The sequence below is a fragment of the Acanthochromis polyacanthus genome, chromosome 11, assembly GCF_021347895.1.
Source record: "Acanthochromis polyacanthus isolate Apoly-LR-REF ecotype Palm Island chromosome 11, KAUST_Apoly_ChrSc, whole genome shotgun sequence".
Lineage (NCBI taxonomy): Eukaryota > Metazoa > Chordata > Actinopteri > Pomacentridae > Acanthochromis > Acanthochromis polyacanthus.
In genome coordinates, this window is record NC_067123.1 from 41,548,302 (window position 1) to 41,620,390 (window position 72,089).

General features: G+C 38.4%; 2 protein-coding genes across 3 annotated transcripts; both read right to left on the reverse strand.

Moving 5' to 3' along the window:
• Window positions 1–33,485: 33,485 nt before the first annotated feature.
• On the reverse strand, window positions 33,486–46,262 carry LOC110968026 (annexin A2-like). Its single transcript, XM_022217824.2, has 13 exons — window positions 45,979–46,262; window positions 45,577–45,616; window positions 43,763–43,859; window positions 43,600–43,688; window positions 38,971–39,084; window positions 38,804–38,894; window positions 38,636–38,715; window positions 38,458–38,496; window positions 37,154–37,244; window positions 36,981–37,076; window positions 36,846–36,901; window positions 33,676–33,783; window positions 33,486–33,599 (listed from the first exon to the last, which is right to left on the reverse strand). Exons 2-13 carry the CDS (start codon window positions 45,601–45,603, stop codon window positions 33,540–33,542), a joined length of 948 nt encoding a protein of 315 aa, XP_022073516.1. The 5' UTR covers window positions 45,604–45,616; window positions 45,979–46,262; the 3' UTR covers window positions 33,486–33,539.
• Window positions 39,486–42,117, reverse strand: LOC127536179 (zinc finger BED domain-containing protein 4-like). Of its 2 annotated transcripts, XR_007945172.1 has the most exons (3): window positions 41,308–42,117; window positions 39,941–41,009; window positions 39,486–39,815 (listed from the first exon to the last, which is right to left on the reverse strand). XR_007945172.1 is itself a non-coding variant. In XM_051955847.1 (2 exons), the coding sequence occupies exons 1-2, from the start codon at window positions 41,509–41,511 to the stop codon at window positions 40,113–40,115; spliced, it is 1,101 nt and encodes a 366-aa protein (XP_051811807.1). In that variant the 5' UTR covers window positions 41,512–42,117; the 3' UTR covers window positions 39,486–40,112. The 2 variants fall into 2 exon arrangements, 1 of the variants encoding a protein (XP_051811807.1); XM_051955847.1 differs by having other exon boundaries at window positions 39,486–41,009.
• Window positions 46,263–72,089: the final 25,827 nt, after the last annotated feature.

The following is a 72,089-nucleotide window of genomic DNA, read 5'->3' on the forward strand; positions in this document are numbered from 1 at the left end:
TTAAATGTTACGCATCAGTTTAATAAAGTTAAAGATCAGTAACTCTTCTGTGTTTAAAACAATCCTGTAAAGACGTTAGACGTCAGCATTATGTTCCATTTTAGCTGAACCTTTAATGACCGTTTGTTTCCATGATGCTGGTATTGTTTTTATGAAAAGTATTCACATACAATAAGTACACAGTGCATCTTTGAAACTGATTTTGATTGATTCTGATGCTTTATTAATTTTAATTCAGAACAAAACAGAAACAAACAACAAAAACTTCACACTTAAAGACACACAGTCATGAAAAAATTATCAGACCACCCCTGCTTTCTTCAGTTTCTTGTTCATTTCAATACTCAGTACAACTAAAGGTACATTTGATTGGACAAAAATAATAACAACAAAAATAACTCATGAGAGTTTAATTTCAGAGCTGATATCAAACATTTTCCACTGTTTTCTTGATAATAACCAAACTTCCTTCAGTTCTTCCATCAGCATTGTTCTGCCAAAAAAAGCTTTCAGGATTCCATGTTTTCTTTTCTGTCTGCTTTAGTCCCATGATCCACACAGGAGTTAGTACTGATTCAGAACCATTGCTCCTGATGTCTCTTCATGCTCTCCACCAGCTTCTGATCACAGCAGCCCATTCCTGTTGCACTAATTCTAATTAATCTGCTTTGTTTTTGGGCTTGTGGTTCTCCATTTAGCGTGTGATGATTTTCCACAGGTTTTCAGTTGGATTTAGATCTGGTGATTGAGCAGCCAAGACGTGGTTCCAGTGTTCTGATTCTCCATCCAGGCTTTAGCTGACCTTTTCTTGTTGGAAAATCCAGTCATTGGAGGCAGGAAAGAGTTTCTCAGCTGATGGAAGAAAACTGTTTTCTCGAGTAGCCCCAAACATGACCTGGTTCATTTGCCCTGTTCCACCCAGATTGAAACTACCCCAGATGGTCACTGATCCACCCCCATATTTTACTGTAGGGGCAGACAGTCTGGTTTGGAGCTTCTCCAGGCTTCCTCCTAACCAGTAAGTTGGCTGAAGTGGGCATCAACTGAAAACTGGATTCATCCCTGAAGAGAACTTTCGTCTAATCATCAACGGTCCAATCCTTGTGATCCCAGCAAAGAGTAACCGGCTTTCCTCTACCTTTCCTTGATGAAGGGCTTCTTCCTGCCCTGTGTGGCTTCAGACCAGCTTCAACAAGTCGCTTTCCAACTGTCCTTGCCCAACAAGTCCCATTTCTTCACAGTGTTCACTCATTTTTAAGATCCCTGGAAGTCTGACAGGAACAGATGAGTGACGGTCATCTAGTGGTAGAAAGACGTTTCCTGACCAGCTAGCAGTTTGGTGGAACCATGCTGGGCTTGTTTTTTCTTGGTAAAATGAACGGCTGTCTTGGAGATCTTCTTCAGTTTTTTCACTACCTGTCTCTCACTCATGATGGCTGTCTTTGTGGCTTCACATAATTCTTTAGTTTTAGGCGTTATGTGAGAGCTGACAACTTGTGAGTTGTGCTACGGTTTGAATGTCAGCAGGAAACCACTCTAGACCTTTGGATGACATGAAATGTCCTCTTAGATACCCTGGGAATACAATGAAGTCTCAGCATGTCAAATAGGACATAAAGTATGATGGAATCAGCTGCATTTATTGTCATGTTCATTGTATTCTTTAGCTAATATACCTTTAGTGGTACCAGACATTAAAATGAACAAGAAATTAAATAAAACAAGGGTGGTCTAATCATTTTTTTGATCTATCTATCCATCTATCTATCTATCATCCATCCATCTATCATCCATCCATCATCTATCCATAAATCTATCATCCATCCATCTATCTATCTATCATCCATCCATCTATCATCAATCCATCTATCATCCATCCATAAATCTATCATCCATCCATCTATCATCCATCATAAATCTATCATCCATCCATCTATCATCCATCATAAATCTATCATCCATCCATCTATCTATCATTATCTATCATCCATCCATCATCCATCCATCCATCCATCTATCATCCATCCATCCATCCATCTATCATCCATCCATATATCCATCTATCATCCATCCATCCATCATCCATCCATAAATCCATCATCCATCCATCTATCTATCCATCTATCATCCATCCATCCATCCATCCATCCATCTATCATCCATCCATCCATCTATCATCAATCCATCTATCATCCATCCATAAATCTATCATCCATCCATCTATCATTCATCCATCCATCTATCATCCATCATAAATCTATCATCCATCCATCTATCTATCATCTATCCATCATCCATCCATCTATCATCCATCCATCCATCTATCATCCATCCATATATCCATCTATCATCCATCCATAAATCCATCATCCATCCATCTATCTATCTATCTATCTATCTATCTATCATCCATCCATCCATCCATCCATCCATCATCCATCCATCTATCATCCATCCATCCATCCATCCATCTATCATCCATCCATCTATCATCCATCTGTCTGTCTGTAAAAATACGGTAACTTGATGTAATAACAACAATAATAATAATAATAATAATGATAATAATTGTATTTGTATAGCACTTTTCAGAAGAACATTCACAAAGTGCTTTGACAGGTAGAATATAGTGATAAATAAATAAAAGAGAACTGATGTTGATATTGATTACAGTTTTGTCTTGTTTGGTACGTTTAACATGTTTTAGATTTCTGTGATTTTACTGGATAAAATATCAATTTATCCTTCATTAATTAATTTCCTTATATGCGTAATTTTCCTTTTAAGTAAGGTGAAGTTTATTTAATATTGTAAAAAGAACACATTGCTATCTAGAAAAACACATCTTTGAAGTAGATATTACAGTTTTGGTCTCTTCTTTTTTTTACATTCAACGTGATTTATTGTATATCATTTTGCAAAACGGGGACAATCTGTGGGAACTGTGAGACATATTCTTGTCATTTCTTGGAAGTGTAGCTGAAGAAACAAAAGAGCTGAGTCCAGGTGTGTCTGACGCTCATACCTGGATGGATTTCAAATGCTCCAGGGTGAGATTTTGCATTTGTGGTCCAAGTCCAGGGTGGAGACTGAGGCGATGCTTCCTGGATGGAAACGGGTATCAGGTGCTCCATGTGAAGACTTTATAAAGGACGGCCTCCTGAGACTCCTTTGACTGAACCAGGACTGCCAGGTACAGGAGGCGACGGGCTGAGATTCAGACAGGAAAGACAGGAATAAAAACTGTGATACGACGACTTCAGAGCAAACCGTCTTTCATCCAACATGAAGTACCTCGTTTTGGAGCTGCTTACCCTCGCCCTGCTGGGATTTATCTGGGCAAAGGTAAAACACTTTACTCACTAGCTATACACAGTTAATCACTTTTTCTGTTTATTTTTAATATTATTTAACAGTAAATTATGTCCACAAGTAATTTCTGTTTCATGTTTTTTCCCCAACTTCATAGAAATGCAATGCAAAGAACAAAAATGTAGTAAAAACAACAATAGTGATATAAAAAAACTAGCTTGGAAAATCCAAACTGAATCTCCATGTTAGGAGATACAGGAGAATGCATAAATAAAGTCAGTCTGGATTTTCCAGGCAAATAAAAAACAACTATTTCCTCATTCCTTTATCTCTACAAACATCATGGTAGTGTGGTCTAACACGTCACAAGAAAATATAAAAAAGTTGCAAATTGTACAAAATAGAGCAGCAAGAATCGCTTTGCATTGCGGTTACAGAACAAACATTATAGCCATGCACAAGTTTGGGCTGGCTATTGGTTAAGGAAAGATTATTGTATTCATTGCTGGTTTTCTTTAGAAACATTTTAATTACAAAAAAAAACATCAAGCTTGTATAAAAATGTATATTTTAGTTCAGCTAGGCATAGCTATGCAACCAGACATGCTACCAGAGGAAATTTTACAGTACCCAAATCAAACACAAATACAATTAAACAAATGGTTCTGTACAGAGCTATGCAAGAACGGAATAAACTACCAGAAAACATTACACAAGAAAATAGCAACATAATTTTCAAGAAGTTAAGCAAAAAACATCTGTGCACAATAGAGACTTAATATAGGTCAATTGGAAGTACACGTATTACTTAAAATTGCACCTTCGCTACTGAAATAGTTCTAGCGAGATGAATAGTAAAAGAATGGGTGACTGTCAAATCTGATTTAAATTTAATTGTTAAATCGGGTTAATTTGGGGTTTGTGCTTCAGTGGAGTTGGGTGTAATATCAAAGGGCAAAAGAAATTTGAGTTTTGTGTGACCAATATACATAATATATGTAGATCTGTGTAGATATGATGATATGTAAATACTATACATCACTGCTGACCTGGGGGGCTGCACACTGACGTAGTGGTTAGCACTTTCGCCTTGCAACAAGAAGATCCCTGGTTCGATTCCCGGGGTGGGCCTGGGATCTTTCTGCATGGAGTTTGCATGTTCTCCCTGTGCATGCGTGGGTTTTCTCCGGGTACTCCGGCTTCCTCCCACAGTCCAAAAACATGCTGAGGTTAATTGATCACTCTAAATTACCCGTAGGTGTGAATGTGAATGTATTTGTTTGTCTGTATATGTAGCCCTGTGACAGACTGGTGACCTGTCCAGGGTGTCCCCTGCCTTCACCCGAGTCGGCTGAGATAGACTCCAGCACCCCCCATGACCCTAGAGAGGATAAAGCGGTGTATAGAGAATGGATGGATGGATGGATGCTGACCTGGGAGCGGTCTTGTATTGTCGTGTTGTGTATTTTTTGTGTTTTATGTTGCATTTGTATAGGGATTGTATTGTAAGTGATGCAACTGCACTGACACATTGTAAAGATTTTGTATGGACCCCAGGAAGAATAGCTTTGGCATTGCCATAGCTCATAGGGATCCAAATAAATCAAATCAAATGGTATAATTGAAGAATTCAATAAAACAGTGACTGAGGAACTGAAAAATCATAAATAAATGCCATGAAGAAACACCAGACCACAACTAGTTATAATTTAGACAAAGAAAATAAGACAATTATAATAATAGGTAAATAGATAAGAGGAATGAATGAAGAAAAACTGTTTTAAAAATGGTAATAATTGAATAAAATCAATGAAAAGCTAGACTAAAGGTAGGCTTTGAGTTTACATCTTTAAATATCAACACTTTTTAAAAAACTAATTCCAATATATGTATTTTGCTGACAAATATTTTTCTATTATCCTTTAAGTTTTAACACTAAATTTTACAGTTTTTGTGTTTTTAATAATTACATCACAATATATGAATATAAGAATATAAGAAACAAAGAACAAAAATGGAGTAAAAAAACAATTAGAATAATAAAATTAACCAATATTCACAACCCTGTATCTCGACAAACAACATGAAAGACTCAACAAAACAGGAAGTAAGGAATTTAAAAAATCATAAATAAAAGCAATGAAGAAACACCAGACCAGGATTAGTAACAACAAGACAATAATAATATAAAAAATATGACTAAAGATAGATGACAATACAATAAATAGAGAAATAAACGAATAAAATATGTTTTAAAAATGTCAATAATTCAATAAAATCAGCCAAAAGCCAGACTAAAGGTAGGTTTTTAGTTTGCTTCTTTAAATATCAACACTTTTTTAAAAAAACAAATTCCAATGTATGCATTTTATTTACAAGCATTCTTAAAATATGTATTCTGTGTTCTAATGCTGCTGTTCTGAACCGTCTCAGTGACAGTGATAGAGGTTTGAGTGCTTTTGTGTAGATTTTGCTTCTTTTCATAAAGGTTTTGTCTGTTTTTTGTGAAGAGTTTGTTGTTTATGTTAACATTTTGTTTTTGTTGAAGATTTGTGTGTTTTTGAGGAGATTTTGTGTCTTTTTGTGAAAATTTTGTGTATTTTAGCGCAAGTTTTGTGTCTTCTATGTTGAGGTTTGTGTGTTTGTTGACGATTTGTGTGTTTTTGTGGAGATTTTAGGTCTTGTGTAAGGGTTTTGGATCTTTTTGGAAAATGTTTGTCTCTTTTATGTGAACATTTTGTGTCTTTTGTGGTGGTTTTGTCTCTTTTTCTTGAGGTGTTTTGTTTTTCTGTGAAAGTTTTGTCATTTTTGTGGTGGTTTCATGTATTTTTGTGGTTATATTGTGTAGTTAGATTTTTCAAATATTTTTTTTTTAAAGCAGACAATGGGAAACAAACAAATACACACCTTGAATTTGTAGTTTTAGCTTCTTAGGGTTTAAAAAAGCCACAAAAATGATTACATTTCTTTCATAAATTATAAAAAGTCTTGAATAAATTGAGATAAATGAGCCACCAAATTATTTGTCACAGTAAAATATCAGCATTTTTACAGTGTTGGTTTTAAATTTGCCATTTATTTGACAGTAAACACACAACATTAACCTCTGTGGAATCAGACATGACAGAGTTTTATGTCATAAATCAATGTCTCTGTCTTCTTTTTAGGAAAACACAGTGAAACCAGATGAAGCAATGACTACCAATAACTCCACCAATACGACCTCGACAGGCGAAGGCAACGGAGACGGCGACGACACTGGAGGCAACAACAGCAATGGTGGCAACAACAGCAATGGTGGCAGCAACAGCAATGGTGGAAACAACAGCAATGGTGGTAACAACAACGACAACGGCAACAACAACAGTACCAACTCCAATGGAACCCAGACCACAAAGGCCCCCCAGGACATGACCATGAAGAACGGACAGAACCACGCCTTCACCTCCATCCGTCTGCTGCTGGGATGCTTTGTTCTCGGAGCTCTTTGGCTGTGAGCGCGACAACGCCATTTACCATGCTGCAAATCCAAACCAAGTTTTGAGAGTAGAAAATTCTAATATAAATATGTAACAATGCTTTATTTCCATAGCACCTTTCAGAAACAAGCGCTGTAGAGTTAAAAATGAGCCATATGATGATTGAAGTGAGTCATAAGATGGGATTCGAGTGCGGAAATTAATGAGATCTCCAATCGGAAAGTAGCAGAAAAATCCTAACATCAACTCTAAAACTCAGGCAATCAGTGAAGTGTAATAGGAATCAAGGTGTGTGTTGAAAACCTGTCAGCAGAATTTTAAATTAAGTGCACTGTCAAAAAAACAACAACTGAAAAGCAAACAAAAGAAACCTCTGTGAAAAAACTGTGAGAAAATAGCAGCCAGAGTTCCAGGAAGAAAAATCTACTAAAAAAAACAGGAGAAAAAACTGTGAAATTGCAGCATACATATTTACTCTACCGCTCAAAAGTTTGGGGTCACTTAGAAATGACTTTATTGTTGAAAGAAAAGCAATTTTCATCTTTATCTTACATATCTTCTTATATGTCTTAGAAATTTTGGACAAGCTGAGTGATTTTGGGTCAATTTGGACTAAATCTGGGTTATTTTGGACAGATGACAAGTCGAAATTGTCTAATAAATGGAACCTTGTCTGGTCAAACTTTCCTCACATCAGATTCTACTGATGTTAGAGCCTCAAAAGTTGGTGAAATGTCAACCAAAGACTGTATTTTAGTAGAAACATGGATCCATCCATATAAACTACTGTTCAAAGGTTTGGGGTTGCTTAGAGGTGTCCTAATTTTTGAAAGAAAATATGTGTTTTTCAATGAAGATAACATTAAATGAATAATACATCCAGTCTAGACATTGTTAATGTGGTAAATGACTATTCTAGCTATACTAATTATTATCTGTAATTTAGGGACAGTCTAGCTAAGTTGTTGAAAAAAGTCCAATACCATTTTTTGCAGTGTGCAGTCTTTGGATGATAAAATAAAATGCAATAAAATAATCAACTCTAGAGGAAATGAAAGCATGAGAAATGAAAGGAGAGATTGTTAATGACGCAAAATTCTTGAACATTCAGGTTTTAATTCCAGCAGGGTGTAATAAAAGACGCTGGTTGTCCCAAACATTAGCAGAACATACAAGTAAGTGGGTGTCATCTGCATAGCGTAGAACACAGAAGGGGACCCAATACAGATCTCTGGGGGACACCGTAGCTAAAATGCATTATTAGCTGCTTATAATGCCTATATGCCTTATAAATTAAACTAACACACTACGAGTTGGCTAATGTGAATCATATCCAGTCCGTTTATTTATTTAGAGTATATTTGTTTGAATTTTAAGATGCTACAGTTGGATTTTAAAACATATATTAGATTTATGTATTTTTCTTGCATGTAATTATTTATTTAGTTACAATTATATTTTGCAAATATATATACATAGCATAAGTAAGTGGATTATAATTTCATCTGTAGACATGTTTATGCATTAGTGAGGAAAATGTCCTTCCTGTGTGTAGTAGTATAATTATTTGTCTACAGTTGTACAAGCAGTGGTGTATTTCAAAAATGTAATAAACGGAGTGATAAATATTTATAACAGCAGTCTTTATACCATCCTGTAATATTCACATTTATGATATGTATCCGTTAAAATAAAAAGAACATTATTTAATCAAATATCAAGGTGTTTTTTTTTTTTCGTTTTTGTGTGGTGCACAATCTGGAAATCAAAGAGTGATCTGCTTTGTTGGCACCAGGAAAGTAATCCGACCGGGTATCATATGTGATAACACAAATGAAATGGAGAGAACAAGGAAGAGAGACTGAATTTATTTCAAAAGGAGACCTAATATGAGCTTTTGTTGTGTTACAGTATGAGCAAGATTTGACACTAATACTGAATCAACACAAAAATAATGAACCGCAACTGATCTTTAACAGGAATATCCTCATGTATTTGATATTTTTCAGCTTGTAAGAGCTTAAATACTGTTTCACCAACTATAATATCAGCTCACACTAACTTTAAAATACAATAAACTGGCATTATTATGGTTAGGGTTAAGGTTAGGGGTTATGGTTCAGGTTAGATATAAAGTAGAATGTCTTATTAACAGAACAGGATAAAACAACATTTTAGTAACTCCTTTTGAGGGTGAAAACATAAAAATTCTCACTCAAAGTAGTTCCCTTAATCGTTTATTGGGCCATTTCAGAACTGGAGAACATTTTACATCAAATTTCCAATAATCCATGTACAAAATCCTAAAACATGCAGTAGTTGTGTAAATGTTCTTTTCTTGAGACCAAATGTAAAAAAAGAAAAGAAAAGAAAAAGAATCTAGGAGAAAAGAATGTTTGAAAATATTTCAAAAATATCAAATAAGTCTGGAGTTCAAACTAAAATGCCATTTTTCTCTTGTCTCATCCTGCTGATGACCAAATTAAACCTCTAATAAAACAGTTCAAATCAAATTTAAATCTCCTTTTTTTGGGTTTTATTTTTTTCATTGGTGTATCTTGTAATTGTGGGAAGATTTTTAAAATCAACATAATATTTTAAATAATAATTCTTACACATCTGTTAGAGTTGAATACATGTATCATAATCGAGCCTTAGACCATTAACTGTGTGTGCATAGTATTTTACATGACTATTTTTATAGAATACCACTCACTCACTTCTACCTGCACATATCTCTCTCTCTCTCTCTCTCCCTAGTCTCCACATCCCAGTATATTTCCACTCTTTCAGCTTAGCACACCCCCTTGTGTAACTCGAGCTATTTCTTATCTTATGCTATGTTTTCATTTCTGCTTGTGTATAAAATAAACTTCGTATGGGAGCAGTCTTTGTAGCTCGCACTAATGTGTCTTGTTACACTGTGCTGTGTTACCCTTGCAAGTAAAAGTTACAGTCTCCGTGTCTTTCTGGTTCGGTGAATATCTTCTTATGTTATGTGGGAGCTCTCAGCGGAGCTTCTCTCTGAGATATAACTTGGTCCTTCGAGCCGGATCCGAGGATTCCTTCCCGACGTTGAGGAGAGCCGACACCGAAGTCTGTCGACAGCGATCGTCGCCAAGCAGCGAGATCTGAAAATCCTGGGACGTGAATTTGTGGCCAGGTCGGTGAAAAGAAAAGCGGTCCCTCGGTGCTGGGTGTGAATCCAAGGATCCGATCCAGGAAGTGACACCGATCAGAACCACGGGTGAGAAAGAGATTCCGCTAGCATGATAAAAGAGATTCCGCCGGCAAGGTGTACACAGGTGTGAGTGTGAAGAGATTCCGCCGTAATGGCATGATAAAATAGATTCTGCCGACATGACGAAAGAGATTCCGTCATCAAGGTGTACACGGTGTGAATGTGAAGAGTGATTGAGAAATTCAAGCACATTATAAGGTCTAGAGTACCTTGCTGAATTTCTGATTTATTATTTTCCTTGTTGTTGACGACGTACTGGTGACAAGGGGATTAAGGGCGAGCTAGACTCATAAAAACTAACACCGCTGCAGCTTATCTGCAGTAGAAGGATGTGTTGGTGTCCTCCCGTTGTCTCGTGCCAGAGAACTCAACAACAAGCAGCTATAGGACAAAAACAAAGCGTATTAGAAGGCGATGAGAAATTTATGGAAGGATATGTGGAAGAATCAGGAAAAAATAAGTCAAAAAAGATGGAGAAAGAAACATAATTTCTCAGGCAAATTAGATGAGAGAGACATCTTAGAACTCCAAACTAAAATAAAAACTGAAATCCTTCAGATAAAGAGTGAAAAAAAAAAAGAAGCGCAGAAAGGATGCCAATACACCTGGGAACCTAAGGAGCTGTTCGAGGGAGACCGAAGTCTGTGCACAGCCCCCTGGAACTAGGTTTGGGGACAAAAGTCCTCCGTGGTTGAATTCCATGTCGGCCGGTTAAAACCCTGTCCAGGTTCCGCGGGGTTCCAGGTTGATGACATCTGAACAAAGCGCTTTAGGAAAGTGAAGTCCTGAGCTAAGAGAAGCCAAAACTTACAGTAGGAAAGTGAAGTCCTGAGCTAAGAGAAGCCAAAACTTACAAAATGTGTGCATGTGTAAAACTGTGAGTGTGAAAGGACTGGTCAGTGATTGAAGCAGCGGACAGCCTGAAACCTATCGGTGTGAACGTACGGCTGTTGTCAGTTGAAGTAAATCACTGCGTGTAAACAGTCATTAAGATTTAGGAGGATTTTGTGAAAACTCTAAAACGACCTTTTGTCCTGATATTGGACCCCTAGTGGAAAACCAGACTAGCTAATAGAGCTGGCTGAGAAGCTTGTTTTCCAAGGGCTGAACTTTGGCTTATGACGCATTGTTTTTCACAAATTCTCAATAAAATAATTTTGAAAAACACCACAAATTCTAAATAAAAATAATAGTTACAAAAAAACAAAACAAAAATGAGAAATAATCAAGAAAAATTTCACTATAAGGCGATGCAAAATAAGCAGAACAGAACAGAAGCATCCAGATTTGATACAATTCTTGTCAGATTGGGAAAAGAAATATGAATTTAATAGCAAATTAATAGTAGGAGGCTGCACAGAGCTATTTACAGAATTAACTGCAAAACAACGAACTGATAAAAGAAATCAAAAGAAACTGAAAAACAGCTTCACTATGCAGAAATATGGCTGGAAGAAGCACAAAGAAAAAAAGAAATACAGCAACAAATAAAAAAAGCTGAGGCCTGTGCAGCCAGAGCAGAAGGTGATAAGATAGTGTACAAAAACACAAAGACAACAACGATGGCCTGGTGCATCAGAGGCCGAAGGCGCCGCGGCAGCTGAGGCACCAGATAAATGACCTCTCCCCCTTGATAATAACTTGACAGAATTTTGTCGTATGCAAGCATGATCACAGAAATTACTTTGTGGTCCGATTTGCTTTGTAACATTGACTACAGAAACCTGCGATGGAGTCTGTTGTGTGATTGGTCCTTTGTCCCCGATTGACCCAGTTTTGGATTGTGGGCGTGGCTATGTGGCTACACACCGGTGCGCAATTCAATAAATGGCCTATGCCTATTCACAAAAGTGTGACAAGCAGGTCAAAGATATGTCTGTCGACTGTGTCTCCATTTTTCTCCGTTTTGCCGGTTTATTCCAACTCTTACACGCAGAATGACTGTCCCAACAGGTTATGGGCCCAGTAAAGAGTTTGGAAGCCGATGGAATCGTTTATTGTTTGACGGAGATGAAAAGAATTATGAGCTCTGGGAAACGAAGTTCCTGGCACATTTGCGTCTGCTGGACCTGAAGACCACCATCCTGGGTGGAGCCCCCGCTGCAGGCTCAGATGGTGTTGCAGCAGATGCAAATAAAAATGAGGAGGCATATGCAGTCTTGATCCAGTTGTTGGACGATAAAAGTTTGTCTCTTGTAATGAGAGATGCTGCTGATGACGGGGGAAAAGCGCTCCAGATCCTGCGTGACCATTACGCAGGGAAGGGAAAGCCGCGCGTAATAAGTCTGTACACGGAGCTGACATCTCTTCAAAAGGGTATGAATGAGAGCGTCACAGACTATATTATTCGTGCGGAGACTGCCATCACAGCGCTGCGTAATGCAGGAGAGACACTTAGTGACGGTCTACTGACCGCAATGATTTTAAAAGGTCTGCCTGATGTGTTCAAACCATTCTCTGTTCACATTACACAGAGTGATTCAACGTTGTCATTTGCTGATTTTAAGACTAAACTGAGGAGCTATGAAAGCACGGAGAAGTGTGGTGCGTCTGGCTCAGGAGAGGACAGTGTGATGAAGGTGAAAGGAAGAGACAGGAGAGATAATTGGAGTGCAAAACTCACCTGTTTCACCTGCGGTCTGAAGGGCCACAAAGCCGCGGAGTGCACTTCCATTGGAGAGCGTAGAGACCAGAGACAGTGGTGTAGCCTTTGTAAAAGCGCCACGCACAAGGACGCAAATTGTCGGCGGAGGAAACGGGACAAGGTGAAGCAAGCGGTGGATGAGGAAGACCACACGTTCGCCTTTAAGGTCCAGCTGGATGCCGCCGCCCCGGTCAACGCTGAGAGGATGAGGGGCCTCATGGTCGACTCGGGAGCGACAAGGCATATCATCACTGATATGGAGAAGTTTGAGGAGTTTGATCCAAACTTCCAAGCGCAAAGTCACATTCTGGAGTTGGCTGATGGAGAGCGCGCTAGCGGGATTGCGCTAAAGAAAGGTATTGCCAAAGTGCGCATGAGAGACAATAAAGGCCGTGATGTGGATCTGATGTTGAAGGAGGCGCTCTACGTCCCATCCTTTTCTCAGGACATCTTCTCGGTTAAAGCAGCAACGGCCCAAGGAGCAACTGTCATCTTCAAAGAGGGACAGAATCGTCTTATCCACAAAAACGGTACAATTTTTGATATTAACACACATGACAGACTATTTTATTTAGATACTCTTGAAAATGAAACTGATCAATGTAGTGTGTGTTATGACATTCAGACATGGCATGAAATATTGGGGCATTGTAATTATGACGATGTGTTAAAGCTGGAAAGTGTAACAAACGGTATGAAGATAAAAGGGAAAACTGAGAGGTCTAATCTGAAATGTGAAGTATGCATAAAAGGTAAATTTGCTCAGAGTAGAAATACAGATCCAGATGAAAAAGCTAAAAATGTACTGGAGCTTGTTCATACTGATTTGGCTGGGCCAATAGAGCCAGCAAGTAAAGAAGGCTTTAGATTTGCTCTTGCATTTACAGATGATTATTCTGGAGTCATTTTCACTTACTTTTTAAAATCTAAGAGTGATACTGTCAAAGCTACAGAGAGGTTCATTGCTGATGTTGCACCATATGGAAAAATTAAATGTTTAAGATCAGACAATGGAACTGAATATACCTCAGCTGTGTTTCAGTCACTGCTAAGGCAAAATGCCATCAGACATGAAACCTCAGCCCCGTGGTCGCCCCATCAGAATGGGACAGCAGAAAGGGCCTGGAGAACTCTATTTGAAATGGCTCGATGTATGTTGATAGAAAGTAAATTACCAAAACAGTTGTGGCCATATGCAGTACAAACTGCTGCTATAATCAGAAATAGATGTTTCAACAGGCGACTAGGACAAACCCCATACTTTGTGTTAACAGGGAAGATCCCTGATATGACCAAAATGAGAGCGTTTGGTTCAGAGTGTTTTGCTTACAAATATGATCAGAAAAAGTTGGACACACGCTGTGAAAAAGGAATATTTGTAGGTTATGACAAAAACAGTCCTGCATTTCTAGTGTTTTATCCAAGCACTGGTAAAGTGATGAAAAATAGGCTGGTAAAATTTGTGACAAAAACAACTAATGAATGTGACACTCAGACAGATGAAGACATATATGACTATTCTAAATATAGACAAAGTGTACGGGAGCCACCAAAACCGGATGTGACTAATATGATTCCTGAAGAACTAAAAACAGAGGAGAGTGAATTGAATATCAACTCACAAAGTGAGAATGAGAGTAGTCAAAGTGCTCGTTATCCAAAAAGAGAGAGGAGACCCCCAAAATTCTACAGAGATTATGATTATGAAGTGAAATTTGATGAAGATAGATCATTGATGGATATTGACTATTGTTATCGTGTGACATGTGATGTTCCCCTGACATTGCAAGAAGCTGTTAACTCTCCCAAATCACAGAAGTGGGTTAAAGCAATGCAGGAAGAAATGGACTCTCTAATTGAGAATGATACCTACACACTAACATCCTTACCTGAGGGCAAACATGCAGTGGGGGGCAGATGGGTTTTTGCTGTTAAAGAAAATCCAGTTGAGACCCTATACAAAGCCAGATATGTTGCGAAAGGTTATAGTCAATTGGCTGGGATTGATTATAATGAAACTTTCTCACCTACAGCAGATATGACTTCTGTACGTGCCCTAATGCAGCTTGCAGCTCAATATGATTTAGAACTCCATCAGATGGACATTAAAACAGCTTATCTGCATGCTCCTATAGATTGTGAAATTTATATGGAACAACCTGAAGGATTCGAGATAAAATCAAAAACAGGAGAGAAACTGGTGTGTAAACTTAACAAATCGCTTTATGGTCTAAAGCAGTCAGGACGAAATTGGAATAAAATGCTTCATGATGTACTTATTGAAAATAATTTTGTTCAGAATACAGCAGATAATTGTGTTTACACTAAACAATCTGAAAGTGAAAGAATTGTTTTAATAATTTGGGTTGATGACATTATTCTTGCAGCGAGTCATTGCCAAATCCTTGAAAACGTGAAGGAAATGTTGGGTGCAAAATTCAAAATTAAAGATCTTGGGAAATTGAGGCATTTCCTTGGCATCGATTTTGCCCAGAAAAGGGGGGAAATAAAAATGAATCAAAAGAGATGCATTACCAAAATTCTGGACCGATTTGACATGACTCATTGCAAACCCAGATTGACACCATGTGAAGTGAAAATGAAATTTGGCAGTGAAGGTGAGCCTGCTGATCCAAAGAAATATCGTGAGATGGTTGGCAGTTTAATCTATGTGATGACCTCAACCCGACCAGATTTAAGTTATGTTGTGAGTAAATTGTCACAATATCTTGCTCAACCAAAACAAGAACATTGGGTTGCAGCTAAACATGTGTTGAGATATTTAAAAGGCACTGTGGATCAGGAGTTGTGTTACAGGAAACATGATAATCTATCACTTTTTGCTTACTGTGATGCTGATTGGGGAGCAGATCAGAATGATAGACGTAGTGTGACTGGTTACTGCTTTAGTTTGGCAGAAAATGGACCTGTCATTTCCTGGAAGTCAAAGAAACAGCCCACTGTGGCTTTGTCCACTTGTGAAGCTGAATATATGGCTTTATCAGCTACTGCACAGGAGAGTCTTTATTTAACTAATTTGTTGACTGGAATGGACAATGGAGTGGACTATACACCTGTTACTATTTTTGAAGACAATCAAGGTGCTATTTCCTTATCAAAAAACCCTGTGTGTCGCCAACGATGCAAGCACATTGATATCCGATATCATTTTGTCCGCTCTGTGATTTGTGATGGGAAAATTACAATTAAATATTGTCCGACAGATAGAATGGTGGCAGATATTTTTACAAAAGCTGTTACAAAAATAAGAATCGACAGATTTGTGATTTTTTTATTTGGTATTTGATGTAAATTATGTATGGTAATGTGATGCACTGTGTTATTGTTTATACTTGGTCAGTTGGGAACAAGTGGGGGTGTTGTGTGATTGGTCCTTTGTCCCCGATTGACCCAGTTTTGGATTGTGGGCGTGGCTATGTGGCTACACACCGGTGCGCAATTCAATAAATGGCCTATGCCTATTCACAAAAGTGTGACAAGCAGGTCAAAGATATGTCTGTCGACTGTGTCTCCATTTTTCTCCGTTTTGCCGGTTTATTCCAACTCTTACACGCAGAATGACTGTCCCAACAGAGTCAGTGAAATAGGAATCTAATTTTCAGTTGTTCATATGTTTCGAGATTTGGGATTTTTCACTAACGAGCTGTTATGAGGTGTGTGAGATAATTGTTCCTGTAAGACCAAGACTGTATTCTTGCTGTTAATTCGTACCACAATGAGAACTCAGTGCTTAAAATGGTTTCTTTTCAGCTGCTTTTGCTTCAAGGTTCTTTTTATCTCTGGAATGCAGCTCAGCCTGGTACATTTCATACACTTCACTCTGTATGCAGTATTAAGACCACAGGAACAATTATCACACGGTTCAACAGATCAAGCTAAAATGAAATTTCATGTTGATGGAGCATAGATGTGATAAAGTATGAATGTATTACTATATAAAGATATTAATATATAGATGTGGTTGCATATTTCTTAACGGTCGGAAAAAACAAACTCTATCCCATGAGAGTGCAGACTTGAAAACCAGAGTGATAGGGCTAAACACCCGAATTACAACGACTTTTGCGGTTCATGAAACAGCCTCTTGGGTGGTGTGTAAACACCACACCCTCCACATATTTGGATGACAAAGAAACCTGATCATTAATTTGTTTGTCTATAGAGGATTACCCAGAATTAAAAAAAAAAAACCTGCCCGGTGATCTCTGGTCCAACAGCCCTACAGATGTGGAACTGATAAAACATTTTCCACCTGTTGAAGTACAAGCAGCCACTCCATATCGACCACAGATTCCTCAATATCCACTGAAGCAATCAGCGATAGAAGGTATAAGACCTGTTATTGCAGATATGGAAAAATCAGGGATTATTGTGAATACCAAAAGCGCGTTTGTAATACCCCCATTTTCCCTGTTTAAAAAGCACATACGGGAACATGGGGGATGGTACAAGACATGAGAGCAGTGAATGATGCTATACAGGACACTACGCCTGATGTTCCAAACCCACATAGATTATTAAATGAAGTGACCCCAGATAAAAAGTGGTTTTCAGTTATATATTTAAGTAATACTTTCTTCTCTGCACTACTACACCCTACCTCACAACACTGGTTCGGATTTGCCTTTAAAGGTACACAGTGCACCTATATACGATTACCATAAGGCTTTACAGAAAGCCCCATGTATACACTCAGGATCTCAGGTGCTCAATGGCAAAATTTCAAATTCCAGAACACAGCCAAATTTTGTTGTATGTTGATGACATTCTTGTGACTGCAGACATGCAGGAGCACTGTAAACAGACAACGATGGCAGTGTTACGACACTTACGTGGAACAGGTCATAAGGTTTCGCTAAACTAACTTCAGTTATGGGCTCCACAAGTAGTGTATCAAGGCCATATGTTTTCAAAACATGGGAAAGCGCTACTTCCTGACAGAAAAACTGCAATCCAATATGCTCTAAAGCCGCGAACATAACAAATGATGTCCTTTTCCGACCTTTATAATTTCTGCAGATCTTGGATTCCAGATTATACAGTGTTATCTCAGCCACTGCAAAATTTGATATATGGCAAGGACATGTCATTAACAGATGAAATTACTTGGACTGAACATGCTGAGAAGGCTTTTAAAAATCTAAAATTAGCCCTGAAAACTGATGTTTTGGCTCTACCTGACGATGACACACCGTCTGACCTGTTTGAGTGACAAGAGCGGATGAAGAAACTAAACCATGACCTGATATTTTTGTTCTACCACAACCTGGTTTTATTGATATTTTTTGTGGCCGGTTCCGCTTCGGGACAATCGTTGTGCTTCTGCACCAGAGAGGCTCTGATCTGTTCAAGCAATCAACAGTGAAACATACAGTTGGCACATAACTGCACAAATTTACAAAAACAAAGGGACGGTTAGCGAAACATCTAGAACTAGTAGCAGAAATTTCCTTTTCTTGCTTTTGATACTTTACCTTTTGATGCACTACATGGGTCAAGAGTGTCCCAATCCAGTGGAAAATGGGTATCCTGACCCCCACTGTGCACCCAAGGGTTAAAGGAGTAACGTACAGATGTCCTGTCCTGTGATGCCAGAATATTTAACTGATGCTTAAAGTTGAATCTGCTGAATATTAACACATTTTAAAGCAGTACATGCTTAGCTAATGGATAACCTGCCTCACATTTATCTACAAGTGGTTGAAAGCTGTAGAGACAAAAACCTTTAAGAGATGGTTGTCGAAGGCTACATTAGATCTGTTATTAGGAGGGTTTCACCATACTGCATTTTTCTTTTCTTTCTGAATTACAGTGTTGAGGATGGTATTATAATCCATAGGAGCATTTTTGCACTGTGTGAGTACAAAGCTCATCAAAGGGATGACTCCACTATAACACTGAGTGACCTTGCCAACTCTGGTGCAAAACAAGCCTCATTCAGCACAGAATGTTTTGAAAACAGTAGAATTAGAAATCTTAGCAGACGCATATCTGAACAAACTTCTTGGCTCAAGCGCGGAGCAGTTCTCACAAACAACCTCTATCACATTGAAAGCAAACCCATCCTCTAGTGAGTCATGGTCTCACCCATGTCTCAACAGGAGGGATGGTACAAGGAATACTGTACACAATCCATATGGACTTTATTGAACTAACAGCATCAAAAGGACTAATATATTGTTTAGTGATTATAGATGCGTTTTCAAAATGGGTTGAAATATACCCAACCGAAGATAGCACAGCCATAAATGTAGCAAAGGCTCTCTGCAACCATTACTTTCCAACTTATGGTATTCCCGCCATAATTAGATCAGATAATGGTACACATTTGTAAATGCAATTATGACACATTGCTCACACTAAGGAACCACTGTGCATATCATCCACAAAGTGCTGGCCTTGTACGAACGGAACGAACGGCACAATAAAAAACAGACTAGCCAAAACTATGGAAGAAACTAAAAGGCCTTGGCCAGATTGTTTATCCTTGGTTAAACTGTGGATGAGAATTACGCCTACGGGAGACAAAGCAATAACACCTTTTGAGATAGTGCATGGGAGACCTTTCCCACTTCCATAAAACAACAATCCACTGAATCTGAGTGAGCAGATTGGATGGCACATACACTGAAAATGAGAGAAGTTCAGAGTTCAAATAATCTGCCAGAGTGTTCTTCTCCTTTGTCTAGACAGAAGCTTCAGCCTGGAGACTGGGTCCTGATCAGAGTCCTGAGGGGGAAGAATTGGAGGTCGCCTCGGTGGGAAGGGCCGTATCAAATACTGCTGACGACACCCACGGCAGTAAAAATTGCTGAACGGCCTTCGTGGATCCACCAATCGCACTGTAAGCTGATACAACTGGAAGCAGAGCCAGATCAACCGACGGGGGTAGCGGTGGAAGTCCGATACAAAGGGGTCAGTAGCACAATAGGGTGCTGACGTCTCAATCCGGTGAAGAACCCAACTGATCCGCGCCCAACTTTAAAATGGCTCTCTGGCGACTTCTGCAAGTCGCAGGGGTGACTTTGTCACTTCTGCGGCAAACTTGTGTCCCACAGCATCTTAGCATAACCTGTAGATGATGTTTATGACATTTTTTGTCATTGTGTGTCTTGTTGTTGTCATTTACATCATCAAACAGTTAAAGTTAAATTCCTAATGAATGTGTAGAGCAAAGTTATGTCCTCTCTTCTATTTTCCATCTTTTCATCCCATTTTCAGCCTTGACTGAATGTCTCTCTCTACCTCATATTATCAGGATCAGACTCATTCTTTGGACTGTTTTCCATCAGTCAGTTTGTCCTCTTGGTCAGCAGTAACAGCTAGCTAAATATCTAGCTTCTGCTGCTGAGAAAAAGATCACATTAGCATGGATTAGAGTAGGGTTAGCAACAACACAGAAAACATGGAATAAAAATGGCACCGTTGATGTGGAAGCTGAGCCAATCAATACCTATTATTGATCAATATGAAGCAGAAAATGGGAAAAGAGAAGGTTGATTTTCAAGTATTTTAAAGCCCAAATGTCCTCCAGTTGTGGATGACCCTATTCCTAGCTTTGAAATGGCCTCGTGTCATTGATTAGCTATCTTCTGGCTGCTTTTGTTCTAAAAGAGTTTAGAGTTCATCATTAAGATCTATATGTTACCATTAACTAACCAGACAACCATCCAACCAATCAACCAACCAACCAGACAACCATCCAACCAACCAACCAACCAACCAACCAACCAGACAACCATCCATCCAACCAACCAATCAACCAACCAATCAACCAACCAGACAACCATCCAACCAATCAACCAACCAGACAACCATCCAACCAATCAACCAACCAGACAACCAACCAACCAATCAACCAACCAGACAACCAACCAACCAACCAGACAACCATCCAACCAACCAACCAACCAGACAACCATCCATCCAACCAACCAATCAACCAACCAATCAACCAACCAGACAACCATCCAACCAATCAACCAACCAGACAACCATCCAACCAATCAACCAACCAGACAACCAACCAACCAATCAACCAACCAGACAACCGAACAACCAACCATACAATCATCTAACCAACCAGACAACCATCCAACCAACCAACCACTTGTTCATTATAAAAATACAGAGTCATCCTCCAGTTTGACCGACTATCTCCTCTGTTGTTGCTCAAGTGTCTTGGAGGTAACATGAAACTCTTGAAATTCTCTAAGTTCAGCCAATTTTTTTACATAACTTAGTTTCCTGAGCCAAATAACAAACACAGACTGACCCACATGTGTGAGGTCTCATAAATATAAAATTAAACTAATAAAGACAGGACGGTTGTTATAAAAAACTGCAAGGAGGCCGGTGAGCCTAATTGTCATTGTTTTTTTTTAATTCATATAATAAATAACAATATATAGTGTAAGGATAAACAGGCTTTATCTGATCTATCAATCTATCTAAAACACCATAAAACTCTGATTAGATTTGATCACTTGCAAAGTTTATATGCTGTCACTAGTTTGATCATATGGCAAAATAACACAGCGACCTATTTTCAGGCTGTCAATTGTCCACCATAGTGAATGATTTTCCGTTTATGATTTTTTTATAACTACTTCAATTCATCGGACCCAGTCCTGCACAGGCTGATGAGTTTACATGAGGTTAGCTTGGTACAAGAAGGTTCAAAATCAAACCAATCATCAGCTTTACAGAATCAATGAAACAATGAAATATTTGTGCAAAAGGGAAGCAGTATTTCAGAATTTGAGCCCTCACTGAGTGTTGCTTTAATTATAATGTAATATAAAGTTTGAAGCTAGTTAGGAAATCCCTTCAACTTTAGGCCTGTATATTCTGATACAAAAAGAGTCAAACTGAGTCTAAAGAGACTGGTTTCCTCAATGAGTAGGGTGATAAATAAGCGCTCGATAGCCTCAAAGGTTCCCTGAGGCAGCATACCATTCAAACATATAGGAATGTGTGAACAACCAACCCGGTCTCACGGGGATTCGTGAAACTGTCACGTAAGTTTTAGTTTCGGTTTCGTGCGCACCAACACGATTTCGTCATGTTTTTCGTGCCGCTCACCACGAAATGTTTTTCGCTGTGGTAATCCAACACGGTCTCACGGGGATTCGTGAAACTGTTACGTAAATTTTTTGTTTCTTTTTCGTGCGCACCAACACGATTTCGTCATGTTTTTCGTGCCGCTCACCACGAAATGTTTTTCGTGTTGCTCACAACGAAACCCGCTGTGGTAATCACAGCTGAAAGTGGTTTATACCAGCGGATTCATGACGATCTAAGCTGTCCATCGGCGTATACTGCTTGTGTGATCGCGTTTGCGGCCGCCGGCCGCCGGACATTCTTGAAATTCCTATGCAAATTGGTAAGTGTACCACCGGCTTATGGTTAGGTTATGGTTAGGTTATGGTTAGGATTATGGTTAGGGTTATGTTTAGGGACGATGTCATGCAAAATATAGCGTTGGATTCGCCATGGTTTTACATTAAAAATATAATACACACATTCGTTTGAAATACGTTCTGGGTGGCACGAAAAGTCCGCCGTTTAAAATACATTGGTGCGCATTTCGTGGTGAGCGGCACGAAAAACATGACGAAATCGTGTTGGTGCGCACGAAACCGAAACAAAAATTTACGTAACAGTTTCACGAATCCTCGTGAGATCGGGCTGGGTAATCACATCTGAAAGTGGTTTATACCGGAACAACATGCGAGGGGGTTGTTGTAATACCAGCTCCGGTCTATAGAGGCGCTGTTGAACAGGAATATTGTGACTCTCACATGTGATGGACCATTTTTGGCAAAAATTAAAAATATTCCCCATAATGTTTCGTACATACTTTTGGCATGATTGAAAGCATGACCAAGAGGTGAAGAGAAAAATGTCCCCTGTTGGCATGGCGGACTGGTGTTGGCGAGTGTTTAACGGATGGTGAGGACCCCGATTAGATAGGGAAGCAAAACCACACACGCCAAAAAAAAAAATCTGCCCTAAAGCTGTTATATATTAAAATCATTTTTCACTTTTACTGATTAATTTATTTTAACCAACATCAGTCCTGATCACAATTACCAAATATTTATTAATTATTCTGAATTTCCTTCTTTTAATTCTTTAAATTGGTCATTGAAGTGTAAAATTGTAATGCGACAACAGCAGATATATGTAAAAATCATGACACACTAATCTGATTTCAATACTGTTGTAATTTCACAGTCACACATTGTAAGGGAACAAGTTACTATTTAACTACAGTGTGTTTTTCTGTATTTTTTACCAGTTATATATAATTTAACAAAATGGAAATAATCTGTAAATTAACAGGGTTTTTTTTTTTTGGGGGGGGGGGGGTATTTATTGATTGATTGATTGATTTACTTATTTATTTTCACCATTTATCAGTCCTTAACCCTCCTGTTAGTTTAGATTTTCAGGAACACCGATGCTATCAGTTTGACCCGGAATCCATTTTTGTTGTTTTTTGTCTTTTTTTTGTCATTTGTCTCATGTTTTTGTCATTTTGTGTCTCATTTTTATAAGATTTTGTCTTGTTTTCATTGTTTTTTGGTCTTTTTTGTTATGTGTCCAGTGCTTTTGTGGTTTTATGTCTCATTTTTGTAAGATTTTGTCTTGTTTTTGTTGTTTTTTGTCTAATTTTTTTTGTTTTTGGTCTTGTTTGTTGTTTGTTTAATGTTTTTGTCGTTTTGTGTCTCATTTTTGTCATTTTTTTCTTGTTTTTTGTCTGACTTTTTCATTTTGAGCTTAAAGTAAAATCCTCTGTGGTTCACAGTCTTTGTCGACACTGTGATCTGGAAGTTGTAATGTGGAACTTATAAACTGAGACAATGATAATTCTTCATAAATTTCAGGATGTTCATAATGTTTATTAAAAAGATAATCCCTTAAATGTGAACATTACTGCAGTAAAACAAAGGAACCATTAGGAGTTGTGGTTATTTAGATTTGGTAGGTTAGGTAGATTAAATTCTACCTTTATTCTGCTGTGGTTTTACTGGTTTTACTGGTCCACTGGAGATCAAACTGGACTGGATGTGGAACCTGGACTAAGAAGAGTTTGGCTCTCCTGGTTTACAGTTTTGGACTTTTTTTAATGTTTAATATGTAAGTTAACACTAACTGTACCAAAACAACAGGACAGAAACATGAAATCATCGATGGTGTGTTTTGTTGGTGCCACACATACAGACAGTAATCAGTCCAGGTGTCATGTGATAACAAAATGAAAGAGAGATTAAACTTATAATGGACCTGATAGAAGCTTTTGTTGTGCTACAAACACCCAAATGACGGACTACAACTAACCTCTTACAAAACAGCAAAGACTCAGATATGTTTAGACATTCTTCAGGTTGGAAGAACGCAAATGTTGACTGTATTATCGGAAGATAAACTTAGAATAAATGTGCATTATAAAGGAGTGAGTCAGCTAGGACTTCACCAGAGCCATCATTTTGTTGTATTGTCGAGCTCTGGTCCCATGGTGTTGTTTGTCAGTGGCTCAACACTGTTTTGTTGTTATTGGAGGGCTCTTAAGAATGAGATCCAGTGTCTCAGTGAGAGTACCTGCATAAATAAAGGTCAAAAAAGAATAAAAAATCTGCCAAAGCACACTGAAAAGTCATAAAACTCTACTGAGCCACAACTCGGCCGTAAAATCTTTGACCTTGGCTCTGCAGAACCAATTGTCCCGTTAAAGGAAATTACATTGTCTCATATGTGTTTGTCATGCTGTCAATTATCCACCAGAACGGGGTGAATAATTCTCCATTTCTGACTAAAATACAACTCTTTCAATCCATGGAGCTCAGTTGTACAGGTCAGTGTGTTCATGCAAGCTCAGAAGGAAGTTTGTGCTTTAAAGGTTGCAAATTACTCCAATTATCGACTTCTCATTCCAACAGAACATTCTCCATCACGTTGACTTCATAAAACAGCCACATATCTGAGCAGTGTTGCAGAAAGGGAAGTGGTTATAATTCATACTTCCCAGAAAGAGGCAATGACTGACCAGCACCATAAAAACTCTGTATGTGTGTACGTGTCCCCCTTTTTATGCTTTTTATGTCCTTTATGCCTGTGTTTGCTGTGATGATAGAATCTGGAGCACTTTAAAGGGGAACTTCGGTTTTTTTCAACCTGGGGTCTGTTTCCATATGTAATTTCATACATGTGAGTGATGGAGAAATTAATTTTCAACATAGCTCCAGTATTTAGCCAGGCAGGCAGCTTAGTAGCTCAGCTAGCAGCTCAGCTAGCGAAAAGCATGGGGCAGCTGGCCCCCCCACGTCAAAGTCCGCCCTAACGTGCTTTTTTCCCCCACACTGACCGGCTCGGATAGTCTCAACGAGTGTCCCACAACATACTAGAGATGAGAAGTGAACGAAAACCTCCACATTACCTGGCGATCGCTCTTTGTTGTGGTCTGTATCTAAGCGAGCTCTCGCGCGATTTCAGAACGAGATTTGCTTTCTAGCGTCCTGAGATTTGGATACAGACCACAACAAAGAGCGATCGCCAGGTAATGTGGAGGTTTTCGTTCACTTCTCATCTCTAGTATATTGTGGGACACTCATTGAGACTATCCGAGCCGGTCAGTGTGGGGAAAAAAGCACGTTAGGGCGGACTTTGACGTGGGGGGCCAGCTGCCCCATGCTTTTCACTAGCCGAGCTGCTAGCTGAGCTGCTAAGCTACCTGCCTGGCTAAATACTGGAGCTATGTCGAAAATTCATTCCTCCATCACTCACATGTATGAAATTACATATGGAAACAGACCCCAGGTTTGAAAAAATCCGAAGTTCCCCTTTAATACTTTAACATTTAACGTTTATTGTTAAATGTTTGTCTTGATTCTTAAATTGTATGTATGGGCGGTGTAATCTCATGGACCGCAAAACAAATTTACCCACGGGTATAAATAAATAACTTGAACCTGTTTGATTGCTTTAATTCAACATTGGGCTTCCTGGATCCGGGTCCAGATCCAGGATCTCACGCCTACCTCCTGAAATGAGATGCTTTGGCATAAAAGCCCAAAGAAAAAAAGTTTCCCGTTAGTTTGTCAGAAGCAGAAGTTGGCCGAACGCAACAGGAGAAGTGTCACAGAAAACTCGTGTACGGTTTTATCTCTGCATCCATCATGAAGACCTCGGCTTTGGGAGTTTTTACTGTAGCTCTGGTGGCATTCACACAGGTACCTGATCATTATCTCTTAAAATGACCGTACTAGAGATGCTCTGTGTGAATTTAATCAATTAATTACTCAATATGTAACTGTCCTGAAAGTTTTCTTTTGTGGTTTAATAGATTTTAAGAGGCCAGAAGGTGTTATTTATTATTATATTCTCTTCTAATAGTGATGATTCCGATTCAGTATACTGCTGGAATTGTCTATGCATGACTGTTTGACATTTTTTGCTTTAAAAAGCAAACACCCACGATAGCTCAAGAAGCTTTCAAAACTATTTGCTGATTATACTGTGGTAACACTAGAAGTACAGATGAAAATTACCATGTGGGTCATTCCACAATTGGACATCAAATTCAAATTCAAATAATCCATGTACAAAATACTAAAATATGCAGTTGTTGTGTAAATGTACTTGTCCTGATTGTCCTGGGCTTACCGGGCTTTGCAAAAGTTCTGTTACACGGTTTCATGATCTTTAGAGACGTTTACATGTCGGAGTGAAAAATTCCTTTAAACAAACTGAAAGTTCTACCTTATAGGCAGGTGTCATTAATACAAATTGTTCTCCGTTGAAGTTGTATCAAGATAGAAGTCAAAAGAGTTGAGATATCTGCTCTCCTTTGTGCTGAACATCAGCTGGATGACCGTCCACAGAGTTGCGGAGAGGCTCAAGAATGGTGAAGATCTTTCAGGTCTTCACCATGATGAAGACCTGAAAGACTCTGTGGACGGTCATCCGGCTGATGTTCAGCTGGTTGGCTTTGTCAGACCTGTTGTGGCCAGCACAAAGGAGAGCAGATATCTCAACTCTTTTGACTTCTATCTTGATACAACTTCAACGGAGAACAAATTTGTATTAATGACACCTGCCTATAAGGGAGAACTTTCAGTTTGTTTAATGGAATTTTTCACTCCGACATGTAAACTTCTCTAAAGATCATGAAACCGAGTGTAACAGAACTTTTGCAAAGCCCGGTATATACACACACACACACACACATATATATATATATATATATATATATATATATACATATGCAATGTTTTGGACTAATTCTAAGTAGATTTGGATGGCTTTTCAATCATTTAACTAATTGACTAATTTAACTAATTTCCCATGTATTTCAGACAAGTTTTTAATCATTTTGGATGAATTTGGAGTTATTTAGGACAAATTTCACGTCATTTGGATCAAGTATCAGCTCAGAAAAGAAATATATCACGGTATTTTGGACAACTGGATGAATTTTGGACAAATTCTAAATGGTTCAAGTCATTTGGATCTAATTTCGACTCATTTCACATGCACTTAGATTAGATGAATTTTGAATCCCTTGGATGAAATTGGAGTTATTTAGGATAAATTTCAAGTCACTTGAAATATGTATCAACTCAAAATAAAAATATTTCAAGGGATTTTGGACAACTGGATGGGTTTGCGATCAATTTTAAGCAGATTTGAGCGAGTTTCAAGTCATTTTGGACTATTTGTGACTCATTTTACATGTATTTAGATGCATTTTGAGTCATTTTGGATGAATTTTGAATAGTTCAGAACAAAGTCATTTAAAACAAGTATCAGTTCAAAATGGAAACATTTCAAGGCATTTAGGACAATTGGATGTGTTTTGGGGAAATTTTAAGTAGATTTGGAAGCGTTTCGAATAGTTTCGGATTAATTTGAAAGTATTTTTTAAAATATCAAATAAGTCTGGAGGTCCCTCTAAAATGCAATCTTTCTCTTGCCCCACCCCCTAGATGACCAAATTGAATCTCTTTTTGGTAACATTCTTTTCACTGACGTCTCCTATAATTGTGGGAACATTTTTTTAATCAACATAATATTTTAGATAATTATTATACATGGAACATGTGTCCCACAACATGTTAACATAACCTTGTGTCTTGTTTTAGTCGTTTTGTGTCGTTGTCGTTTACGTCTTCAAACAGTTTTCCTAAAGAATCTTTTCATCCATTGTCAGCCTTGATTGGAAGTCTCACTCTACCTCATATTATCAGGATCAGACTCATTCTTTGGACTGTTTTCCATCAGTCAGTTTGTCCTCTTGGTCAGCAGTAACAGCTAGCTAAATATCTAGCTTCTACTGCTGAGAAAAAGATCACATTAGCATGGATTAGAGTAGGGTTAGCAAACACAGAAAACATGGAATAAAAATGCTACCATTGATATGGAAGCTGAGTCAATGAATACCTATTATTGATCAATGTGGAACAGAAAACTGGAAAAGAGAAAATTTATTTATAAGCATTTTGAAGCCCAAATGTCCTCCAATTCTGGAAAGACCCACCAACAGTTATCCTGGTAGTGACTGAAACAAATCATGAGAAACAACTATCGAGACAGAAAGCAGGAATGTTGTTGGAACAGACGCTACTGCTTCTGAATACTCACTGAAATTATTGTTTTTTGTTCTTTTTCTGATCAACTGTGTCCGGAACGACCGCGACTCTGATAGACTGCAATCGCAGATTCGACCACCAGACCGGCAAACACAACTGTCAACCCAGCTGGCAATGTCACTGTCAACGCAACCACTGTCAACCCAGCCGGCAATGTCACTGTCAACGCAACCACTGCCAACCCAGCCGGCAATGTCACTGTCAACGCAACCACTGTCAACCCAGCCGGCAATGTCACTGTCAACGCAACCACTGTCAACCCAGCCGGCAATGTCACTGTCAACGCAACCACTGCCAACCCAGCCGGCAATGTCACTGTCAACGCAACCACTGTCAACCCAGCCGGCAATGTCACTGTCAACACAACCACTGTCAACCCAGCCGGCAATGTCACTGTCAACGCAACCACTGCCAACCCAGCCGGCAATGTCACTGTCAACGCAACCACTGTCAACCCAGCCGGCAATGTCACTGTCAACGCAACCACTGTCAACCCAGCCGGCAATGTCACTGTCAACGCAACCACTGCCAACCCAGCCGGCAATGTCACTGTAAACGCAACCACTGTCAACCCAGCCGGCAATGTCACTGTCAACGCAACCACTGTCAACCCAGCCGGCAATGTCACTGTAAACGCAACCACTGTCAACCCAGCCGGCAATGTCACTGTCAACGCAACCACTGTCAACCCAGCCGGCAATGTCACTGTCAACGCAACCACTGTCAACCCAGCCGGCAATGTCACTGTCAACGCAACCACTGCCAACCCAGCCGGCAATGTCACTGTCAACGCAACCACTGTCAACCCAGCCGGCAATGTCACTGTCAACGCAACCACTGCCAACCCAGCCGGCAATGTCACTGTCAACGCAACCACTGCCAACCCAGCCGGCAATGTCACTGTCAACGCAACCACTGTCAACCCAGCCGGCAATGTCACTGTCAACGCAACCACTGTCAACCCAGCCGGCAATGTCACTGTCAACGCAACCACTGTCAACCCAGCCGGCAATGTCACTGTCAACGCAACCACTGTCAACCCAGCCGGCAATGTCACTGTCAACGCAACCACTGTCAACCCAGCCGGCAATGTCACTGTCAACGCAACCACTGTCAACCCAGCCGGCAATGTACCTGTCAATGCAACCACTGTACCGATGGCTGCTACTACAAAAGGTGGCGTCTCGGCGGTGAGAGCCTCGGCGTTGTTTCCTGTGGTGCTGTTGTTGTTGTTCCACCAGCTCTGCCAGTGAGAACCAAAAACTCACCTCAAGGACGAATAAATAAACTCTTGTTCTTCGACGCATCTCTTTTAGCAACCATGAAGCTTCAGTCAACCGAATGATGACGCACAGCAATGAAGGGAAAATAGTAAACCCGTGTCCGAAATTCTAAATATAGCCTTGAACTTGTTGAATATCCTTGTAAAGAAACAGATTTTAACTAATAAAAAAAAACACCTTGAGTTGATTGAAGTCCGAAGGCTGCCTCAGCTGATGAAGATTAAAATGTGTGACTGTTCTATGGTACGGGGGTGATATTTACTCTCACCTTAACATTAACACTCCTATTACCTTCAAATTTACTCACATCTTGACATCAGTATCAATATCTTGATTCACTTGATGGGTTTAAGTCAGGACTTTGGGGAGACCAGACTCGAACCTTCATTCTTGCCTGACTGAACCATTTCTTTGCCACTAACTCAGCAATTTCCAACCAAATTGGAGTCATTTTAAATCATTGTTAAAGTAATTTTGGACAACTTTCAAGTCATTTTTGAGTCAATTTGGACATTTTTTTTTGTCATTTTGGAAACATTTGAGTAATTTTGAACCAATTCTTAGTCATTTTGGACCAATTTTTAGTCATTTTAGACAATTCTCAGTCATTTTGAACAATTTTTTAGTCATTTTGGGCAAATCTTTAGTCTTTTTAGACAATAGGGTAGATGCCCGACCTAGACTGACATACTTCCGCTAGATTCTCAAACAGCGTAACCACTTCCTGTCACTCGTTTAAAATGGCGAAGTGCGAAAAAATCAAACTGCAGCGAGTGGTAAATAGTACTTCAGCGGAGCATTGTTCTGTTCCGCTGTGTCAGGCATCCAGTCGATATAATTCTGTTCTCAGTTTTCACTCTGTGCCTGCTGATCCCGAGACGAGAAGAAAGTGGAAAGTTGCTATTCGCCGGGACAACTTCACGATCACCGACCGTACCCGGGTTTGCAGCCGGCATTTTAAATCAAATCAAATCAAACTTTATTTATGAAGCACTTTTCATACAAAAAAAGCAGCGCAAAGTGCTGTACAACATTTAAAAACATTAAAAATAAGAATACCCATCCCGCCCTCCCTCCATATAGGCACACAACTGCACACACACACACACACACTCTCACCAATGGCTATAGGAAGACATGGCGTGGCACTGATGATTGTGGAAAATGCCTCCATTGGGGCCGTCCACACCGGGAGGAGCTCCAGGCCATGCCCGCCGAAGGCGCCGGCACCCAGACTCCCCGACCACGACAGACACAGGGACCCCACACCGAGGTAGGGAGCCCCCCAACTAGCCGAGCCGAGGAGACTCGAGGACAACACCCCCAGCAGCAGACCAGACACAGCCCCCAGTGTGGAGGACCCCCCTGAGGAAACACTGGAGTTGAAAGAAATAAAATAAACATATAAATAAATGTGGTAATAACTAAATAATGGGAAGTAAAAACCGTAACATACATAAGATGATAAATAAGGAATGATAAGAACATCAGAATATAAGAAGGCTTAAAAGATCAGTTAAAAGCCTGATTAAAAAGGTAAGTCTTTAACCTTCCTTTAACTTTTACTCCGGATGATTTCTGTGACACAGCAGGGCGGCGGCTCTTGAAGAAAGGAGTTGTGCCCTCGCTGTTTGAATGGAACTCTTTTTTATCACCCCCACAAAGACCGGGGGTTTGGCAGAGAACAGAGCGACCGGCGGTAGCGGCGGTGGACTCGGAGCCCGAGGATGCACCGGAGGAGGCAGCAGCGAGCGTAAACTCTGCCGGTCACCATGACTACGCCTCTCTCCCAGATTCTGCAGTGGTTGATCTTGCTCTGGAGGAAAATAAATCACTCAGAGAGGAGATCAAGCACTTGAGGGAAGACATGTTGAGGATGACATTGAGGCAGCGGTTTGGCATCCATCGCTTTGCCCACTAAGACCGAGACATTCGGTTATTCACAAGGTAAATAATAAATCCTCCAGCTCGTCTCAATATGTTAAGCCTGCAGTAGCTACAACGTTAAAGTAGTATCATCTCCAACATATGCTAACTAATGTTAAAAACAACACAGTTTCGGGTCTTACCTTCGTACTTGTGAATGTAGCTTGTAACGTAAAGTTGGAATCCCTTGCTTTTTTTACTCGATGAGGCTCTTGTCGATGCTCGAATAAAACGACTTACGTCATTAATCGTTATTATGGGCAGATCCTGGAGCGAGCCTGTGAAGAACGCCATAGCTACTCTGCAGCTACACGAGTGACCGGAAGTGGTTACGCTGTTTGAGAATCTAGCGGAAGTACGTCAGTCTAGCTTGGGCATATACCCTATTCTCAGTCATTTTGAACAATTTTTAGTCATTTTGGAAATGTTTTAGTCGTGTCATTTTTGACATTTATTTTTGACATTTTGGACAAGTTTCAGTCATTTTGGGCAAATTTTGAACCATTTTGAACCAATTTTAGGTAATTTTGATTAATTTTTAGTCATTTTGGACTACTTTTTGTCATTTCTGACACATTTTGATGTAATTTTGGGCAACTTTTAAACCATTTAGTGTCACTTTTTAGTCATTTTGTGGATGCTTTTTGTCATTTTGGATAATTTTTGAGTTGTTGATTCATCACATCTGAGGATGTTATGTACAGGCACACACAAATGTTTATTTTCTTAGATGTTTAATACAGCTTAAAGCCTGGGGTCAAATTCACCCCAAAGAACACTGATACGTTCAACATGTGTACAGGTCATTGAAAACATGTCATCATGTTCATTTTATGTTTACCCAGTTGCCTCCATTAAATTAGGAAAAGTTATTAATTATTAGAGATGGGATTTCTGGCTCTTTGAGGGGAACCGGCTCTTGGTGAGCCGTTTCTTTCAAAGAGCCGTTCAAAAAACTGGCTCATTTTTATATTTATTAAGTTTCAAGAAGCCAGTCTGGCCTTAGCTCATTTTATCTTGGAAATAATCACTGGGAGGAATGAATTTAGATATCCCACCAATATGAGTTTGAATTATTCTGAAAGAAGCACTGGCATTTTCAGAGGCTTCATTCTCACTATTATCTGAGCCATCTGGCTCTCTTCTCACCTCTGCCACTTTTACTGTTGGATGTTGAGTTTTCAGGTGTTTGTGCAAATTATTTGTGGAGCCTTACTTAAAATATTTTTTTGACACATACTGCATTTAGCCTTACTGTCTGCCACGAGAGAAAAGTACATCCAAATGCTGCTTCGTTTCCTTAATTGGCTCATTTTGTCCACTACCACGGACTGACTCTCCTCCTCCTCATTTAGACCGCTGCTGCTGCTCTCCAAGGCATTCACATGTTTCTGTGTTGATGTTTTGGTTTTTTTCCCACTGGTGCACTCACGTGAAGGCAGCGTGGACAGCGTGGCGTGATGCTATTTGCATATATAATAAGCACTGCGCTCCTTCCCATGTAACTGGGGGGAATAAAGAAAAACAGAACGGTTCCCATCGCTCATGTTAACGAGCCGTTCAAAAGAACCAGTTCGTTCGTAAACGTCACAACACTATTAATTATGAACCGAAAAGATTGATCATTTATTTAGAGACGTTAAATATTGAGTGGGGTCAAATTGAGCCCAAAGATAGTAGGAGGGTTAAAAACAAAAGACCTAATACTGAAGGGAATATTGTGATGAGATTATCTGAACAAATCATGCCAGTGTTCCCTACCTGGTTTATTTGTAAAATAAATACTACATTTATTTGTAGTATAAATTATTCATCACCTTTTCATTAACTGCACTCAACACAACTTGTTTTGTTAGATTTTATGTATTTGTGAGTCAGTAAATGTAGAAGATGCAATTCATGTTGATCTAATAAAATGTGAAGAGCAGGAAGTTATCAGAGTTTATTTTTGCATAAAGACAGACTGTGTGGAATTCTGGTTTAATCTTCAGACCGACAGACGGCCAGCAGCACCTGTAGATGATCTCCTTTGAACTGTTTCTGTAGAAAAAGAAAGATTTCACGTCAGCGTTGGATACTGAGAGGCGACTCTAGTATGTATTGCAGTTTTACTGACCTGCAGAGCCGAGTACAGAGAAGTTCCTGTTAGTTTAATGAAGGCCGCCCGGATGCAGAGCAGATCCTCCTCGCTGTGAGAAACCATGATGCCGTGAACAAAGGACGGCTGCAAAAGTTTAAATTATTAGGCTGTGAAAAGTTCCAAATCTCCCCTCATACATACAAAGTTAACGTCCAGTTTGTTTCACATAGCTTTACAGTCAGTGCAACAACAGTCTGCAAACCTGTGTGTTATAGAAGTGTTGTTGTGAATAATAAACAAATCAATAAGGTAGAATGTGATCTTGGCTTTGCTTCTTGGCAAGGCTAAAGACTATAAAACACAATTTTGGACATAGAACCCATTGTGTTTTGTGTTGAAATGTAAAAACATGATGATTTTAGTTTGTTTTGTTGCATCTGGACCGCTTTAGATCAGGTTCACACCAAAAACCATTGAGCTTAGGTGGGTCGGATCTTGAATAAATCATCGCACAAAGGCTAAAGACTCCCTAAAACATAATTTTTGAAGTGTAAATGGATAATTTTTGGTGCTAAAATGTAAAAACATGGAGATTTTAGTGCATTGTTTGCATCTGGACCACTTTAAATCAGGTCCAGATTAAAAACCAGTGAGCTAAGGTGGGTTCAATCTAGAATAGATCTTCGTACAACAGCAAAAGACTATAAAACTGAATTTTTGACATGGAAAAAGATTATTTTCAGTGTTAGAATGTAAAAACCTGAAAATTTTAGTGTGTTTTTTTGCATCTGGACCACAGCTTAGGGGTCAAATCTTGAATAGATTGTCGTACGAAGGCAAAAGACTCCATAAAAAATAATTTTTGATTAAAACACACGCTTGTAAAACCACAAAGACACACACACAATGAGAAACTGGGAGAAAAGCATCTGCTAAGTGCATGGACACACTCATGCATACTGTCCTACATATGCCAATATGGTCTTCATATGTTTTTGTGGCATCTAGTATTTTATTTTATTCTAATTATTGCAAGTTCTGCACATTGTGGATGGGAGCAATTATTCAAAAGGTGTGAATTCTATTGTACAGTATACAGCACACTGTTGTTCCCCATCAGTAAAATACATTTAAAGCTAATTTCTGTACATTTCTGGTACTTTTTAAGGCCATACAAGTGCTATCTCTAGCTAAACATAATGTTTACACCTATAGCAGCAATAATAGTGATAATAAACCTCTACCTTAGTTAAGAAAACTGTTAAAATGAGTGTGATTCAAAAACAAGTGCTGTCCACTGACTAAATCCCGTCTTTCTGTCGTCTGAAGAGGGAAAACCCAGACATTCACAAAGAGTGTGATGGAGGAAAGGTGGGTTCTTCATGTAAAATAGATTTTGGGTTTAAAAAAAACTCAAGGCGCAAAGGGCGATACCTGATTTGCTTCGTGATGTCATAAATGCAAAATTCAAGCCAAAGGACACAGGGATCATTTGTTTGGCTCAGTTAACGACGTTTTGCATGAAACGATTCACATACCAGGAAGTCGTTTGAAATGATCTACTGCATCCAAAACAACAAGAAAGTCTATCATTAACTGTTATTGATTTACAAACTGGGATATTACAGCAAGAGGAAGTCTGTTCCCTAAATTTCAGACAATGTTTTATTCATAAAGCTCGATTCATTGCAGATGAAGTCAAGTTAGAAGTTTTCTTTTTATTTGGGTCTGAACACCTACGGTACCAGGAACCTCTTGAAATCTATTATGTTTCATCATTTTTCTGTCGCATTTAAAATTGCAATTTTGAAAGCCTAAAAATGCTTGAGAACCCGTGAAAATTTGCACACACATCTGGACCGGCAAAAATTTGATATGTTAGAGGAATTGTACACATGTGAGCCAAAATAGCGCCACAAACTACGGCCACTACATGCCATTTACAGCTATGGAATTTGGTAGGCATATGTAACTCATCAAGCCGCACAAAAATGTAATTGACAGCCACACCCAAAACACAACAGGAAGCTGGCAATTTTGAATTATGTGACATATTTTGGAACATTTTGGACTAATTTTTTCACTTTTTCAAAAGCTTTAACTCAAATAGGGCAACACCAACAGAGCTCAGATTTGGCCAGGATGTGCTCCAGGCATGGGTGATTAAAAGCTATCCAAAAAGTTTTTGCTCCATAAAAATCTGAGTGTGTGTAAATGGTGGCTGGCGGAGTTTCGATGAAACCATGAAACAGGAAGTGCTGTACATGCTCCAATCTGCCTCAGATTTTACATGTATGATCAGAGTCTGGCCCTGATGACATACCTAGGTCAACACACTCTCACTTGCACCGCCACCTGGTGGAAGCTTGGACTCACTGACCAGTAAAGATGCGAGGACCCGATCAACGCTGCTTGCAGCTTTAATTAGGGTCCAAGCATTGAATGGTGCAAAGACCCCATTGAAACCCATGGGTTTAATTTACACCATTGTTCTTTCTTTGGTGGACTTTTCATTTGGACTTTTGAAGGTCAAAAAATACTTGAAAGCACGTCGACCTTTGTACATACATCAGGATCAGCGGAAAAAAAAATCATATTTTTTGGGGGAATTGCATGGGTGTGAGCCAAAGTGGCTCCATAGCGCCACCTGGAAAATTTCAAGCATTTACTATGGCCAGTACGTGTCATCTAGAGTTATGAAACTTGATACATATATGTAATTCATCAAGATGCACTAAAATGTCATTGACACCCATACCCAAAACACAACAGGATGCTGAGCATTTTGAATTATGTGTCATATTTTGGACCATTTTTTTCACTTTATCAAAAGCTATAAACTCAAACAGGGTACCACCGACAGTGCTCAAATTTGGCCAGGATGTACACTAGTCATAGGTGATTAAAAGTTAGCAAAATGCTCCACAAAAGTCCGAGATGGCTGGTGGCTGGTGGAATTTCGACAATTATGACACAGGAAGTGCCGTCTAATTGGCCTGTATACACTACAATCTGCCTCAAATTTTGCAAGTGGGATCAGACTCTGGCCCAGATTACAAACCTAGACCAAAATACACTCTCAGTCACAGCGCCACCTGATGGACATGCTTAGATTCAATGACTAGCAAGAATCCCTCCTTTTGTTACGGCAAAAACCTCATTAAAATATGTTTAACTTAAGTGAGTTAGAAAGATAACTAGCGTACCTTCATGGTGGCGAGTCTCTTGGCGAGGTAGACATCGGAGCTTTGAATGCACTGAACTACAAACACATATAATAATAAACTTTAGAAGTTATTCAACATGTGCATTTCACATTAAAACATTCAAACCTTATTCACCTAAAACACTCAAACCCAGTCGAAAGTCTCCAGAGAAGCGTTTCTCCACCGTTTCATTGATCGCCTGTCCGTTCTTCAGCTCCAGTCCCGTCAGCACTGTCAGGAAGTTATTATTAAAAGTTAGAGGAATTAACTTATGTTTAAATTTGTGTAAATCTAAATCAGAGAACCACCTTTGTTGAGATGATCCGAGTCTCTGGAGGTCAGGATGCTAATCCACGGTCCAGCATCAGCTTTTTTCCCACTTAGAGTCGCAGACAGAGACTGAAAACAAAAAAAACAGTCCAAAAAAGGTGAAATCGCACAAATTTGAAGTTTTACAGCAACATTCTGCTCCCTATAAGGGCTGTGAGTGCATATAAGTGTCACAGAGTGATGCAAAAATGAAAGTTTTGCTGCTCACGTCCCCGTTTATCACAGCTATTCTGAATATTCTCTATGTGAGAAAGTAAATGATTGGGGAAAAAGTGATTTTTTTGAGCTGTTTCTGCAATTAAGATGGTGAGAACTGCTCCAAAATCACAGGTACTTTTCTTATTAACAAACTAATAAAGTAAATCTATGGATTATAATGGTGCACTGTCAGAATTTAGTAGAGATATGCTTTATCCTATTAGAATATAATGTTGAGAGTACCACATTTGTGAATATAAGGTAAAATAATACCTCAATACTTCCTTTAACCACATAAATGAAAACTTGTGAATGCATGTCTTGTGTTTTTATGGTTCAAAAAATGCAATTTTCTATAAAAAAAAGTGGGAATTTTAACGGCATTACAGAGACATGTAAATTTGTCTACTTTTGTAACTTCATTGACATTTTTGAATATTTAAAAAATCTATGAGAAAAGAGAAAATATAGTAAAAAAATTGCAGTGTACAAGCTATTTGCCATTTAACAAGCAAATCTGTGTACAGTTATTGTACCAATCTGTGTAAAATTAGAGAAGTGTCATTAATTGTGTCTAATTATATAAATATATTATGCTTGAATTTAACCAATTTATCTATTAAAAGGAAAACAATTGGGATTTTACAACAAATCAGTCCTTTTGTGCATAAAAACAGTTAATATTTAAAAAGGAAACCTTTAAGGGAATTGTAAATATTATTTTGCACTGGACATGTAAATATGCCTTCTATGTGTTCTTTTATTGTATTGATGTTTTTGAACATTTAAAAAATGTTGGAGAAAATTAGAAAATTATGTAAAATTACATTTTACAAAATTACATTTTTTACAGTTTACTGTGTGTGTGTGTATATACATATATATATATATATATATGTGTGTGTGTGTGTGTGTGTGTGTGTGTGTGTGTGTGTGTGTGTGTGTGTGTGTGAATAATCTTGAAAATAACACATTTATTTTGACAATGTGCAGCTTTTTTATATTAAAATATAATAATCACAGATTCTCCTTTTATGCAATTAGAGCACATTTTTTAATTTATAAAAGTAAAATAAATAAATACCTCAATATCTCTTTGAACACCACCAGCAGCGCTGCTTTTCTGTTGAGAGGAAGAAGAAAAAAATTCTATTTCAGAGCCACATATAGAGTAAATAATAATCCATAAGGCACAGTTGTAGTTTTAAAAAAAATGTGACTGTTAGTTGTGAAAAATGTAAAGATAAAAATAGTGAAATTACATTTAGTAAAGCCAGAACGAGTTTAGCAAAGTCTCCGCTGGTTTCTCCTTTCAGCTCCTTCTCCAGATCCTTCTTATACACTGAAAACCAAAAGAAATAAAGAAAATATGTGAATTTAAACATCCACAACTATCAGTTTATGTGGTTGAAGAAGATTAGAAAAGTTACATTGTTTATATGCGGCTCTGATTTCCTGAAGCCGAGGTCCAGATCTGGTGCACAGAATCTCCATCAGAGTTTCCTCATCTGTACCTAAACCCTGCACACATAAATATGCATGAATACAAACACTAATATAAATGCCAGGTAAGTTAAATAAGAGCTGTAGCACTCACGGCCATGGCTTGCTGCAGCCGATAAGCTTCATACTGGACAGGAGGCATCAGAAGCTCCAGCAGAAGAACCTCCACATCTCCAGATAAAGATTTCTTCAGAGCCGCCGCAAGGTCCTGATAAACCACAGTGACCCATTTTAGACTGTGTCAGTGAAAAAACACTAGATAGTCCATAATTAAACATGTTTCATCATCATTAAGGTCCTGATAGACCACAGTGACCCATTTTAGACGGTGTCAGTGAAAAAACACTCGATAGTAGGGATGGGTAGATGATACCTTAGTGTGTGTATCGGAACATTTCCCAAACTGTGTTGACAGTTACTGTATAAATGTCGACATCTGCTGGATGAAAAGAGTCATTGCAGGCTGCTTCAATAAAGACTTTTCACTCATTGCGTATTGTTGTGCCTGCTTGAACTTGCACTTTATTGTCAAGACAAATGCCCCATGTGGGACAATAAAGTTTAAATGATTAATAAATGTATTTATTTAACTGAAAACAAACACAACAGTCTTTCATACATTTTTATTCAGAAACATCAGCTGCTGTAACATCTTAGGGCCAAGGCGATTACGTCGCTTGGAAACTATTTCTCCTGCTTTGGAGAACACCCTTTCACAGGGCACTGATGAAGACGGTGTACAGAGACATTTCATTGCAAGTCTGTACAAGTGAGGGTAGTCTTCCCTTTGTGATTTCCAGTACTGAAGTGGATCTTGTGAGCGGGGAGTGTTAACCTCAGACAGATATCTCTTCACTTCAATAACAGAATCTGTGGTGGCACTTGAGTTGGCTCTGCTGTCCCAGACTTCCATGTCTAGCAGCTCCCACAGGTTGTCATCTGAGGGGGAAAAACATACAATGCATCTATGTTAGTCTTAAACTCTGAACTCTCCTTTTACAGCTAATTAAAGCTGAGGTTAAAATCCAAATAAACACTTTACAATATGACATGACAAACTGAACTGGGAGCAGGTGGTTGTGTTGAAGGTCCAGCCTGGGCATCATCCATTAGTATTGGCACAGTGCTCCTTCTCATTTCTGCAGCACACTCTGACTTAAGTTTTTTCACTGCTTCATTGGCTTTGCACTCACTCACAAACCCCATTTTCTTGAACCAAGGATCCAGCAGTGTTGGTTAAGTCATCACACTTGATGACTCAAGGCCGCACACAGTTTCTGTAAGTCTTTTGTTAAGGTTTTCCACCAAAGTCTTTGCAGTTTCTGTTGTCATACTGACTGCGTTGCGTTGCAATGAGTGGTGCAGCATTTTAAGCATAGGAATGACTTTTGATCCACTCACTCTTTTCTCCTCTGACAGCTCCACTGTTGCTTGGTGAAATGGAGCAAGCACATGGAGAGTCTCCTGTATGGTTTCAAAATCCTGTGTAGTTAGAGGAGGTATTTCACTATTTAAAGAGGCCAGAGATACCATCATTGATTCCTTCAGCTCCACCATGCGTTCCAGCATTAAATATGTGCTGTTCCATCTAGTTGACACCTCATTAATTAATTTCTTCACTGGTGATCCCATCTGTAGCTGGACTTGTCCCAGCTTCTCTTTGGCCGTGGTACTTGTTCGAAAGTATGTTACAATCTGCTTTGTTTTGTTACGAATACCTGTGAGTGTCTCAATTTTGTCACATGATTTCCTGACTGTTAAGTTCAATGAGTGAGCTATGCAAATTGTGTGTCTAATGTGGAGCTTTCTGGCACATGCCTTCATGTTTGCTGCTGCATCTGTGACTAGACATCTCACTTTCTCTGCTATGGCCCAATCTTCCGTTATTTTTTGCTTAGCTTGGGCCAGATTTTCAGCAGTGTGCAGCTGGGGAAAGTGTTCCACTCCTAACACTGATGTAGACATTGTATGAGTCTCACTGTGGATGTAGTGACAGGTTACAGCCAGGTATGCCTCCATGTCGATTGAAGTCCACATGTCAGCCGTTAGACTCACTGCAGCAGCACTCTCCAGCTCTTTTTTCACCTTCTCCTTTTTCTCCTCATACTTTTGGCCAATCATGATCTTGAGAGTCTAAATTTAAAAGAACACAGGTTAAATAGATTATTGAGTGAAAGCACGTAACAGGCATACCAGAATCAGAAAAAGTTTTATTGCCAGAGCAAAATTCATTAACTAGGAACTTGATTCAAAGTGCAACATAAAACACTGATGAGAATAAAATAGTAAATTATAAATACCAAATATTACAAAAACATTAAAAGTGCTAAACAAAATATGTCGTAAAAGACATCAAAAAAAAGGGAAAAAAACAAATTCACTTTGTTAAAATGTATAACACCATATCCAATTAATCAACTTCATTGCCTACCTTTCTTGTTGGCAGAACATATGAGGGCATAATGAACTCCATCAACTCTCGGTACCCCTCGTCTTCCACGATGCTGAGCGGCTGACAGTCTTTAATAATCATGTTCACAATTCTTTCATCACCTCGTTGCTTCATGGAAGCACTCGGGTTGATCAAAGGGGTGTCATCAGGCGCTTCGTTCTCATGTCGGTAATGCCTCAGCATTGTAGAGGTGCTCCGGTTACTGTAGGACAACTCCTGAGAGCAAATCCTACATTTCACCTACAGTCAGAATTACAAATAAATCTGTGTAAGCAATTTCGTTTGAATATAAATTGCAATAACCCCCAAAAATAGTGGAAACAACAACAGGAAGAGCATTTACCTTATTTGCCGTGATAAGATCAAAGTGATTCCACACGACAGAAAACTTCCTCTTCCTTGATTGATTATCCATGATGATCTCCACAAACAAGTAAGAAACCAACGCAAAGCCACAAAGTACACAAAAATGTCGGTGCAACACGAGCCACAAACCTGTCGCCACATTTTCCGCCTTATCAATACGATTTGGCGCTTCCAAGACCAAACGACACAGCAACTGTGTCGGTCACGTGGTTTGCCTTACAGCGATACGCACACCGACACGGGGCTTCGCCTTGTGGAGTCGACACATGTGTCGAGGCTTCAGTGTCGTTAGACCCATCACTACTAGATAGTCCATAATTAAACATGCTTCATCATCATTAAGGTCCTGATAAACCACAGCGACCCATTTTAGACGGTGTCAGTGAAAAAACACTAGATATGTGAGTTTTTATGTATAATGACATATTTTTTTAGATTTTACTCATGTAAAAACAATGAAATAAAAAATGTGATGGATACATTGTAAAACATTGTATTAGATTAGAACTGTTTAGATTTTAGCTGTGAAAACTGCTACAAATATATAAGATATCCTCAATTTATCAAATACATTGATGTTAAATTACAGAACCAATAATCCATTTACAGTTTCATACTGGAAATGAATTCATTATTACTTGTTCACAGTTGCTGTTTTTATAAATTTATTTTACATTACTAGGAATATGATAGAATAACATATGTAATATAATAAAATATAATATAAAAATGCTGGAATAAAGATATTACAGGTTTTGTGTACAAAAAATCTAAAGCTTAACAAACAAATCTATGGAAAATGAAAGATCAACAGTCTTTTTGTTAATTGTCACTTATTTTGTCTAATTTTAGAAAAGTATTTGCAATTTTACACTTAAATTTAATTTGTGAAGTGATAAGAAATTATTAAAATAATTTTTATGTATTAAAAACAATTTATTATTGCTACTGCTATTAACAATAATAAAATACATTTTTATGTATTAAAACATGCTATATATTGTTATTTTTATTGCTAAAATACACTTATGTATAAAACATGTTGCATATTGTTATTAAAATATGTTGTATTAAATGTTATATGTTATTATTAATAAAATACATTTTATGTATTAGAACATGTTATATTATTATTAGTAGTAATAGTAGTACTATACATTTTATGTAAAAAAAATGTTTTCTTTAAAACAATAAAATTCACAGTCAGAGTTTTTAGACGTTATTTTCCATTAGATGTGTAAATATGTCTAGTTTTGTCATTTTCTTGATAATTTGGAAATGACTAATAATCAGAGATAAACATTATTAAAATGATTGACTTAACAGTTTAAAATATAACTCAGTTTTTTTCTGTTAATTGTCATTCCTTGTATTCGATTCTAGATGTACATTTACAGTTTCACATATTAGACAAAATGATTTGTGAAATTGGAATTCATTTTTTATTTTTTAAAAGTAATGTTTGAACAAAAAAAATCTAAATGATCTTTTTAAAAAGTTGATGTTATTCAAAGATACAGATGTTTTACATTCATTTAAATTAGAAATATGACTTCTGTTTTCTCATTTTAGATATTGTTGTTCATTCTAAAGATGCAAAACGAACCTGTAATGGGAGAAAGGCGTAAATAACAGATGGATTTTATTTTACACTGTATGTTTTGTGTCCTGTTTCTTCTGTTGACTTTCCCTTAAAGATAAACAGACGTGCTGCTGTTGTGAATAAAGATTCTTTTAGCTGAACCTTCTCCAAACAGAGGTGTGTTCAAACATTTCTACATTTCATCAGCAGATGAAGGGATGACAGTGTTGTGTAACCTATGACAGATGAACGGAGGAAGTTTTTCCTCCAGGGCCTGAAAATTCCTCTCTGGAATTCTTTCTGAACATGTGGTGTTTCTCTACCTTCTGGGTTTGTTCTTCAAAGGTCTTAGCGATCTCCTGCCGCTGGGCATTGGTCCGGTTGGTCAGAATTCTCAGCAGAGTCACTACGTCTGAATGACACGTGTGTTATTATTGTGGGTTTAATAACAGGGAAATAAAAGCAAGAATGCAACAGAACATGTACTTTTGCTCTCCAGAGCTTCTCGGATCTCCATTGCGTCTCGGTCGGCATGGAAACCGGGAAAAGGTCGAACGGTTCCCAACGTTCCCCAACACATGTTCTGTTAAACGAAGGAGAGTAGAGCCAATAAAACCTGCAGACTGGACTGACAAAGATCCTGTTTGTGTCGACGATAAAACAGCTGGAATGTGGCTGAAAGAACAACCAGGAGATGACCAGTGATAGCAGGCAGCTGGAATCCAAAGAATCTCTAATATGTTTTACCTCCTGGTGGAGGGTTGGTACATCAGTAAAAGACATTTCTATAGGTCTTAATAACCCTGAAAAGCACTTCCATAAAGCTGCATTTAATATGTGGCTACAAGATAAATATTAAATTCACTGATTTAGGGAAAGCAAACATTATTTTCATCTGTTTTTCTTGATAGCATTGTATCGACTTATTATATGATATGTATAACTGGGTGTCATTAGTATAGGAATTAATAAAAGTCAACAGAACTTCTACTTAACATATTGTGGCAACTATTATTTTGATTGTTGACATAACGTTGCATCAACTTATCAAATAAAAAAAGATTTCTGTATTAATTGATTTCAAATTTAACTTTTAAGTTGAGTAAAATAATCTTTTCTTCAATTTGTCAAATGTTTTTGGAGAATGTTTATTTTTTCATTTTAGTAAGACTGAAGACTGCTCTTTTTCCACTGTTTTTGGCAAACTTATTTTAATTAATTTCTTTTCCATTTTATTGTGCATGTGTATTTTTCTTATCACTTGTTTTTTAGCTGTTTTAATAAGTTTTAATTATTCTATCAATCTTTGTGTACTTTATCCAACTTGTCTTTAATGTTTTTGCTTCGTTTATTTCTTAAAACTTCTACAAAAAATGAAAACTTGTGTTTACGTTGCCAATCATTTAATAAAAACACATTTGATTTTAGATAAGCGGATTCTTTTATTTCAGTGTATTTTGTTGATTAAACATGATTTTGTCAAAAGTTGTCTGAACTCAAAAGACTTGATGTAAACGGCTGTAATAATCTATTTTCTTGAAACAAAACATTCAGTTTGGAATCCGGTTTTTAATTTCAACAAGGACATAATAAGAGACATCGGTGGAACCAGAACCTAACAGGACATATAACAGGGTGTCATCTGCATATGCATAAATAAAAACAACACAACTTCTACGAATGGTATTGTTGCAACTGTGAATATTGACATAATAATGTTGCATCAACTTAATATTTTTTTGGTAATTTAAACTCAAATTTTTTGCATTAGTCGATTTAAAATTTAATTTTAAGTTGAATGAACTCATCTTTATTTCAATTTGCCAATTTAAAGAGTTATACTAAGGAGGATTTTTTTTTCATTTCAGTAAGCTAAAGGCTGTTGTTTAAAAAAATGTATATTCTAATTATTTATTTAAGTATAAAACTAAAATGTCACTTGTTAGGAGAATAATTTACATATTTCTTCAAAATTCCTTCAAAATAACTTGGATTTATTACTCAGAGGAACCTGATTTTTATGAAAAATGAACTAGAAAACTTATATTTATGCACCAACTATTAAATAATTTAAGTTTTAGACATAAAGCTAATTCATCTAACTAAATTTTGCTTTTTGGTTGAAGATAATTTAATTAAAACTTATAAAAAAATGATGCAAACTTTTATTTTTGTTGCTGTTGAGCCCAAACATGAGCTTTGACATTTTAAATCTTCTTTAAATGTCATAGCATTAAGAGACAGCAGATCACTTCATCTATAAATCGAGTCATAAAGGAGGTTTTCAAATGTTTACTTACATAAGAGGTGAAGTATTCTGGGTCCATGTCTTGGTTTTATCTGAAAACGTGAACAAATACAAAAAGGTGAAACTGAAAATGATTTTAACAGCACAGACAATAATAAAAATACATATATCATGAGCATAGATAGTAATAAAAACACAAATATCATCCTCAGAGACAGAAAATGCTCAAAAATTCTGAAAACATGGACAAATACTGTCAAAAACATGAAACTGAAAATGATTTCAACCACACAGACAGCAATAAAACACAAATTTAATGAGCATAGATAGCAATTAAAACACATATCATCCTCAAACACAGAAAATGTGAACTTTACTTGAAGTTTTAGATCATTAAGATGCTAAAACCTCAGCTGTTGACATGTATTCACAAAGAATTTCTTATTTTTCTCACCTGTAACAGACTCGGAGGCAGCTGGAGGAGGGTGTGGAGGGTATTTCGCAGTACTTTTACAACCCCCTGTAATCTGCCTGTACTTCAGTCCCACCTCTGCACCGCCACACCTGGCCGTCGGTCCTCGGCCAATCAGAGCTCGGGATGGTCGGGGCTTTGAAAACGCTGACGCTCTCTGGGAAGCAGGAATCCGGACAGTCGGGTTTGTTTACGCTTCTACAGTCTGCCCTTTGTGAACCCAAAACAAACTGAAGTGAGGAAGTGTTTCACTGAAGGATGAGCTCTGGAGTTTTTCACCAAGTGAGAGGAAATCTGATAAAGGAAGCCGTCAGGCTGCATGCCAGGAAGGTTCAAACTGTGGTTTCAGGGCGTGTTGTTAAAGTAGAACATCTTTTGGCTCTGAAACCAGGACAAACCCGCAGAGCAAACAACAGGAGTTCCTGGTGATAAAAATCTGATCTAAATAAAAGTCATTCAGGTGAGAAAACACCTGAAACATGACAAAAGGTCCAGAGATGCCTTCATGCTTAAAGAATTCCAACAGAAGAAGCTCAGAAATATCATGAATCCGTTGTATAAATGTGTTTTTATGTCAGTTTTAATCTTTTAATCCAGTTTCTACCTGCAGAGCTCTCAGTAACATGAGACCAATGTGGTTACCACAAACAAAGCTCCTACACTCTAAAAAAACATTACAGGAACCTGTTCCGTAACTGAATGCACATCTGCAGGATATAAATTACAGTTTAATCTTTTAAATAAACCTTATGAGAATTTTATTTTGATGCTCAACAGAATAATGTTGCATCAGTTGCAATATTGCAACATTTTCTGTTATTTAAGCTCAGATTGGTTGATTTAAAGCTAAATTTAAGTTGAAGTAACTTCATGGAATTGGATTCACAACTTCACATTTATTCACTTTAAATTCAGAATTTTAAGTTCAATCTCTTATTTGGTAATTTGGTGTGTGTGTATATATATATGGCCCAAAATAAGTCTCCATTCGGATTTAACTGATCAAATAGGTGAGATCCTTCCATTGGATAATTACTGCAGTGATGACAACTTCTTTAACTCTAGCTGATGCAGTGAGGAGCTTCCATGTTGGAAGACAAATCCTGTGGTCATGAAAGGATGTTAATCTGTCTCAGAAGGGTCAAATTATTGGCCTGCATCAAGCAAAGAAAACTAAGGAGATGAAACGACTAAAATCAGGTTAAGAATCGTCCAGCGTATTATTAAAACCTGAAGGATAGTGGAGAACCATCATCTTCTGGAACAAACTCTTAGATGATGGTAGGAAATCAACAGTAGAACTCATGGCTGTTCAATAGTGAAAGTAAGAGCAAACTCAAAGGATTGGGACTAAACAGCTGTAGCTCTAAAACCACTGATCAGTAAAAAAAAAAAAAAAGGCTTCAGTTTACTGTGGAGCATAAAGATTGGACTCTGGATCAATGGAAGAAGGTCATGTGGTCTGATGAGTCCAGATTTACCCTGCTCCAGAGTGATGGGGGCAGAAGTTTAGGTTTGGTTTTGGTCCAGAGTTTGTGCTGGTTTTAGACTTTCTTTAGGACTGGTTTTAGAGTGGATTCTGACTGGTTCTGAACATTTTTTGGACTGGTTTAGGTTTTATTTTGGTCCTGGTTTTAGACCTTTTAAGGACTGGTTTCAGACTGTCTTAAGCAGGTCTTTTTTTAACCCCAAGAACACCAAACCAACCATTGAGCATGGTGGTGGCAGTATCATGCTCTGTGGAACTGGAGCTTTACACAAAGTAAGTGGAACAATGAAGAAGGAGAATTACCTCCACATTCTTCAGGAAAACCTAAAACTTATAGAAACTCTGGAACTATTCCCAGTATGAAGGTAGAACTCTGATCATTGATAAAGTTACTGAAGATGAAGAACCAGATGATCTGAGGAGGTTTGGGGGGAAACTAACAGAACGTTTAAAGTATTCATAGATGAATACATTGGAAGTTAAACATTTGAAAATCCTGAAGTTTCCTAAAACACAAGCACATCCATGGGTTTTTTCCTCTTCTTGTCTTTATTTTTTATTCAATATTTTTAAAACCTCTCCCTCTTACATAACAATAAACCTGTGCTATGAAATATGAACATACAGCTGATGCTGGTAACATACGTGTTTCATGTAACATTTAGATCAAATATGTCCAGAAATAGAAGCAACCTGACAGAAACTGGACCAACAACCCGTGATAAACTGCAACGTTTCCCATATTTATATATTAAAATATTAAAATCAGAACTTCTCTGGGCTTCTACACAGTCTTTGGCTTCATCCGTCCAGCGTCGACACAAAGAGTCCGATCTGCTTCACCAGCAGAACATTTGCATGAACTCAGGAGTCTCACAAACAAAGACTGTGGTTTGAATATTTAAAGGCATCCAGGTGGAGGTCAGAGCCGTGGAGGAGGTCCAACCAGAACATCAGGTGGAGGTCCAACCAGAACATCAGGTGGAGGTCCAACCAGAACATCAGGTGGAGGTCCAACCAGAACATCAGGTGGAGGTCAGAGCCGTGGAGGAGGTCCAACCAGAACCTGGGATGCATCTTGATGCTTTGCTGCTCCTCAGGATCCACAACAGAAACTCTGACTGAGGCACTTTTGTACAGAAATGAGAAAAGAAACTAACAAAACTACTTTTTTAAACAGAGTTCGTATCCCTTCGTTGAGTTCATGTTTGCTACAGTCCAGAAAACATCCCATAATGATGTTGGTGTTTCCGTCTACAGCAGCTCGATCTCCCATTGCTGGCTCGGTCTCTCCTCGTTCTCGGGTAAAACCACCACATGGTCCTTATCGTAGCTCTTACCGCCTGGACAAAAACATGACAAATACATTTAAAAATTTTAAGGAAGGAAAGAAATATTGTTTTTTTTATTGGTATATTGCAGTAAAATATCTGAAAACTTCTTCTGCCGCCACATTTATTTATACGTGTAGAGAAACATTATATATAGAGACAATAAAAAATATATGATAATGAAGTATAAACATATAAAACTATATGCAAATTATAGTATTATGTTTTATTATAATTAGTAGAATAATAGCATAATAGTAGTGAAAAATAGTAGATAATACTATATAAAGCATTAATAATACTATAATAGTATACTTTATAATATGAAGAAACACTTTAGCGATCCCTAAAGGGAAATTCTGCAGAAATGTATATAAACTTAAAAATAATAATTATAATAATAAATTCAGTATTATATCCAGCCATAGAACTACAGTGATTTAAAAAAAGTGATTTATTTTGCAGCTATAAATTTTATTATTTTAGATATTTGTTGTTGATTTTTTATTTATTTAATTTTTTCATTTATTTATTTATTTATTTACTGCAGGTTTTTTTGCTTAAAAACAGCCCAAAAATATTATAAATTAATTTCTTTTTTAAAAACAGTCTTGGTTTGTTTTTGTTATTTTTATTTTGTAGTGATTATCTGTGATTTATTTTTTGTGAAACAGGAAAAATCTGTAACTTTACCAAAATAAAATATCATTTAGCAAACAAACAGTAAATAATTTGTTCTTATACAACATTTGACCATAAAATTATTCAGTTTTTGCTGCAAAAACATTTTATTTATCAGATATTTGTTGTTTTTAGAAGAAATTCCTGTTTATTCGGGATTTAAAAACTGTAAGCGATTTCTATTTTTCCTGTTTTGCTAAATCACAGTTAATAACTACAAAGAAAAAAAATAAGAACAGAAACAGAATAAAACTGTAATTACAAGATTCACAGAAAAAATAATGATGAATTTACATAAAATTGATTTTAAATCACAAAAAAGTCAAAGCAGTCAGCAGACGATGCGATGAGGAAGAACCGGCTTTATGCTTCAGCTTTGCATTTATTTTCTACAATTCTACAATTTCATTTAGCAGACGCTTTTGTCCAAAGCGATGTACAACACAAGCAAGAATTCAGACATAAGGAAAAACCTGTAGTAAGTGCAAAAAGTGCTTCAAGCTAAACGAACCTTTAACGTCCAGGACGACTCCGGGGAAGGTCAGGCTGCTGATGAGTCCTCTGGTCTGAGCCGTCCACATCTGGATCGGCTGCCGGCTTTCCGTCCACAGAACCACCTTCGCTCCTGGTTCCACGTTCCCGACCACCTGGAGGCTCATGGTCGGAGAGAGCTGCAGCAGGAAGACACAAAAACAGCTCAGACTTCAGGAGAAACGGCTCAGACTTCAGGAGAAACGGCTCAGACTTCAGGAGAAACGGCTCAGACTTCAGGAGAAACGGCTCAGACTTCAGGAGAAAAGGCTCAGACTTCAGGAGAAAAGGCTCAGACTTCAGGAGAAAAGGCTCAGACTTCAGGAGAAAAGGCTCAGACTTCAGGAGAAAAGGCTCAGACTTCAGGAGAAAAGGCTCAGACTTCAGGAGAAAAGGCTCGGACTTCAGGAGAAAAGGCTCGGACTTCAGGAGAAAAGGCTCGGACTTCAGGAGAAAAGGCTCGGACTTCAGGAGAAAAGGCTCGGACTTCAGGAGAAACGGCTCAGACTTCAGGAGAAACGGCTCAGACTTCAGGAGAAACGGCTCAGACTTCAGGAGAAACGGCTCAGACTTCAGGAGAAACGGCTCAGACTTCAGGAGAAACGGCTCAGACTTCAGGAGAAACGGCTCAGGGAGAAAAGGCTCAGACTTCAGGAGAAAAGGCTCAGACTTCAGGAGAAAAGGCTCAGACTTCAGGAGAAAAGGCTCAGACTTCAGGAGAAAAGGCTCAGACTTCAGGAGAAAAGGCTCAGACTTCAGGAGAAAAGGCTCAGACTTCAGGAGAAAAGGCTCAGACTTCAGGAGAAAAGGCTCAGACTTCAGGAGAAAAGGCTCAGACTTCAGGAGAAAAGGCTCAGACTTCAGGAGAAAAGGCTCAGACTTCAGGAGAAAAGGCTCAGACTTCAGGAGAAACGGCTCAGGGAGAAAAGGCTCAGACTTCAGGAGAAAAGGCTCAGACTTCAGGAGAAAAGGCTCAGACTTCAGGAGAAAAGGCTCAGACTTCAGGAGAAAAGGCTCAGACTTCAGGAGAAAAGGCTCAGACTTCAGGAGAAAAGGCTCAGACTTCAGGAGAAAAGGCTCAGACTTCAGGAGAAAAGGCTCAGACTTCAGGAGAAAAGGCTCAGACTTCAGGAGAAAAGGCTCAGACTTCAGGAGAAAAGGCTCAGACTTCAGGAGAAAAGGCTCAGACTTCAGGAGAAAAGGCTCAGACTTCAGGAGAAAAGGCTCAGACTTCAGGAGAAACGGCTCAGACTTCAGGAGAAACGGCTCAGACTTCAGGAGAAACGGCTCAGACTTCAGGAGAAACGGCTCAGACTTCAGGAGAAACGGCTCAGACTTCAGGAGAAACGGCTCAGACTTCAGGAGAAACGGCTCAGACTTCAGGAGAAACGGCTCAGACTTCAGGAGAAACGGCTCAGACTTCAGGAGAAACGGCTCAGACTTCAGGAGAAAAGGCTCAGACTTCAGGAGAAAAGGCTCAGACTTCAGGAGAAAAGGCTCAGACTTCAGGAGAAAAGGCTCAGACTTCAGGAGAAAAGGCTCAGACTTCAGGAGAAAAGGCTCAGACTTCAGGAGAAACGGCTCAGACTTCAGGAGAAACGGCTCAGACTTCAGGAGAAAAGGCTCAGACTTCAGGAGAAAAGGCTCAGACTTCAGGAGAAAAGGCTCAGACTTCAGGAGAAAAGGCTCAGACTTCAGGAGAAACGGCTCAGACTTCAGGAGAAACGGCTCAGACTTCAGGAGAAACGGCTCAGACTTCAGGAGAAAAGGCTCAGACTTCAGGAGAAAAGGCTCAGACTTCAGGAGAAAAGGCTCAGACTTCAGGAGAAAAGGCTCAGACTTCAGGAGAAAAGGCTCAGACTTCAGGAGAAAAGGCTCAGACTTCAGGAGAAACGGCTCAGACTTCAGGAGAAAAGGCTCAGACTTCAGGAGAAAAGGCTCAGACTTCAGGAGAAAAGGCTCAGACTTCAGGAGAAAAGGCTCAGACTTCAGGAGAAAAGGCTCAGACTTCAGGAGAAAAGGCTCAGACTTCAGGAGAAAAGGCTCAGACTTCAGGAGAAAAGGCTCAGACTTCAGGAGAAAAGGCTCAGACTTCAGGAGAAAAGGCTCAGACTTCAGGAGAAAAGGCTCAGACTTCAGGAGAAAAGGCTCAGACTTCAGGAGAAAAGGCTCAGACTTCAGGAGAAAAGGCTCAGACTTCAGGAGAAAAGGCTCAGACTTCAGGAGAAAGGCTCAGACTTCAGGAGAAAAGGCTCAGACTTCAGGAGAAACGGCTCAGACTTCAGGAGAAACGGCTCAGACTTCAGGAGAAAAGGCTCAGACTTCAGGAGAAAAGGCTCAGACTTCAGGAGAAAAGGCTCAGACTTCAGGAGAAAAGGCTCAGACTTCAGGAGAAAAGGCTCAGACTTCAGGAGAAAAGGCTCAGACTTCAGGAGAAAAGGCTCAGACTTCAGGAGAAAAGGCTCAGACTTCAGGAGAAAAGGCTCAGACTTCAGGAGAAAAGGCTCAGACTTCAGGAGAAAAGGCTCAGACTTCAGGAGAAAAGGCTCAGACTTCAGGAGAAAAGGCTCAGACTTCAGGAGAAAAGGCTCAGACTTCAGGAGAAAAGGCTCAGACTTCAGGAGAAAAGGCTCAGACTTCAGGAGAAAAGGCTCAGACTTCAGGAGAAAAGGCTCAGACTTCAGGAGAAAAGGCTCAGACTTCAGGAGAAAAGGCTCAGACTTCAGGAGAAACGGCTCAGACTTCAGGAGAAACGGCTCAGACTTCAGGAGAAACGGCTCAGACTTCAGGAGAAACGGCTCAGACTTCAGGAGAAACGGCTCAGACTTCAGGAGAAACGGCTCAGACTTCAGGAGAAAAGGCTCAGACTTCAGGAGAAAAGGCTCAGACTTCAGGAGAAAAGGCTCAGACTTCAGGAGAAAAGGCTCAGACTTCAGGAGAAAAGGCTCAGACTTCAGGAGAAAAGGCTCAGACTTCAGGAGAAAAGGCTCAGACTTCAGGAGAAAAGGCTCAGACTTCAGGAGAAAAGGCTCAGACTTCAGGAGAAAAGGCTCAGACTTCAGGAGAAAAGGCTCAGACTTCAGGAGAAAAGGCTCAGACTTCAGGAGAAACGGCTCAGACTTCAGGAGAAACGGCTCAGACTTCAGGAGAAAAGGCTCAGACTTCAGGAGAAAAGGCTCAGACTTCAGGAGAAAAGGCTCAGACTTCAGGAGAAAAGGCTCAGACTTCAGGAGAAAAGGCTCAGACTTCAGGAGAAAAGGCTCAGACTTCAGGAGAAAAGGCTCAGACTTCAGGAGAAAAGGCTCAGACTTCAGGAGAAAAGGCTCAGACTTCAGGAGAAAAGGCTCAGACTTCAGGAGAAAAGGCTCAGACTTCAGGAGAAAAGGCTCAGACTTCAGGAGAAAAGGCTCAGACTTCAGGAGAAAAGGCAGGTAACGCTGGAGTTTTCGCAGGTCTTTGGTTTGTTTCAGTGCATGATCTGGTTTTAACCCTGCACTTTTAAAATACTTTTTTACAAATAATTTGACATTTTCCAACCTTTCCAAGTGTTTTCAACCTTTTTAAAAAACAATAAATGTTTAAAAAATTTCAACTTTTGATAGTTCTGACTTGTATCGCAGTGAAAAATGAGCCAACAGCGAGAAAAAAAAAAAATCACAAATGAAGCAAAAAAACATCCAGAAAACTGCTTGAAGTTAAAATAGAGCATAGAATACAAAAAATAACATTAGATGGTGAAAAAATATCTGATCGTTATGACAAAATAAGACATAGATATCTACTGAAATTATTATTATTTAGCATGAGCAAATAAACTGAAAATCTGATCTTACAGCACTTTTTTGCACATTTTAAAATCTTTTTTACAGTTTGACATTGTCCAACTTCTCCAGAGGTTTTCTGCTTTGTTTTAAACAATAAATATTCAAAAAAAATTCAACTTTTGATATTTTTTAGTTATATTGCATTTGAAACATGAGGCAAAAATGACAAAAAAAAAACAACTAACAAAGCAAAAACCGTCCAGAAAACTGCTTCAAGTTTTATTTTACAGAAGCAAATAAACTGAAAAGCTGAACTTACAGCACATTTTTTGCACTTTTAAATAAAAATAATACAAAACTTTTTCCAAGTGTTTTCTACTTTTTTAAATAATATTCAAATAAATTCAACTTGACTAGTTATATGCAGTGAAAACTGAGAAAAGAAAAAACTCCACCTTGTTCTTGATGAGTCCGTCCTGATAGAACCAGATGTCGCTCATCGGTTCCACCTCCGGCGTCACAACGACTCGACCCGACTTCATCTCCTCCACGCCGCCCTGGACGGACAGGAAGTGACCTCGCTCTTTGTTCTTCACACGGAAAAAGTGACGTTTCTGCAGGAAGAACAAACACCAAAATATTTTGTTGTTGTTAAATCAGAGAGAAACGACACGAATATCGCACTTTTAAAAAGTGCAAGGCTGGTTTAAATGTGTATTTTGAGCTTAAAATCGGGACTGTTTTACATTATTTCAACATTTTTTAAGGAAAAATATAGATTTTTTAAAGACAAATTTAATGTTAAACAAGCCTTATGTCTCAAATTTGTCATTAAAAGTGGTAATTAAGTGACACAAAAATGTGAAATAGATGCTTCTGGAACAAATCCTTCATCTTCAGCTACAATTCTTCATATTTCAGGTCTGAGTTCAGGTCATCTAGTTCATATTATAATCCTTAACAGAAGCAGAACAGGTAATAAATCATCAACTTTATTTATTCTGCTCAATAATCAAGCAACAACTTTTGATTATGCAGCTGTTTAAAAAGAAGAATTTAGCTTTTAAAGGGTGAAACATGACACAAGACGGGGCATTTGTTCATCTTGTGTCAAGTAAAAACAAACTAAAATCACTTAAAGACAGATATTTAGGTCAAACATGGGGAAAACAAGGCATTCAGGAACTCAAACATGAAACATGTAGGAAAAATAAGGAAACTAGTGTACAGAAAATGTGTAAATTGTTCTGATATTTACAATAAAAAGTATTAAAAAGTCTAAGTACAGTAGAAAAATCTAAATGAGCATATTTGAGGGTGTTGGTTTACAGGTAAATTTATGATATTATAGAAGCTATTTAGTGTTTTAAATGTTTTTGTTGTGGCTAAAATCTCCTAAACCCGCCTGTCTGACGTTAAAATAGAGCTTTAAATGCTCCTCTGTCTGATGTTAAAATAGAGCTTTAAAGGTTCCGAAACCCACCTGTCTGATGTTAAAATAGAGCTTTAAAGGCTCCTAAACCCACCTGTCTGATGTTAAAATAGAGCTTTAAATGCTCCTAAACCCGCCCGTCTGATGTTAAAATAGAGCTTTAAAGGTTCCTAAACCCGCCCGTCTGATGTTAAAATAGAGCTTTAAAGGCTCCTAAACCCGCCCGTCTGATGTTAAAATAGAGCTTTAAAGGCTCCTAAACCCGCCCGTCTGATGTTAAAACAGAGCTTTAAAGGCTCCTAAACCCGCCTGTCTGATGTTAAAATAGAGCTTTAAAGGTTCCTAAACCCGCCCGTCTGATGTTAAAATAGAGTTTTAAAGGCTCCTAAACCCGCCTGTCTGATGTTAAAACAGAGCTTTAAAGGTTCCTAAACCCGCCTGTCTGATGTTAAAACAGAGCTTTAAAGGTTCCTAAACCCGCCTGTCTGATGTTAAAATAGAGCTTTAAAGGCTCCTAAACCCGCCCGTCTGATGTTAAAATAGAGCTTTAAAGGCTCCTAAACCCGCCCGTCTGATGTTAAAACAGAGCTTTAAAGGCTCCTAAACCCGCCTGTCTGATGTTAAAATAGAGCTTTAAAGGTTCCTAAACCCGCCCGTCTGATGTTAAAATAGAGTTTTAAAGGCTCCTAAACCCGCCTGTCTGATGTTAAAACAGAGCTTTAAAGGTTCCTAAACCCGCCTGTCTGATGTTAAAATAGAGCTTTAAAGGCTCCTAAACCCGCCCGTCTGATGTTAAAATAGAGCTTTAAAGGCTCCTAAACCCGCCCGTCTGATGTTAAATAGAGCTTTAAAGGCTCCTAAACCCACCCGTCTGATGTTAAAATAGAGCTTTAAAGGCTCCTAAACCCGCCCGTCTGATGTTAAAATAGAGCTTTAAAGGCTCCTAAACCCACCTGTCTGATGTTAAAATAGAGTTTTAAAGGCTCCTAAACCCGCCCGTCTGATGTTAAAACAGAGCTTTAAAGGTTCCTAAACCCGCCTGTCTGTTAAAATAGAGCTTTAAAGGTTCCTAAACCCACCTGTCTGATGTTAAAATAGAGCTTTAAAGGCTCCTAAACCCGCCCGTCTGATGTTAAAATAGAGCTTTAAAGGCTCCTAAACCCACCTGTCTGATGTTAAAATAGAGTTTTAAAGGCTCCTAAACCCGCCCGTCTGATGTTAAAACAGAGCTTTAAAGGTTCCTAAACCCGCCTGTCTGTTAAAATAGAGCTTTAAAGGCTCCTAAACCCACCTGTCTGATGTTAAAATAGAGCTTTAAAGGCTCCTAAACCCACCTGTCTGATGTTAAAATAGAGCTTTAAATGCTCCTAAACCCGCCCGTCTGATGTTAAAATAGAGCTTTAAAGGTTCCTAAACCCGCCCGTCTGATGTTAAAATAGAGCTTTAAAGGCTCCTAAACCCGCCCGTCTGATGTTAAAACAGAGCTTTAAAGGCTCCTAAACCCGCCCATCTGATGTTAAAATAGAGCTTTAAAGGTTCCTAAACCCGCCCGTCTGATGTTAAAATACAGCTTTAAAGGTTCCTAAACCCACCTGTCTGATGTTAAAATAGAGCTTTAAAGGCTCCTAAACCCGCCCGTCTGATGTTAAAATACAGCTTTAAAGGTTCCTAAACCCACCTGTCTGATGTTAAAATAGAGCTTTAAAGGCTCCTAAACCCGCCCGTCTGATGTTAAAATAGAGCTTTAAAGGCTCCTAAACCCACCTGTCTGATGTTAAAATAGAGTTTTAAAGGCTCCTAAACCCGCCCGTCTGATGTTAAAACAGAGCTTTAAAGGTTCCTAAACCCGCCTGTCTGTTAAAATAGAGCTTTAAAGGCTCCTAAACCCACCTGTCTGATGTTAAAATAGAGTTTTAAAGGCTCCTAAACCCGCCCGTCTGATGTTAAAACAGAGCTTTAAAGGTTCCTAAACCCGCCTGTCTGTTAAAATAGAGCTTTAAAGGCTCCTAAACCCACCTGTCTGATGTTAAAATAGAGCTTTAAAGGCTCCTAAACCCACCTGTCTGATGTTAAAACAGAGCTTTAAAGGTTCCTAAACCCGCCCGTCTGATGTTAAAATAGAGCTTTAAAGGCTCCTAAACCCACCTGTCTGATGTTAAAATAGAGCTTTAAAGGCTCCTAAACCCGCCTGTCTGATGTTAAAATAGAGCTTTAAAGGCTCCTAAACCCGCCTGTCTGATGTTAAAACAGAGCTTTAAAGGTTCCTAAACCCACCTGTCTGATGTTAAAACAGAGCTTTAAGGGTTCCTAAACCCACCTGTCTGATGGGGTACATGGAGCCGATGGTCTGCATGGAGCTGAATTTGGGCCAGTTGGTGATCTCGATGGGTTCCAGGAGGAACTGGCGCCCCCTGTAGTTACTGTGTTCACATATCACCCAACTGTAATGCAACAGAAACACACAATTAAAGGTTGTTGGACAATTTGACAGCTACACAATCACCAAAAATAACCGTTTAGCTATCGTCAACAAATTAACTTATTCCTACAACTGTCATACAAAGACACAAAGCTCGTCTTCATAAAGAAAAACAGACTTTTAAAGTGGATATAACACAAACTGTGGATCAGGGTTGTCAAACATGCAGCCTGCGTCATGTTTGTCATTCTGTTTTTGTTTTTTGTCTTTTTTTGCCTGATTTTGTCATCTTCTCATGTTTCAGTCATTTTATGTTTTTCTTTTTTCGTTGTTTTGTGATCTTTTTTTAATCTCGTTTGTGGCATTTGTCCATTTCTTTGTCACTTTGTAACTTGTTTGTCTAATTTTTTGTTTTGTTTCGTGTCGTTTTTCTCATTTTTTTGTCATTTTGTTTCTCGCTTTTGTTGCTTTGTGTCTTTGTGCTTTGTAAATTTGAACATTTCTGCTCTAAAACAAAGGAACCATTAGGAGTTGTGGTTATTTCCAGGTTATTTTGCTGTGATTTTACTGGTTTTACTGGTCTGGTCTACTGGAGATCAGACTGGAATGGATGTGGAACCTGGACTAAGATCAGTTTGACTCCCCTGATCTAGAAGATGTAAATCGTAGCCTCACCAGCCGCTGTTGACTCTGACAGACAGGATGTGGTTGTTGAAACCTTCCTCCACCAGGCTGACGATCTCGGTGTCGGTGGTGATTTCTCTTCCTTCCAGACACTCGAGGCCGAACATGGAGATGGAGGGAAGAGAGAACATCTGGACAGAGACGTGGAGCGTTAAAGCTACAATACAGACACATCAGACGGCTTTCTTCTAGTCTAGATGAGGGTTTTCTCACCATGGGAACCACCTTGATGGATCTGATGGTGCAGCCGGCGGGGCAGCCCATGCTGCTCAGACTGGGATAATCTCCTTCAGATAAGACGTACATGTTTCCAGAGAACTGCTTGTTGTCGTAGAGAACCCAGCTGGAACACAAAGAGACAGACGCTGACGGGTTGGTGTGGGTTTGTAGCTATCAGACTCCCATCATCTATCAGAATCTGATCCACAGCCTCTGAACAGCAGCCTGACACACTGAGAACAGAAAGATCTGCACAGGATCTGGATCATCCAGTGAGGCAGATCTGGCAGTTTGTTGGTTGAACTATCAGTTCCATCAAAACGATTCCAGCTGCCACAATGTGGAAGGAACAAATCTGCATTCTTCTCTTAGAGGTTTATGATTGGTTTTGATTTTATACAAGCAAAAACAGAAAAGCTGATCTGACAGCACATTTTTTGTAAATAATTTAACATTTCATGACATTTTCAGGCAGTTTTTACTATAAACATGGAAAGAAATGCTACTTTTCTTGTTTCTTTCTTTATGATTTATGTCTTTATAACTGTCACACTGCACAGAAGACATTTTTGAGTTATACTGCAGTTGGAAAATGAGAAGAAAAAAAAAAATCAAATGAAGCAAAAAAAACGCTCAGAAAACTGCTTGAAGTTCAAGCAGAAAACTGTAAAACACACAGAATGACATCAGATGATGAAAAAACATCATTTTTGTGCATGCATTTTAGCTTGACTACAACTCAAACAGATTTTGAGGGCGATAGTTAAAAAAACAGGACATATATCTGATCGATCTGATCTAATCAGAGTCACGTCAAATTCATTATCTGCAGATATTGTTTTTTTTGATTATCCACACTTTAAGTATAATAGATCAGCTGTAGTACCTGGTAAATCCACCAGGTGGAGCCTCTTGCTGTTTACTACTGTAGTTGGTGAGCAGAGAGCATTGTGGGAGTTTACTTAGCAAGGTGCACCATGACAAAGCCTTCTCTGGCCTTTGTATGTTTACTAAGAAAGTATTTTTAATTGCAACATCTGTATGATAGCAGATGTAAACTAAGGACTGAGTTTAGGTTTCTTCTGGTACTGATGAGTTAAAAAAAAAAAGCCTCAATCTTGATGTGTTTTTCTCCTTTAGCAGAATAATAATGAAGTTCGGGAAACGTTTTCTTTTTCTTCCTCACCTTCCTCCCGACACTCGGCACGACTTGGTCAGGACTGTTTCTGAAACCGCCTCCTGGTTCCGGTCCATGATGTGACACTGGCCCTCGAAGTCCGGCTCAGAGTAAAGGATTATCTAGAAAAAAGAGGGAATAAATAAATGAAAAATACAGTTTATAGCCTTTAGAATTTTAGACATTTCTGCTGAAAACATCTTAAGATTTTTACATGAATCCTAAAAGTGGAAAAAGAGAATGCAGGTCAACAAATTACATCAAAATATTGGTAAATTTTCCAATATTATATAAAACTTGGAGTTAAAAGTACATGAATTTTTGTTTTCAGTATCTTCTGTGACAGTTTTTTACTAGGACTTGTGTAAAAATCTGAAGTTCAGCTTGTATTTATGCAGAAATGTATGAAAAATTAATGAATTCAAGAAAATAGAGAGTTTAATACCTCATTCCTGGTCTTTGAGCTGTCATTTGGAGCCTAAAAACAAACACAAAGAGAACATTAGCGGAACCACGTCCTGGTTTTAGTACTATTTCCTGATTCTGAAGCGGCTCTGACCAGTAAGATGGGCTGAACCGAGCAGATCCGAGGGTCCACTGATCCCCAGTCAGCACAGTTATTGTAGAAGCCTTTCTCCAGGATGTACTGGTTCCCAGAGAAGTCCACATGAGAGTAGGCGATCCACCTGCAGAGGACGAGGAAGCTCTGAAACATCTCAACATGACAACACTGACATGAACATGACAAGGAGACGCTAAAATGACACAAAAAGACACAGAAATTACCCAGAAAGATGCTAAAATGACACAAAAAGATGCTAAAATGACACAAAAGAAGCAAAAATGACACAAAAAGACACAGAAATTACCCAGAAAGAAGCAAAAATGACACAAAAAGACACAGAAATTACCCAGAAAGATGCTAAAATGACACAAAAAGAAGCAAAAATGACACAAAAAGAAGCAAAAATGACACAAAAAGACACACAAATTACCCAGAAAGATGCTAAAATGACATGGAAAGACACTAAAATGACACAAAAGAAGCAAAAACAGACAGAAAAAGACAAAAGATGTTAAAATGACAAATAAAGACAGAAATAGCACAAAAGAGACACAAAAAGAAGCAAAAATGACACAAAAAGACACAAACGATGGTACAATGACACAAAAGATGTTAAAACAACACAGACACACACAGAAATTGCACAAAAGGACACAAAAAGGGCCCGGTAAGATGCTAAAATGACACAAAAAAGCCCCAAAAAAAGACACAAAAGAGGGTAAAACGATACACAGTCACAAAAAGAAGCAAAACCCACACAAAAAAAATCCAAACATGAATTGGAAATACGCAAAAATGACATGAAATAAAACAACAAGAAGCAAAAAATATAAAAAAAGAGACAAAAGATGCTAAAATGAAAGAAAAGAAGCAAAATTACACAAAAACACACAGAAATTGCACAAAATGACACAAAAATGACCTGGAAAGATGCTGAAAAGACACAAAAATGTGCTAAAATAACACAATAAGCCACACAAAAGAGAAACAAGAGATGCTAAAATGACAGAAAAATATGCAAAAATTACACAAAAAGACACAAAAGATGATAAAATGACACAAAAACACACAGAAATTGCACAAAATGATGCAAAAAAGACCTGGAAAGATGCTGAAAAGACACAAACGTGCTAAAATAACAGAATAAGCCACACAGAAAAGAAACAAGACAAGCTAAAATGACAGTGGGAGTACTTACGCCCCGCTGAGGACGTGGATGGACCTGGTGGAGGTCTTGTAGCCGAACAGCTCCACGTCTGGGATGGCCTCGGTCACCTCGAAGGTGTTTTCATTCTGAACTCCATCCTGCTCCTCCTCCGGCTGCTCGAACATCACCAGCAGGGGGTCAGACAGGTCCTGCAGGAAGAGAGAACACAAAGTTCAAATTTGCTCCCAGCTCTCAGATTCAGACCTGGAATGACACAAAAATGTGACAAGATAACACAATATGACACAAAAGAGACAGAGAAGAAGCTAAAACGACACATAAATGGACACAAATTGCACAGAGACACAAAAATGACATGAACATTGCACAAGACGACACAAACAGAACCAAAAATGACACAAAAAACACAAAACTGACATAAAAGATGCTAAAATGACATTAAAAAATGTCACCAAAATGACCCAGAAAATGCTAACATGACCTGAAAATGACACAAAAATGACACAAAAACACAAAGCAGACAAAAAAGATGCAAAAAGTGCCATGAAATGAACACAAAAATAGAAAAAACGACAACAAAATCAACCAAACTGCCAAAAATGAAAGAAAGACACAATGGACACACAAAATATGCTAACATGACACAAGAAGATAGAAATTGTCCCAAGAACACAAAAATGACCGGGAACGATGCTAAAATGACATGAAAATGACAGAAAAACACAAACAGAAGCAAAAATGAGACAAAAATGACTCCGAAAGATGCTAAAAAGACCAAAAAAAGACAGAAATAACAAAGATAAAGACATGTAAAAATGACCTGGAAAGATACTAAAATGACATAAAAATTGCACAAACAGACACAAACAGAAGCAAAAATGAGACAAAATGACTCCGAAAGATGCTAACAAGACCAAAAAAAGACAGAAATAAAGAGAAGCAAAAATGACCTGGAAAGATACTAAAATGACATGAAAATGACAGAAAGACACAAAAAGAAGAAAAATGACACAAAAGAGACACAAAAATGACTCTGAAAGATGCTAAAAAGACCATAAAAAGAGAAATAAAGATAAAGACACGCAAAAATGACCTGGAAAGATACTAAATGACATGAAAATTGCACAAAAAGACACAAAAACAAGCAAAAATGACACAAAAGAGACACAAAATATGCTGAAATCATACAAAAAGACAGAAATCGCACAAAAAGACACAAAAAAGTTTTTAAAAATGCTAAAACGACATGAAAATGGCACAAAAAGAAGCAAAAATGACACAAAAATGACAAAAACCACAAAACTGACAAAAAGATGCTAAAATGATGATGATAAAATGATGGAAATTGCACAAAGAAATACAAAAAGTGACATGTAAAGATGCTAAAATCTTACAAAAAAAAAGACAAAACAGAAAAATATTTATGGAGTTAATGTTTTTTGGACTGATTTTGTTTTTTTTAAATGTTATTAATGTAATAGTTAAGCGGGGCGTCCTCACCGCTCGGATCAGCCGGACGGACCTCAGCTCGGCATCGATTCCTCCCCACACCCTCCAGTCGTGGTACTCGCCCTCCTCCAGCAGGTACTGGTTGCCACGGAAACCCTCCTTCTCGTAGCCCACCCAGCTGGAAACAGGACAGAGGTCACTTCCTGTCTCTAAACACTGATCTGAGCTGATTTAACGTTTCTACTCACATCCCTCCCAGAACCTTTAGGGAACCGACGTTGTACATGAAGACCATCTGCTGCCGGTCCATTCTGGTCATGAAGTCCCTCATGTTGGTGCTGATGGTTCTGGATTTACCGCTGAAGTACGGCTTGTCGTAGATCACAATCTGGAAACATCCATGACGACCAGGAGGTTTAGCAGCGGCACACGTTGCTGGACCTTAATGTCCTCATTTACGGTTTGTCAGAATTTAACACTCTATTGTGCATTTCACATTTTAGTACATTTTTAATCACAGTATATGTTCTATATATTTATATATAATAGATATAGTTTATGTTCCAGTTTCCTTACTCATTTTACTGTTTGTGCTGCTACTGTAAAAACAGAATTTCCTCTTTTGGATCTGTGCTGTTTTATTATGTGCTGTGCTATTCTATGCTATGCTAATCTATTCTATGCTATGCGATTCAATGCTGCGCAGTGCTCTGAAATGCTATGGTATTCTATGCTACGCTGTTCTAGACAAAAATGACCCGCAAAGATGCTAAAATGACACAAAAATGTGCTACAATAACACAGTAAGTCACAGACTATGTTATGCTATTTTATGTTATGCTATGTTATTCTATGCTATGGTATGCTATTCTACTTTATCCTATGCTATGCTATTCTACGTTATGCTATACAATGCCATGCTATCGTATGCCACTGGATGCAACGCAATGCAATGCTATTCAGTGCTATGTTCTATTCTATTAGACCCTCCAGAAAATCGCGGGCTAAAATCCTTGATTATGCGAATAAATATGCAGGGTTTTTATGCCATTTTATGGCAAATTGCGGAAAGTCGCAAAGTATGCGAATAGTTATGAAATATGCAAAAATATGTGCGATTCACCTGCCGTCTGGCCGGGGAGTGATGTGTCCTCTAATCAGACACTGGGACTGCTGGGGGGTTACTGGACTGACAGCCTGTGCTCTGGGAGGGGGAGAAGCTCACAGCAGCACCTGCTGCTTGTTGAAAACAGTAACTGCAGAATGATCCGAGTTTTCCTGTCAGTCTCCAAAACGGCAGAAAAAGTCGCTAGATTTGTCGCTAGTCGCTTTTGACAAAAAAAGTCGCTAGGATGCTTTGGAAAGTCGCTAGATTTAGCGAGAAAGTCGCTAAGTTGGTAACACTGGCATCAGCTCGTGCTTCTAGTGTGTGTGTGAATGCGTGAACTGATGGCGTCAGGCCGGGCGTCACATAAAAACTCACTCAACTCCATTTATATCGGTTATAGTTTTCTCATTTTATGCGGAAATTGTGAAATCAAGCGGGACCCGCATATTTCTCTTTTTTTCGTGGAAATGTGAGATTCTTGCAGGAATTATGCGCTGTTTTGCGGAGATTATGCGGCCTTTTGGGAAATAATTGACCCCCGCATCATCAGCGGCATTTTGGTGATTAATGCAGGAATTCATGCGATCGCATAATCGCGTTTTTCTGGAGGGTCTATGCTATGCTAAGCAATGCTATGCTATTGTATGCCTTTGTATACTTTGCAATGCTACGTAATGCAATGCAACTTTATTCTGTTATGCTATTCTAATCTATGCCATTCTATTCTGTCATTCTATTCTGTTCTATGGTAAGCAATGCTATGCTATTCTATACTATGCCATTTTATTCTATGCTATGCTTTGTTGTTCTATGCTATTATGTGCAAAGCTATTCAATGCTATGCTATTCTTTTCTATTCTACACTCTTCTATGCTCTGCTATTCTAATCAATGTTATTCTATTCTATGGTACTCTATTGCTATGCTATACAATTCTATTTTATGCTATTCCATGCTACACTATGCTATTCTGTGCCATGCTATGCTACACTATGCTATTCTATGCTACACTATGCTATTCTGTGCCATGTTATGCTACACTATGCTATTCTGTGTCATGCCATGCTGTTCTATGCCATGCTATGCTACACTATGCTATTCTATGCCATGCTATGCTGCACTATGCTATTCTATGCCATGCTATGCTACACTATGCTATTCTATTCTGTGCCATGCTATGCTACACTATGCTATTCTATGCCATGCTATGCTACACTATGCTATTCTATGCCATGCTATGCTACACTATGCTATTCTATGCCATGCTATGCTACACTATGCTATTCTATTCCATGCTATGCTACACTATGCTATTCTATGCCATGCTATGCTACACTATGCTATTCTATGCCATGCCATGCTAACTATGCTGTTCTATTCCATGCTATGCTACACTATGCTATTCTATTCTATGCCACGCTATGCTACACTATGCTATTCTATGCCATGCTATGCTACACTATGCTATTCTATGCCATGCCATGCTAACTATGCTATTCTATTCCATGCTATGCTACACGATGCTATGCTATTCTATGCCATGCTATGCTACACTATGCTATTCTATGCCATGCTATGCTACACTATGCTATTCTATTCCATGCTATGCTAACTATGCTATTCCATTCTAATCCATGCTATGCTACACTATGCTATTCTATTCCATGCTATGCTATACTATGCTATTCTATGCTACACTATGCTATTCTATTCTATTCCATGCTATGCTACACTATGCTATTCTATTCCATGCCATGCTAACTATGCTATTCTATTCCATGCTATGCTAACTATGCTATTCTATTCCATGCTATGCTACACTATGCTATTCTATTCCATGCTATGCTACACTATGCTATGCTATTCTATTCCATGCTATGCTACACTATGCTATGCTATTCTATTCCATGCTATGCTACACTATGCTATTCTATTCCATGCCATGCTAACTATGCTATTCTATTCCATGCCATGCTAACTATGCTATTCTATTCCATGCCATGCTAACTATGCTATTCTATTCCATGCTATGCTACACTATGCTATTCTATTCCATGCCATGCTAACTATTCTATTCTATGCCATGCTATGCTACACTATGCTATTCTATGCCATGCTATGCTACACTATGCTATTCTATGCTACACTATGCTATTCTATTCCATGCTATGCTACACTATGCTATTCTATTCCATGCCATGCTAACTATGCTATTCTATTCCATGCTATGCTACACTATGCTATTCTATGCTATTCTATTCTATGCCATGCTATGCTACACTACACTATTCTGGTGTATTCACTATTGAACTTCAACTTTCAGTAACTCTAGGAGTAGTTGCAGGTGGATGGATCTCACAGTGGAGATTAAAGCATCAAAAACAACTATGTAATATCAGCAAAGACACATTTTTTTAGATCCTTACCTTTGGTTCACTCAGATTTTCCACTCTTGGTTCACCCTGTGTTAAAAGAAAAACACAAATTAGCAGCTGAAAAATCAGGAGATTCACTTCTATACTGAATTTTACAGAAGTAGACACAACAGAGCCTCTAAAATAAGATAAAATAAACTGAATTGATCCCTAACTGAGGGATATTTACATGGATGAGGTATACAGTCCAGAACAATAAGGCTAACATCTACATATATGACAGTGAAAGTAAAAGCACCACTTACTACTTTGAGTGGGTGCAAAGACCCCACATAGGGCTGCTCCACCCCCCAGGCTGCTGGGTTTGTGTAGCCGCCCACCTCCAGGACCCGTGGGACGCCCTGGAAGAAGGGCTGAGCGTAGACCAGCCACCTGGAGAGCAGAAAAAACACCAGAAATTAAAACTACCGAGCCTAAATCTGAGTTTAACGATGACGTTCTCATTAATCTGAGCTCACAGGCCGGCGTTGATGATGATGGAGTTGGCCTTGATGGGGAAACCGAAGATCCTGGCGTCGTCTGAAGTGTCCCTGAAGATCACCTTCTTCCCCTCAGCGTTCTCCTCTGGGAAAAGACTGATTTCTGGGACGCTGTAGTCCTGCAGGAGAGAATTCATTAGTGTCAACAAACGTATGAAATAACAGATTAAATACTGCAGAAAGATGCTGAAATGACACGAAAATGACACAAAAGATGTTAAAATAACACAAAAAGACAAAGAAATCGCACAAAGAGACACAAAAATGACTCGGAAAGATGCTGAAATGACATGAAAAGATGCTAAAATGACACAAAAGATATTAAAATGACAAAAAATTGGAAATTGCACAAAGAGACACAAAAATGACATGAAAAGTTGCTAAAATGACAAAAAAAAGGCACAAACAGATACTAAAGAGACACAAAAGACACAAAAATGATGTGGAAAGATGCTAAAATTCTATTAAAAACACACAATGGAGATGCAAAAAGGCAAAAATAACACAAAAAGAAGCAAAAGTCACACAAAATTATGCAGAAATAGTGCTAAAATGACACAAAAACGTGCTAAAATAACAATAAGACACAAAAGAGATGCAAAAGAAGCTAAAATGGCAACAAAAAGCCATAAATTGCACAAAAAGACACAAAAATGACAAGGAAAGATGACAAAATAACATGAAATAACACAAAAAGAAGCAAAAGTGACACAAAAAAGACAATGGAGACAAAATGATAAAAAGAGACACAAAAAGACACAAAAATGACAAGGAAAGATGATAAAATAACATGAAATGCACAAAAGAAGCAAAAGTGACACAAAAAAGACACAAAAAAGATGATAAAATGACAAAGACAGAAATTCCAACAAAATACCTTGGACAGATGCTAAAATGACTTGAAAAAGACACAAAAGAGACAAAAAATGACAGAGACACAAAAATAAACAAAAATGACAGAAAAAGAAACAGAAATCAAGCAGAGACATAAAAATCACCCGACAAGATGCTACAATGGTACAAAAATGCACTAAAATAACACGATATGACACAAAAAGACACAAAAGATGCTAAAATGACACAAAAAGACACAGAAATCATACATCAAGACACAAAAATGATCCAGAAAGATGTTAAAGTTACTGGATTAGATTAAATTATTGTTTACTGTAATGCTGGACAGTGTTTCAAGTAACTTTGAACAACTTTTGGATGGTTTACAGTCATTTTGGACCAATTTTAAGGAATTTAAACATTAATTGTACAAATGTTGAGTCATTTTTTGAGTCGGGCTGGTCAAGCTCTAGGTTGTTTCGTACAGATTTTAAGTTGTTTTGAATAATTTTGGACAGGTGTCGAGTCATTTCAAACAACTTTTGGAAGAGTAATTTTGGGCATTTCTGTATCATTTTGGACAATCTTGCAGTCAGTCAGGTCAAGTTTTAAGTCAATGCAGACGTCTTTTGGATAGTTTCATTCTTTGGTTCTCCATATTTCTGCCACTAGGTGGAGCTGTTGGATGGAGGACCAGACAGTCACTGAGGAACAACACTCTAATGTTACACTTTCGGTTCTCATACTTTAACTCAGGATGTTTTTAGAGTATTTCAGACAGAACAAAGATCCACAGAGTCCAGTGGTTCTCTCACCCTGACGGCTCGTCGTATCGATCCGATGATGAACTTCCTGGCTGGTTTCGCCTCCGTCTGCTCGTCCTTTGCTTCTCCGTTGGGTTGTCCACCTTCCTTCTGTCCGTTCTGCAGCTCCTCCTCAGGAAGGTTGTAGGGATACGTCAGCTCAATGTCGCCTTCATCCAGAGCGATTTTCTCCCCTTTAAAGTTTGGTTTCTCGTACAGAACCCAGCTGAGGAGAAGATGGAGGTGAAAGAACACGAGGTTACAACTTCCCTCTAGACGAATGTGTTTGTGAATTATTCTGCATCAATGTTACCGAAACGTTATTCTGAAATCTGTCAAAACACGAGGAACAAAGATCCCAATCCCTCACTGATGCTGCTGCTGGGTTACTAAATAAGGACTTTCAGATGAGAGGACTTTAAAAACACTCTACAGAGAAGAGTTGTTCATTAAAAAAAGGGCAATATGCTGAGTAATTCACTACCATACAGATGTACTACATATAAAAGACACTAAGATGACAAAAAAAGAGACGGAAATCGCACAGACACAAAAATGACCTCAAAAGAAGTTAATATGACCTGAAAATCACACAAAAAGACACAAAAATGACAAAAAAAGACAGATATAGCAGAAAGAGACACAAAAAAGAAACGGAAAGATGCTGAAATGACACAAAAGAGACAGAAAAGATGCTAAAATGACCAAAAAAAAATTTACAAAATGATTCAAAAACAACGAGATGGAAGTCACACAAAGAGACACAAAAATGACCCGTAAAGATGCTAAAATGATGTGAAATAACACATAAGAGACAGAAAAGATGCTAAAATGACAAAAAAGACAGAAATAGCACAAAGAAATACAAAAATGAAAAGGAAAGAAGCTAAAATTACACGAAAATGACACAAAAACAAGCAAAAACAATACAAAAAGATCAAAAAATGACACAAAAGATGCAAATATTACATGAAAATTGCACAAAAATAAGCAAAGATGACACAAAAAGACACAAGAGACGCTAAAATGAGAGAAAAAAAAGACGAAAGTTGCACAAAAAGACACAAAAATGGCCCGGAGAGATGCTACAATGACATGAAATAACACAACGAGTTGCAAAAGATGCTAAAATGACAAAAAAAAAAAAAGACGGAAGCGGCACAGAGACACAAAAATGACCCAGTAACATGCTAAAATGAAATATCATAAAAAAGATGCTAAAATGACAAAAAAAGAAGATAGAAATAGCACAAACAGACACAAAAATGACTTGGAAAGGGTCTCTTGTCCGCAAAAAATCCAAAAATTCAGCAAAAATTCCCCAAATTTACACAGAAATTTACATAATCTTCAGGAAGAAAAATCCAATAATTCCTTGAAAGTTTTCTTTTAAAAAAAATCCCCAAATTTGGCAATAAATAAAAATTCAAAAAATAAAAAAATAATATATAAATTGTAAATATTTGCAAAAAAATTAATAAAATCTTTCAAAAAATCCTAAAAATATTTAAAGTGATTACATATATATATATATATATATATATATATATATATATATATATATATATCAGTCAAAGTTCTAATATTTTCTTTAAGAACATTTAAAAAAAAAAAAATCAAACAAAATCCAGAGAATTTCGCTGGATTTTGGTAGATTTTTTTCCCCTGAATGCTCTTAAAGAAATTTTTTTTGACATTTCTTTTTTTCCACCAAAACATGTTTCCCAAAAATGTGGAAGTTTTCACAGTGAAAATATTTTTTTCTCACATTTTCAAACTTTAAAACGGGTCAATTTCCCGACAGGACAACGCGAGGGTTAAGTGGACAAACCAGAGGAAAAAGATCTTTAAATTCTGCTTAAGTGATCACAACGGGAGAAAAATGCATTTAAATCCCTCCACTGTGGTCATATTTGAATAAAACACCAGATCTCAGTTGTAGTTGGAGGCTGATGGAACAAAACACTCTTTAATTTTCAGTTTTTATTGCTGTGGTTTGAGCAGCGCAGCAGGAAGGATGACGGTTTAATTATGGGATGTTGAGAAGCCAGGCTGTTAAATCGGTGTTTTCTAAAACATTCCCCGTGTGTGTTTAAGCTTGTGTTTGGGGCGTGGTGACTATCGGAGGAATCTTTTCAGGCAGAGGTTTATTTTGAAAAGCAGCGTTTCATCGTTTCAGAAGGTGTGGATGAGCCTCCAGATTCCATCTCATCTGATGCAAACCCAAGCTTTCGACGTCTGTCACACGCTGCTGACAGCTAACAACAAGCAAAACAAAGAGCCGAGAAAACAAGAAAACGAGCTGCAGCTGCGTTTTTCTTTGATGTGTTCATTCATGTGGATTATCCGATTTTAAAGGATCTATTATTGTTGTTCAGGCAGTGTTTGGGAGCTGCCAGCTTCACATTTAGTTCAGCTAAACACCAACATTCAGCAGGAGTGATGCTTCATTATCAACCGTTTTCACAAAACAAACGAACTAAAAAGGAAGAGTCGTGTCTAAAAATGTGTTCTCCTTAAATATTCACCAAAATCACACAGTTTCAGGTAGCCAGACACTATAAAAACCCAAAGAATTGTTGGTTTTCCAACTTTCCATGAACTACTCGTCTGTTCTGTGAGGTTCTGAATTGGATTTCTTGTATGTGTGCAGGAATTATGATTCTGTTTTGGGAGCTTCTTGGCTACCAAACAGACCTAAGCGTGGTGTAAAACGCTGATCAGTTTAGTCGCTCACCCTCCTCTGACCACCCTGATGGAGATGGTTTCCTGCAGCTCCCACGGCGTCGCATCGACCACGTCACTTCGAACCTCGAACCTCTGACCGCACATCCCTGGCCGGTCGAATATGTACATCTGAAGTGAACAGATATAGTTAATAATCAACATTTAGCACATGTTTTAATCTGTCTGTGGAGCATTTCAGCAGCTTTTGTCATTTTTAGTGCCTGTTTTTAGTACTCTGGGCGTCAGGTTTCAGCATTTTATTCCGTTTTCTACTAAATTTTTGCTAATGTTGTTGGCACCGAGGGATCCCTTCATTCGGGATGCACAATGGAACAAACTGTCCTGGTACAAAAATATGATCTAATGCACATTCAACCCATCTAAGCATGGAGATTTTTGATCTGGACCTGGACTAAAGTGGTCCAGATTCAAAGAAACACACTGAAATATTCATGTTTTCATTTTCTAACACAAAAAACAATGTTTTCCTACATTAAAAATTATGTTTAAAGAGTCTTTAGCCTTTGTACGACAATCTATTTAAGATTTGACCCACCTAAGCTCACTGGGTTTTGATCCGAACCTGGTCTAATGTTCCAGATGCCAAATGACGCACTAAAATCTCCATGTTTTTACATTTTGACACATAAAATCATGGTTTTCAAGATCAGAAATGTGTTTTAAAGAGTCTTTAGCCTTTGTACGACAATCTATTCAAGATCTGACGGACTGAAGCTGACTGGTTTTTGATCTGGACCTGGTTTCATTTGGTCAAGATGCAAAGAAATACACTTACATC

Bases quoted from the DNA above. Each gene is read 5' to 3' on its own strand.
- LOC127536179 (XM_051955847.1), bottom strand. From the start codon at position 41,511: ATGCTGAGGCATTACCGACATGAGAACGAAGCGCCTGATGACACCCCT. The intron at 41,010-41,307 runs GTAGGCAATGAA...TTTTAAATTTAG, and splicing joins ATGTTCTGCCAACAAGAAAG to ACTCTCAAGATCATGATTGG.
- LOC110968026 (XM_022217824.2), bottom strand. From the start codon at position 45,603: ATGGACCCAGAATACTTCACCTCTTAT. The intron at 43,860-45,576 runs GTAAGTAAACAT...TTCGTTTAACAG, and splicing joins CAGAATACTTCACCTCTTAT to AACATGTGTTGGGGAACGTT. The intron at 33,600-33,675 runs GTCAGTAAAACT...CTTTTTCTACAG, and splicing joins CTCTGTACTCGGCTCTGCAG to AAACAGTTCAAAGGAGATCA.